General features: G+C 45.5%; 2 protein-coding genes across 4 annotated transcripts; one reads left to right on the forward strand and one right to left on the reverse strand.

Annotated features, from left to right (window-relative positions):
- The first annotated feature begins 22,463 nt into the window (after positions 1–22,463).
- On the forward strand, positions 22,464–27,698 carry GTF3A (general transcription factor IIIA). Its single transcript, XM_086475924.1, has 9 exons — positions 22,464–22,646; positions 23,009–23,109; positions 23,641–23,737; positions 23,922–24,010; positions 24,921–24,994; positions 26,250–26,333; positions 26,759–26,988; positions 27,085–27,144; positions 27,395–27,698. The coding sequence occupies exons 1-9, from the start codon at positions 22,464–22,466 to the stop codon at positions 27,554–27,556; spliced, it is 1,080 nt and encodes a 359-aa protein (XP_086332050.1). The 3' UTR covers positions 27,557–27,698.
- MTIF3 (mitochondrial translational initiation factor 3) lies at positions 27,594–33,925 on the reverse strand. 3 transcript variants are annotated; one of them, XM_086476259.1, is made up of 4 exons: positions 33,879–33,925; positions 30,585–31,048; positions 29,165–29,277; positions 27,594–27,888 (listed from the first exon to the last, which is right to left on the reverse strand). In XM_086476259.1, the coding sequence occupies exons 2-4, from the start codon at positions 31,045–31,047 to the stop codon at positions 27,682–27,684; spliced, it is 783 nt and encodes a 260-aa protein (XP_086332385.1). In that variant the 5' UTR covers position 31,048; positions 33,879–33,925; the 3' UTR covers positions 27,594–27,681. The 3 variants fall into 3 exon arrangements, with proteins under 3 accessions (XP_086332385.1, XP_086332374.1, XP_086332381.1); XM_086476248.1 differs by having other exon boundaries at positions 29,165–29,310; XM_086476255.1 differs by lacking the exon at positions 33,879–33,925 and adding an exon at positions 33,367–33,384 and having other exon boundaries at positions 29,165–29,310.
- Between the last annotated feature and the right edge of the window lie 24,720 nt (positions 33,926–58,645).

Genomic DNA, 58,645 nt, shown 5'->3' on the forward strand with positions numbered 1-58,645 from the left:
TGAACAGAATACAGCCAACACCTTTGTGGTTTGCTCCATCCCTCCTGCACTCCCACCTCCTGGCTGCAAGCAGAGGCTGTACTGCTGCAGGAAACCGGGTCCCATCCTGCGGCCCTCTAAGTTAGTTCCCAAAAGTTCCCTGGGTTTCAGCAATACAGGATGAAGCCTCTATATTGCAAGGCAATTGTGCTGACAGGCCTGGAGGTTCAAGTCATTTATTGTACCCTGTCCTCTCCCATTGACTGCAACAGATTCAAGAGTCAAGCCCGTTATCTGTGCTGGGATACAACTGAGCATTTCTGATATCTCACCGTGTCCAACTCACCAGCCCCTTTGGCCCAGCCAAACTGCCCTAGCTGTCACTGGTCTTGACTCTAAGGACTTTAAAAATAAAAATAAAGCTATTTTCTTGCAGTACAGAAACTGAAACAATTTAGCATTAAATTCAGCAAACTTCTGCAATGTCAGATTCTGGAGACCTGAGTAGAGCCCAGGAGAGCTCCTACTGAATCCAGCACATTGCAAGCCAATGCCACCACCCTCTCTAGCCACGGAGTGGACCATGCAGACACATGTCACTATCCTAGAACAGGTTACAGCAGCATGAGGGTAAACATAGATGCCTCAAAGATGCACAAATTTGGTTTTGTATTAGTCTCAAACCTTGCAGAGCCACTCAAGTTAAAAGACCAGCAGCAGTGCTTCAGACCAGAATGGAACACTTGGAGTTAACTGTGGGACACTTGGAGTACATTGATCTGCCCAGTAAAGCAGGATAAAATGGAGACTCGTTGAAGCTGGTCAATGTGGCAGCATGAGAACCAGCTGCATGGGCCAGAAGTAGCAGCCTGTTTCAGGCTGCATTTGATGTGGTCACCTGCAAGCTGTACACTCAGGGACATCACATCATTAGGGAACATGAAGCTTTTGAGCCAACCTGTGATAGCGTACTTTGGTTTGACATGTTGATTAAATAATACCCAACTACTTATATCTCCACTCATACTGATCTGGATCGGCCCTCATATCAGCCAGAGCACCACCCTTATCGCTCCCCGCTTCCCCCAGTAACGATGCACCTGTTCTTTTCAGTATCAGGGCTCCAAAAATACTCAAGAGCTGGAGGTTGCTGTGGGGTACATCAAGTCAACTTGGCCCCACCAAGCCACTTTTTAAGCTGCTCTGTTCTTTCCTTCTGAGAAGTCACAACCACCGTTTGCAGACTTTCCCACACAGGGCAACACCTTAGAAAACAGGTTTCCTCTGATGCAGGCTGCTATAGAAAATACAGTCATTACTGTACATAAAAAGAGACATACTTAAACCACACAGAACTAGCATGAAGGAAAGACTCCTATACATCCAACTTCTTTAGATTAATTTTATTCTTTGCAGAAGAGAAAGTCAGTTGGATGAGCTTGCCCAGAACAACCAGCAAGCAAACAGCCCTTGAGTCGCTCCAGCAAACCTCACCCCAGTCAGCAGCATCGCTGTTGTCCCTGCCAGCCTACCTGAGGCAGCTGCGCGCTACTTGAGTGCCGGTGCTGATTAAGACCTGGAGTGTAAATAGTTGTCCACAGCTGCTGGAAATGGAGTCCTCACTTAATGATGCTTGAAGCTACCGTCACCTAGAGTGGACGAAACACGAGTTTTGGGGTTGGTTTTTTTTATACTTTGTGTTTGCCAATTTACAGGTTTTTACTGTTCTGGCAGGTTCAGCTCTCCACAAGGGGATCAAGGCCATTGTCCGTGATCTGTGGGGTGCACTGTGAGTCCTTCACCCTCCCACGCTCCCCACTGCTTCCTCTGAGCCCAGCATGGCTGGAGTTATGAACCCACATACCTTGGGGAAGGGCAGGCAAAGGAGCCATGCCAGGAATCAGGCATCACCATGCTAAGTATGGTGATGTCTGAAGGTTAAATGTTCCCTTTCCTTTGCAGAAAGAAATCGTGCACCACCATCTCATCCCTCTGGTTGAGTTTAGGCCACTCTGCAGAAAAAAAGTGGTATTTCAGGAGGCCACGCAGGGCACCTAGGTAAGAGCCTGACATCATAGCCCAGGGGTGAAGTCATTTCCCAAGAGAAGGGGAGGGTTTCTGGTATGACTTGTGCAGTTCTGGATTCCTCTTGAACATGGTCTGCAGGACTAGGGAACAAGGAACAGGGACTGGGCCTCCAAGTAGTTATTTTAGTATAACCTTTGTGTACCTTATCTATGGCTAAAAAAACGGAGAGGATACAGCATGTCCCCAAGAAGGTGTCATTTGTTACGAGTATCCCTTGCAAAGCTGGAGGCAGCCCTGATGGAGGTCTTGACAAACAGTGAGAAGACTCCTGTTCCACTTTCAGTGCACTTGCAAAAAACTGTGGGACTGAAGATGAAACTAAGGCTAAGAGGCTCTGGGCTGTATGGCCCAGGTTAGGCTGGGTTGTCTGCATCATTTGTCTGGCCTTCAAACCCTGCGAGTGTGTCCAAGGAGAAAGGTGGAATTAGAGTTTGTTCAATTCATTGCACAAAAGAGATGATGATAATTGTAGTAACACCCCAGTTTGCACTTAGTCAGTGATGCTTAGAGCCACTCAGCATTGCTCGTTATGAGAACCCACCTTGGGAGCCAGTTAATGCCGAACTGACCCTTAGCTGGGTTACGTGACGGCAGAGAGACTGCAAATGGCCTTGTGCCCCGGGTTTCTTCATGACGTCTTTCCTTGTGTCCACCGGATCAATTTTATCTGAGCTGTTTGCTGCCCCTGAGCAGTGGTGAGGAGGGAGGAATGCTAAAGATAACTCTGTAAACAAAGAAGGCATGGAGGGGTCAGAGCCCAGGGGAAAGATCAATATGTTAGCTTAGCTTAGGAGATGAACAAATTGTATCTGAGGGCCACATAGACATCCTCAAGAGAAAAAGCAAGGTGTTTTCTGCCTTTAAGAGAAACCACAAATGACTTTTGTGCCTCTGTGAGACAAAGGTCCAGATTCCTGGGAAAATAAGGAAATAATAATAGCAATAATATAAATAGCAGTACTTCAACTAGTAATAAACATAATAAACATGATAATAATAATGGTAATAATAATAATCCAGATGGTGCACCTACAGAAGAGGTGAGCAAGGCAAGGACTTGGGCAGCCTGTTGCCTTTGGAATAGAAATGCAGCGTGCGTACAGGGATCCGTGCATCAGGGATGTCCCCGACAGCCTGCAAAGGGCTTGCACAGGTATAAACGTGGACTTTCTCCAGGTACCCAAATTCCTCATTCCTTCATCTGTTACCTTCTCATCAGAGGCATCATTGGTGAGAAAACAGGCTCCCCTGTCGGCTGTTTCTGGCTTTTATTTCTCCTCTTTCCAGCCCCCCCTTTGCCGTGTTCCCTGGTGTCTATAGCCCACTCCCCTTTATTCTCTTTGCTGCCTTTCCTTCCCATCACAGCTCCCAGTTCCCTACCCTGAGTGGGTTCCAGGCCCTCCCCCATTAAATGTTTAAATGGTCAATGCCAATATCATCTGAGGTGGTAGACGTTGTGGAGGTCAGGGAAGGTATCCCTGATGCCACCAGCTTGGAGTGCAGGGTGGTCCCTGCAGGGAGAGAAGGGGGCAGAAAGAAGAGTGGAGCAGCAGGGTCAGAGAGTCCTGGTTTCACTGATAAATTCCTGGGACTGGGAAAAAAAACATCCATCTCTTGGGAGAGCAAGACATGAATTTCAGGTTCCCCTCTTGGTTAGCTGGTTGCCAAGCGGCTCTGCTCTCTGGCGCTCAGAAACATCAGGTCTTCCTGGGCTACTCTTCCTTGCAGGGGTCTCTGCCTTGCGCAGGGTCTGCTCCCCAGGGTGGTGTCCTCAGCCCAATGCCCTTTCCCAAACATCGTTGAAAGCATCCTTAGAGCTCTTCCTTCACAGCGTCTCCTCTTCCTGCAGCCAGTCCCTCCGCTCCCCAGGGGCTCCCCTCCCACCCGGTGCTACTGCCCCTGTTGGAAAGCCCCAGCCCTGATGGCAAAGGGAGCATGAGTGTCCCAGGACACTGACAACAGCCACTTCCCAGATCATTTAGCCACCACCAATCCATACTGAAATCACCATTTTAATGCCAAGAGTGTCTGGGTTTTGTAGTTTCTATTTAAGAACTTGATGAAATATCAAGACAAACAGTGGCTGATCCCCTCCCTGTCTGGTTGAGCACAGACTCTCAGCTATGAAGCAACTACCGCTGTCCTTGCTCCCAGATTTCCAGCTGCTTCTTCATTTTCTAACCCCGCTCCAACCTCCCTGCACTGGCCCTGCCACCCCGTGTAACAACAAGTGAGATTTTTCCATCAGGGATTTCTCCTGCCTGTCCATTGGGTCCTCTCTCCCCTGCCCTGTTTGATTAATTGGTGAGGCACCGGTGCATGCAGCGGCAGACACCCCATCTACTGACGCAAGCACTTTGTTTTTCCATCCTCAGCACTGTAGTATGACACTGATTAAACAGTCACGAGTATAAAACCAGGTTAAGGCTCCTTTCAGATAACAAGATGCTGTTTTCCCTTCCAACATTAAACCCCGTGGGAGGGGGTGCACTAACACAGCTCTGGGAGGTTCACAGTGATGGGTGGTGGGAGGGGGGACAGTCTTGCTCTCAAGGTGCTGGAGAAGTGCTTGGAAATGCTGAGTCCATCAGCTCTCCAGCACTGGCTTAGAGTGTCACCGTGGGCATACGGCACTGCCCCTCCAGGCTCTGGTTCCCCAAACACACGTCTTGCCTAGTTGAACTGGAAGCTCAGTGGTTTGAGTACCACCTGTCCCAGGTTCCAGCTGGCTGGAGAGCCTCAGCACTGTGTCGCAGCATCCTACGTGCAAAACTGTGGGTGTGGGTTAGTGCACGTGTTGGTGCCTATGCTTCAGTGTCTGGACAGGAGCACCTCTCCTCCTGCATCCCCTTTCCTCGCCCCAACTCCACCAAACATAGGAGGAGGGAGTGGGCAGAGGGGACCTCAGCCCTGGGACAACGCCTCTGCATCATGGCTCGCAGTGTGGAAATGTCATGAGCCCTGACTAGAGGACAAAACCCTACTTTGGGGACTGTCAGAGGCTGCGCAGTGACTGCTTGGCTAAGCCTTAGCTCCCAGCTTGAGGGTTTTTCTGGGACTCCCCAGGTAAGGAAAGTGTGCTGCAGCCACCCAGCTGGGACCCATACATCATCCTTGCACAGCCAGAGAGAGAAAGACTTCATTCAGGGAGGAGGTGCCTTCAAATATCTGACATTGCCTCCCCAAGGGAAAATAATGAAACACAGGGATATTTTAGATGAGGTGCTTGTTTCATCTGTTAAAAACTGTGGGACTTCCTCTGTTGGAAAAGGATCACAGAGATTAAAAACAGTCCTACTGCTTTTGAAGTCGTCTGGAGCCAAGTAAACCTCTACTGCAGGAAGGATTTGAGGTTGCCTCTGTAGAAATCAAGAGAACATGGATGGCAAAGAGCCGTAAGAAAAACCAGCCCTCGGTAAACACAGGCGAGATGCAGGGTTGTTCGCTTCCACAACAGCAGCGGCCGCGCTGCTCAGAAAGTATCCAGGTGATTCCAGCCCTGGGAAAATGGGGACGTTATAAGCTTCTGTGTAAAAGTAGCGTCTATCTTTGCTTCCCTTTTAACAAGATTAGTCTTGCTTTTCTCTCCCTCTTTCTTTTGCTGTCTGCTGGCCACCTCCGTGCTCTCCCACTAATGTGATTAGCGGTGCATGGGGACCATACTGGCAGCAACTGTCACAAAGATCTCTGCTTACTTGAGTGCACCTCTTTCCTCAATGAAACATCTTGTGTTTATGGTCACAGGGGGTATTGTTAACTCCTGGATTCGAACAGAAAGGGATATTTACGACCCTCCCATAAAAGCTGATTCAGGGAGACATTTAGGAAAGAAAAGGACAGAAGACAGATGTGTTTCCTACCACAGATGCTGAGGAGGTTCAATTGTTCTGCATATGTAATGACTTTTTATGGTTCCTTACAAACGCTTTCCACACTGCTAGAAAGGTGCCAAAGTCAAATACGCATAGTTGCTTACTGAAGACAATTTAGTGACCATACAGGACACTACAACTTTATATCTTGTTAAATATGTCGGAGTTGGACATCACTACATGTACAAAGTGAAGGGGAATCTCTGCCTGCACTGAGTCATGGCTGCCTTGCTGTCTTCCCCACTGCAGCTCTGCTTTCGTTTAACATTTCCTGAGGCTTTCAGAGCATGTTTACTGTCATACCCATATGGTAAACACTTAAAGCACCTACGGATTTTTTTTCCAAGCGAGGCACATTATTGGTCTTACGTCGCCAGCTAAATTGTCTGAGGTTTGTGTCTTCCCAAAAGAGCAGAAAAAGAAGTTTAAGTTCTCCTAACTGTGCAAACAAATAAGTACTTGTTAGGTGACAGGACCGGAAAGGTTGCTGGATTATAGGTCTGAAAAGAACAGATGACCAGTGACTAAAGCATAATTACAGGTGAGAGAAGAGAAGGAAGATGGCAAATTGCTATGTTACCCTAACAGCAGCCAGAGGATGCTTGGCTGCGTGATGCTTCTGCCTGGGGCTGGCTGGTCTTACTCTCTGATGTGAGCTCCTGCACTGTGATAAGAGGTTTAAGCGTACAGAAGGAAATATGTGTCTCAGGTGGTGAAATGTGCTTGTGACTATTTAGAGCAGTGGAAGATTTGGCCGAAGCCACTGACTGCGGTTCCTCTGTGCTCCTGTGACAGAAGCAAAGCCATTTCTGAAGAGTTCTTACACCAAAAATGTTGTGCAAAAGCAGCTGTGTGCTGAGATGCCTGCAGAGAAATGCAGCTTGTCCCAGCTGCACCCACCATCCTCCCACTGTCATCCAAGGGATTAAAACTGACATTGACTGAGGACAAAGTCCTCCTGTCTTGATGCACACAGAAGAAATGGGAAAGATGGGCAGCAAGAGATCATCAAGGATATTGTGCACTTCCCTTTGTGCTCAAACAGAAATATTTCCAGCAGGCCTGGGGTTTTGCAGAGCTAAGGAGGGTTTCATTGGGACTGGCTCACACTTTTAACAAGTTACCTATGAACTTAAAACCTAGGCAGGGCAGGTTGAAGTTGGGAGCAGATGGATAATTTCCAAACATCCAGACTGAGTCAAGCTTGTTATACTAAAGAGCTGAACTGCCATTAGTTGGGCAGTGCCATCAGGGTGGCTGTAGCTGCCAGGCTGTCTTCCTGCAGTGTGTGATTCTGCACGGCAACATCGCAAAAAGGGTTGTGACCAGGTTCCCTCCGCAGACAAGTGATTTCTAATGATTTTGTATCAATGGATGCATCTTTGTCTAACCATCGGGGATACCAGCATCACTCCTGCATTCTCACGTCATGAGTGGCCGCTCATTACCCTATCATCTCCTGTTCACAACAAAAATACAGTATTCCCAGATGGGGAAGTTTTCATTCTCTGGTAAATAATTCATAATGAAACTACAAGCTGCTGCTTGTCTCGTACACTCATACAACAAATGGTACTTTCTTTGCTTGCGAATGAGCAAGGTAAAAACCCCATGGGATAGACAGCATGTCTGCAAAAGCCAAACCTCTCTTTCTAGAAAAATCTGGGCTAAAATGACTGGGGAACAGCCAAATTAAGTAAAAACTGTAATAAAAAATATGTTATGACTCTCAGAAATCCTTTCTCGGGGAAAGCTGAGCTCAGCCACAGCAATCTCCTCTCTCAGGAGAGCTCAGGTGTGCTCTGTTCAGATTTCTTCTGACATGGACAGTGGGCATCCATGCTGGCCTGGGATTTACCTAACCATTCCGAGTAGCAAGGGCAAGAGCAGAGGTTTGCAGCCCATCTGCCACGTCAAGCTGAAGTGAGACACCAGTGAAGCCAGGAAGAAGGGGAAGGCCCATTGCAGCGAGCATCAGACCCCGTCCTTCCAGCGACACAGCGCTGCTGCTAATGTAGGCTTTGTTAATGTTCAACCGTCCTGGGAGAAAATAAGCTCTGATGTGTGTTTCTGGTTTCCAGGGTTCTTGCATTATTCCCAGAACTGTAGGGTCTTACCTCATCCTCCAAAATGCTGCGTTTTCATTACCAATCACTCTCACCACATGCCTTGCAGGCCAGAACCTGCCTTTAGGTCCTGTATCAATCTCACTGACTTTTTAGGAACAAATCCCTTTCTTTGAGAATGTATTTCTGTATTTCCTTCCTTTTGGTGTGAGCAGGAGTGCTACATTATAAAGTACCTGCTGGTAAGGAAAACCCCTGGCTACCAGCCCAGGAAACTCAACATTAGTGACATCAGTGCCAGCAGCTTTTCATGCATTCGCAGATTGTGACTTTTGCCATGGCCCCAAGGAGAGGACCACACAAGGCAGTGCTGGGCAGAGATAACAAAGCTGTTCCTGAGCACATTCGCTCAAGTACTGGAAGCCGTAAGACCATGGTGTTTCACTGTGTTCGTCCATAGTCCCAGCCCCGCACTGATGGACCCCTTCTCACCACCCACTCAAAGTCACTGGTGCCCTGCCTAGGCAGTGGGGATGTGCCTCGACAACGCCAGCTGTAAGAGCAAGCTGCCGGTTTTTGCCTAGCCCAGGTTATCCTTGTTTTAATTCATGTAGGTTTTCGAATCCCAGCTCTCTGCTGCTGCAGTCATTTGCTTTGCCACATCTGAGGCCACAATGCTGCCCTGCGCATTGAGGGGGCACAGCCCTGCCATAAAGGGGACTGCTGTGAGCAGTGAGGAAATGAAGCCAGGAATGCTGTGAGTTCTTGGCCATAAAAAACATGCTGCAGGCTGTGTCTTGCTGGGCAATGTTAGTTCCCAAAGTTGTTTTCCCTAGCTGTTGTCATAAAACCTCAGTGAAACCACTTGCAAGCTTCAGAACTTGTGTGGGGGAGGGGGTATATATCGAGAGTCCATTGTTAGAGCCTATAGAGCCTCTTCTGCTTAAACTGGTTTGTACTGGTACGGCTTTGCCGGGATCAGTGGGAATCAGTGGGACAGTCAGTAAGTCAAATCCCAGGAATCAATTAGTCATAATTTTCTCCTTGAAAACAGATGACTCAACTAAGAGAATTTTGAATAAAGGAGTTTGTTCTGGGCTTGGAAACCTTGCTTATTCGTCCCTCTAACTAGGGACCGGGCATCTATTTCACAGGACTGTTTCAAGTGCGAGGTAGAACTGCAAGCTGCTGACCAGCCAAGGTACCAAAATACAGGAAAGGAACAAACGAACACAGGTGACAGGCAGTTTTATGAGGGCAATTGCAAGCAGTCACAACATGGCTCTGTGCACACGGACAGCAGCACGGTGCTTTCAGAGTATGGCAAATATGTAAATGTGCCTCTAAATGAATGCTTAATGATTGAACTGACCCCCCTGCATATCATTAGCTAATTGATGCAATCTCTCCTTCTGACTGCAAACCATCCCCAAGCCAATCGCAGCTCCTCAGGCTAACATCCCTGTCTAGATGCCATCCCTACCTGCTGCTCCTCGGCAGTGGCTCATGGGGTGTTTGACACTTTAGGTTGGAGCTGCGGAGAGCGCTGCTCCGTTCTGATGGGCACTTAAGTGGCACAGAGATGTGTGGTTTTGGATGGCACAAGCAAAGGCAGTATGCAGGACTGAGGGGCAACATGGCCAAAAGGACAGATGCAAGAGAGAAAGGATGTGGTCCAGATGCACTAATTACAATTAAAAGCTATAAAGAGAGTTAGTTCTCTTAAGGAGGAAAGTGGACTTCTCCTGAGGGCCTGAGCTGTATGACAGCCCTAGAGCCCCCCAAAATCTGTCACAGCAGGGAAAAGCCGTGTCCCACTGAGGCAGGCAGGGTTTATTTAAGAGCGATTTTGCACAACGCCCATCAGAGGGGTGGCAGCTGCTCCCTGCGGGGCAGAACAACAGCTTGCGAGGTGGGTGGGGAAGATGGAGCAGAGAGGAGAGAACTAGAGAGCCCAATGAGTAAATCTGTTTGATGACTTACCATCTAAGTCAGTTGTAGTCATGGACTTATTAATAGACATGAGGTATAATTGTGAAAAACAGTTGGTTTTGTTGGCTTGATGCAGACTTGCAGAAGGGCTTCATTTTTTCTCTTTACTGTGCTGGAGATGGAAACTTTTCAAATAAAACAGAAAGCTGTTTTGCTTGGAGACCTTTGCCAAAAGCACAGCACATATTTGTCCAGCTTCCAGCACTTGGAGGGTCTGGTGGAACAGGTCTTCACAGAGAGCCTTCTGTTTAAATACGTTCAGAATTAGGCCTTTAAATTACAGTTTGACCCCGGCTATGTGTCACAGCCAGCACTGTGAGCCAGCTACAGGCTTTGGGCCCAGCTCTAAAGTGATTAAAGCAACTTGAGTGAACTAACTTGTCACTCCCAGGTTCATACTTGATTAACTGTGACCAGAGTAACACCTTCAGATGAGCACGTAAGGGAGAAGCATGCACCGTTAAGGCATTTGTGCTGTATTTATAAAAGCCCAGTGAAAGACTAGAAACTCTACTGTCCTAAGTGCTGGATGAGCATATAGCACAGCTTCTTGCTCCAGATTTTAGTATGCAGATTTATGAACAGGCACAAAATGTGTGTGAATTTTTCACCCACAAATGGCCAAAGGGAGCTGAGAGGATCTGGGAAGAGGAACGCACAGCTAAATGAACAAAGCTAAGCAGAGATCGCCCATAATCAGGTAATAGTGGCAGGGAATCACTCTTTCATCAGAAGGGAATTCTTTTTTTAAATTATAAGCCTACACAAAAGCATTTTTGGTCCTTTGATGGCTCCATTGTCCTTGTTGTCCTTCCACACCCTTCACTCTGGTAGCTCATTACACCCACCCATTTCACCTTGGCTTAATTAGGGATGTGCAAAACAATCAGGATGCTAGTGCTGAGTTCCTGGCTGGGGCTGTAGGTATGAACAAATCACTAAGTAGAAAATGTCCAAAGAACTATGTCATCTGATAGAAAGAAAACCTTTCTGTGGGAACAAAGAAGGGAAAAATTTGACCTTTATTTTCAAAAGAAAAGCAGAAGTCAGAGGCTAATCCAAACTTGTAGGTTGACCTCAAACAAATTGTTTTGCTTTGGGGTGTTTTGTGGTGCAGACAGAGTGTTGGGTTTGTTTCCATTCTGAGTCAAACCAAACTTTGCAGCTGGAACTTCTCCACAAACCTGGAGTTCAAGTCCTTCCCTCTCTCAGCACAGCTTGGTACGGTTCAATCTGTCTCCGCCTGCTCCAAGCTAGGGTGATGCTGGCAGTGATCAGCCCACTCGCTGCAGAGCTGACGTGGTGGTCCCAGCCCCACAACTTCAGACAGCCCCATGCCACACTCCCACAGATATTTCCACCCTTGTGCTATGAAAGCACAGCTCTAATGGGCTGTTGTGCAGCCCACACCCATTCCGCGTGATTTGAAGTGGTTTCTGCTTCTGGCACAAGGTGACAATCCTGCCTTTTGGCCATGGGGAAACCTCCCGGGGAAAGGAGAAGACCTAGGCTGGAGGGCTCTGTGGTTGGGACACAACCACTTTGCCCTGGAGGTCCATCACTGAGCTGTGTGGATACAGCCTAAAGCACCCAAATAGTCTGTGTCTCAGCTTTGCTTGCAGCACAGATAGGGACAGAGATGGCTTTGGTCTCTCTCTGCCCTGGGGCAAACGGTCTCACCTGTGGGCCTGCAGCAGGAGAATCCCTTCCTTCCCAGAAGTGCTAGAAGACCTAGATGCTGCTTGGGAAGGCTAACATAAAAGCTATGGCAGCTACCTTATCTCCCACTTTATAAACTACGAAGTGTATGGAAATTACCTGAGGAACAAAACCTGCTAAATAACCTCATTATCCTTTTCTTTGGGGAGTTTACTGTAAAACGGCAGGCTTTGGATTTTAATTTGCTGGGAAATGCAGTACTGTCATTAGTTAGACTGATAATGAGTTGAGTTGTGTGAATTCTTCAGAGGAGAGGAGGAATGTGCTAGACAAAGAGAGAAAGAAAAAGAAGACGAAAAAGTAATGCTTTCTTTGCCAAGAAATTAATTTTTTTCAATATGTTAGTGATATAAAATTATGGAAAAGTTTTGTTCTGGTCAGAGGGAATGCCATGCACAAACATTTCTTTACTTAAAAAGGATTCAATTTCTAGAATCCTTTATTTTTTTATACATAAAAATCATGCATATTTAGAAACAAAGTGTTTTGATTCTTTTCTTTTCTAAGAAGCATCTCCCCTGTCCTGATTTTTTCCTTATTTGGCTAAATATGGAATGGGGAAACCATCTCCCAACAAACACAACAGCACTATCTGCCTGCTGTGCAGCAGGGGCCAAGCTCTGCCTGCACCTGGCCCTCCACGCTGCCTGCAAGGCACCACGGGCTCTTCCCAAACCCAAACCTTGTCAATGACCCAAGCAGCCTTTTTTCCTTGGCGCTGCCGTCCTTGCACCCAAAAGCTTTGCTGAGGACCCTGCAAAGCTCCGGCAGTGTGAACCTCATGAGGCTCAGCCATGAGCACCCCTGCGTGAGGGGCTGCCCATGCCTTGCTGGCCCACCTGTCCTGGTGGCAAACACAGGTTTTTGGGGGCTTGTGAAGGTCTTTCACGGCATGAAATGAAGAATGCATTTCTCTTGTCACTAGATGGCTCTATCTGCTTTCATTAAACGCGTACAGTTTTCCCTTTAGGGCCCCAAATGAGCAGCAGCCCTACAGCTATGTGCTTGTAGGGTCACCAGCCATAGCCGGGAAGGTAAATCTCTGGGAGGTGGAAAAATCCACCTCGGTTTTGATGATGGTTTTCATTATGTTCTTGCTAACTTCCCTAAGTGAACACTGTTGTGAGAAACATCATGGTTTGAGATTTGTATGAAACAGTCCCCTTGGGGAGAAGGTCTGGGTCTCAGACTCCTCCAGCAGCCATTGCACTCCAGCCTCTGTGCAGATTTGAATGAAAAAGGAAGGAATTTGGGTGGCTGCTGGGCATTTAAGTCAGGTGCAGTCTGGTGGAGAGCCAGGAGCTTCCTTTGATTTGTCCTGTATTAGGTGGGAGGCTGGCTCCCAGCACAGCCCTGGGATGACTCAAATTGGTGGGAAGATGCGTTCCAGGATCACTGTGCACCATCAGCCACCTCTGGGATCACCTGGCCCCTGCCCAAAGGGACGCTGCACCCCTGCCAGCAGCCACCATCCTGTCTCATGCTTGCTCTGTGGGACCTGCTTTTGTGCTGCATCTTCCTGGGGGCCGCAGCTTCAAGGGACCAATTTACCTTCTGAAGATGCTCTTTTTCAGAGATGGGGAGCTCACTGCCACAGCAGGGGGAAGGTGTGGGGCGATGGGAGCATGGGGGACAGGGGGTTTGCAGGGAAGCCATCCCATTGTTTGGCCCATAATGGCAGGGGGGACACTCTCCTGGGATTTTGGCTTGTGTGAGGTGGAGCAGTCAGGCAGCCCTGCCTGCTGGAGCAGAGTCCATGGCTCTTAAAGGAAGGGATGCTGCTACACAAACAGGAGTAGGGGGAGCGCATGGAAGGTGGATAAGAGAGCAAACCCTGGCTGTGCAGTGGGCAGAGGGCATGCACTGAAGCTCTGTGGATGTCTGCAGCTTCAAACCCTTACACTGAAAGCCATATTTTCAGGTTTAGGATGTCTCTGAGTAACTAAAAAAGCTACTGCAGGTCTGACCCTGGACAAGAAAGCATATCAGATTGTTGCTTTCCCCTGGAGAAAAACTGTATGTTGAAAAAAATACAGTATATTCAGGGGCTCCACTGGCTGTATTGCCTTAAAGCTGAGTATTTTATCAGTTGCCAGATCCCTCAAGTGTATTTGAGAGATGTTTGAAGCAAAATTCCTGCCTGGAAAAAAGCTACTATCTGAGGATATAATCCAAAGCCATGAAAGACTGGGAGCATGTCTCTACTGATTTCAAAGGGATTTGAATCAGGCCCTAGGGAACTAGTCCAGTGTCTCTTTCTTGCATCAGCAGCCTCTGTGCTTCAAGGAGACAACCCTTGTAATAACAACTACTTGCAGAAGTATTTGTAAGACCACGGCTTTAGCTGCACGAACGATACAAGACACTAGTAATCACGATGGGAAAGGAAGCAAATTTGCTTATTTAGATAATTAACAGGCATTTGAGACAAGTGTTGCTGTCTAATGCATTACTGACAGACTAATAATTCTGTCTGATGAAGCAGCAATTATTACAATAATGTTATGGTCCACTAAAACAACTATCCCTGCGAGCCACCGCTGCCAGGAGAGGATGAGTGAAATTGCATTTCTCCTTCTTCCAGGTGAACAGACTACGTGCCAGAGAAGCACCCCGCGGGGCTCAGCTGGGAGAGGAAGGACTCGTACAGCTACTGTGTGGCAGCTTCTGTTGTAACCCGCCTTCGGAGGATGCCTTGTTTTTATGGCCCCAGATAGCTGCAGGCATAATTTTGCACCTGCAGTTTTGGTCAGATAGATAACTGTCATCCTTATTGACCCATGTAAGGCGATGCCTTGAGAGGCCAGTGCTGCGAGCACAAATAGTTGTGACTGATTAGAAAACGCACCATTTGCAGGGCAGCCACAATGCTGGGTGTTACGTCCTTTCCAAAAACTGGCTGTGCCGTGCGCCAGGGAGGACTGATAACCCCATCAATGTCCTTCGGGCGGGCAGCTCCTTCCCGGAGTTCTGACAGGGCACTGAGGAGTAACTTTGCTCACTTCAGGGGGCTACGATGGTGAAATGGACAATCAGGGCCATTTTGTTTTAACCTGGTCTTGTCTGATCCTGTCTAACAGCCCGTGAATGCTCGAGTAGGTAAATCCTTCAGAGCGAATGCAGCGAGGCAGGGGCAGGAACAGGGGGAGGACGTGTTTTCCAGGAGAGGGGTCTTCCATCACCCCACAGCCCTTGGAGGGGCTGCGCCCAAGCCCTCCTTTTTCCTCCCATCCTGTCTGGAGAAAGCTCATGGGGAGCCAGCTTACATGGGTGCTCACACAGTCAGGTTTCCCTTCTTGTCACGCAAGCCATAGGAGATAGGTAGAGATACAAGACTCAGGCAGCGACATTAACTAAGTGGCCTCAAACTGCATAAGGAACAGCTGGGACCTGGCTCTAATTTGGTTTGTATGACACGCAGAAAATTTTATTCAACATAGGCAAGTCAGGATAGCTGATAGGAGGGTTGAGGGGGAGCAGAGAGCTCTGGGCACTGTCGGGGAACAGTGTGGTGTAACTTTGCCGTCACTTACAGCCCATGCTTCCCGCGGTCAGGAGAGAAAATCAGGTAACGCAGATTTCCTCTATTTCTTTTCTTGGAGGATCAGTCTATTGAGAGATTCATTAAAATCCGTTATGCCAGAGATAAAAAAAAAATCACCTGACAAGAAAATGCTCTTATGGAAAACAAGTCTTTGATAGCTTTACATGCTTCTTGAACACAGTGAAAGCCAGTCAGTAAAGGTCCTTGTGGCCTAAAAGCAGAAACATCTGTCGGAGGCGGCTTGCTAGGCTGAATATAGCAGCAGGAAAGCCCAACTGATTAACTCCATCCTCTTCCTAACATGTTTTTGTCGTTCCCAGAAATCCCTAGAAAGGGCTCCTGAGGACACTGGCACCATTACAAGCCAGCTATAATTCTGTAAACAGAGAGATCAAGGAAACATTATCCTAACTGCAGTTTACCTCTGGCATCCAGTTTGCATAATTCACATGAGCTTCATCTGCTCTCCTGTAAGTGTGGGACAAGCTTGTAATTTAGGGAAAGAGGAAGAGCCCATGCTCCGATGAAGGAGAGAATAAAGCAGTTGTTGTGAAGAGGAAAAGAGGTCTGGGGGGCTGGGGTTCATATAACCTTGCAAGTAGTCTGGAGCTGGGGAAAATGGCAGGGAAGATTAGAGCAGTAATACAGTAGACAGTGTGGCTGGGCTGATCCTCCGTGATGCAAACAACCACCATGGCCCTTCTCCCCCCGCAGCTGTCTCATCCCCATTTGTCCTAACGAGGAAAGCAGCCAGCTTTCTGGGGCTTTCTCTTGATTGCTTTTCACATTTTGGTCTTCTTTCATTTCTGTTTATAGTAATCCCACAGGATGCAAATGCTTAAGAGGAACAACCTTTTCTATCCCTTCCTCTGCATCGACTTTTGTCAAGATGCAACACGACAAGGTGGCAGATAATCTCATCTAGGCTCCCTTTTCTGCAAAAGGTTGGACCAGATGATCTTTCAAGGTCCCTTACAACCTGAGCTATTCTGTGCCTTACGACTCGAGTCTGGAATCAAGTAACAACTTTGCCGCTCGCATGCAGAACAGTGTGAGGGAGACTGCCTTCTTGCTGGGAATAAGGGGTGACCACTTGGCAAACAAATGCAACATGTCATTTTAAGGATTGTGTCAGGGAAACACGCATTTCCCATCATGTACCATGCTTTTTTCCCCCCTCAGTGGCATCTTTCTGCAGTACATGAATGCATAATTCAGTTAGAACAATTTAAAATTTACTATTTGGAAAGGTACTTAGCAATTTGGACGCCTTGTAATGTATTTTAATTGAACAATAATTTTTTTATTTGTAAAACTGAACATAACTTCAAGTTAGAGTTCAGGTTAACATAATATTTTAAAAATTTCTTCAGTCTTCCCAAAGCTGTTTACCCAAAGAAATGTTATTTTCACTGCTGCATTTTGGACAGACAAAAGTAGCTAATTCCACAATTTTTAAGAAATTTCAGGGACTAGAATTTAATTTGGGATGTAGATGATCTCCTGATGCCAGGTTCCTGAAGAGTAAGCTTTACTGCTTTACTTCCCACTTACCATACAGTATTCCTCCTTCTAATTAACCATATGCTGCCTTTCGTCAAGTCTGAAACCTTCAAGAACGATTACATTTCCTGTAAGTTACCTTTTCAACTAATGCATCGGCACAAAATCGAGAAGATTCAAAATCAGGTTGCTCTTGTGTTCAGACGTTGTCAGTGGGGTGAAAGATGCAAGAGTTCCTTCATTGGAAGTATCTCTGTAATCTCCCCCTTTGTCAGCCTTGAAGGACACAGCAGTTCCAAGAAGGCATTCACACTAAATGCCTTCCAGGAGTGGAAGGATAATATTTTGACATTCTTTCAACTGAAAGCTACAGAAATAATCAACCTGTGGGGAGGTGCCTCCACATACCGACATATTCAGTATTGCCAAAATGGAGTATCATCTGCAGTCCTGAAACCTTGTAGCTGATGAGGAAATATGAATGGCAACTTCTTTCACAGCTTTTACAGCCAAATAATGAATTATCTGCAACGCCTTTTCCTGCAGCGTGCTGTACATGGGCTGAGCAAACACCTAGGAGAAATACTTATTCTGATTTCCCATGAACTTCTAGACAGCCTGACGTCTCGAATTGCTGTTAAGAATCACTCACTGCGAATACCGATACACTGTCAAAGTTGAAACATTTGACTACAGTACATTATTTTTACCTTTTCAAATATCGCTACTGCAGCTTCCTTATGATCTTGGAAATAACCAAACAGACAATGGTCTATTTCCTTTTTAACTGTGTAAAAATTAACAACTGCAAAAAAAAAAATTTGTTGTTTTTGAGCTTTGAAGTATCTGTTGTCCAGAGGGAAAAAAAGCCCTTTTCAGCTAAATGTTTGCTTTCTCTGTGAAAGAGGATCTAATATATTGCTGGCATACACAAAGCTCTCTTCCTAGAAATACAAATTGTCTTACCTGTAGTTGGAAAACTACCCTATTGCTCTCACAATCAGGTGATCCACAGGAGTGATTATGGACCATACTACCATAGGTTTCCAGCACATCTGCCCCAGCGATATTTTCACATTTCTACTAATAAAAAGCTCAACATTTCACCTTTATAAGAAACGCTAGAACTACTTCTTTGCTTTATCCCACTTCCATCCTACCTTTTGTGTGACAGTTCACCATGCATAACCAAGGAACTTCTCCACAAACTGCAGCAAGTTTCCTGACAACTATTGCCAACTGTATTAAGCTACTCAACACCATTCCTCCACTTACTCGGGAAAGGTGAAAGTTGGTTGTTTTTTTTTTTAAAACACGTCTGGACTTGTTGCTAAATTGTTTACAGCTACTCTGTAAGTAAATTTAAAATATATTAATCTGCATTTTAGTATGCATTGGAATAATTTCTATGTAACACAAACATGCGATCTTTGAATTCAATGGTGCTGCATAAAAAGAAATCACTGTTTCTGGAGACAAAGTGAATACAACTTTGCCTACAGCAGAATAACGGGCTGGGAAAATGAAACTGCCTTTAGTAGAGAAAGATATGTAGCCCATTCACTCAGGAGGTCTTCGGAGGGAAATGAGTATCCACGGCACTATGTGCAGTCTTTCCCAGATTGATATTTAATTCTGGGTAGATCCTGCCAGCTTATAGGAGCAGTTTTAATCAGAATCTGAGGGATTTACTACTCTGTAGGGTTGGGTTGGTTTTTTTTTTTTGGGGGGGGGGGGGGGCAGGGAGTTGTGTGTTGCTGTGTTTTTCTTGAGGGAATGAACTACCTCCGTTTTCTGGGGTTTTTTCACACCCTTTCAGCTTACAGATTATTAAAATTTATCAGTAGAAGTGTGGACCTTGTGTTGGAAATGTACATCTTCACCCTTATTTTCCTCCATTGCATATGGTTACCTCTCAGAAGGTTTACCTTCCACCTCCCACAGTGGAAAATGATAAGATCAAATCTGAAAGGAAACCCACTGCTCTTTCCAGCTCTACTAGAGGACTCTTTGAAATCCTCCCTCTGTAGTCACCTCAGAAGACACCAACAGCACAACACAATGAGAATCCCTCAGGCCTGGAGTCCTCCTCTATTTATATATTTGCAAAATTGGATTAAAATTCCCAGAGGATTCTGCTGAAATCTCTAACTGGCACTGCACAGAGCAAAACCCTATGTGATGAATATTTGCTCTCTGTGTAGCCAGTAGCAACATTTTCCACAGTTTTCTCCCTTGCTTGCTATTTCCTCACCTGTGTTAGAGAGGCCTGACTCAATACCATGTTTTCACAGGCAAAGTCTCAAAAAGCAAGATTTGTAACTTCTTTTTTAAATTTCAAGTTTGTCTTTTATTGCAATTCTGAGACAAAAAAAAAGTAGCAAGCTTTTCTTCTAAGTGTTTTGGCTAGTGTTTGTTAAAGGCTGAGATTTTTTCACACTGACTTCCCTTCGAAAAATAAGATGATTTCTTGCCATTGTTTTGTAAGGGTCTGACTGATTGATTCAGCCCTCCCCTTAATCCTGCTACATATGAGCGAGATAAGAGACATCCCTCAGGGCTAAAAGGATCTGCTTCTGGCCCAGCATAAAGTCCTCGCTCTGGCCAGCAGCTTCCCTCCCCGCTGTGTGCTGTGCACAGCCGTTAGGTACCTGTGGTGTAGGATTCCCCCTGCCCCTGGGCCACTCGGTACTTGGTGCGATCCCCCCACCCTGGGCCACGTACCAACCTAGGGCAAGTCAGCCATTGCAAAAGGCAGTGCATCCGAGTCTAAAGGCACCCCCTTAACGTACCTGCCTCCAGCTTCCCCTGTTGTTCAAAGAACAACGGTGACAACAGCCTAGTGCATCTGTAACTGGGTTGTGGCGCAAAGGGGGTGATACCAGAACTCCAAAAACTAGTGAGTTCTGGGCCTGTGCAATTGGTGGAATGTTAACCAGAATGTTAAATCATCCAAGCTGGGCTGAAATGGAAAAGTACCTGATGAAAGTCAACCATCTCGGACCCTATAAACAGGGACTCTAAGGGAGAACTTTTGAGCTCTCCTGGATCGCAGCAGCCTGTGACCAGCACCTCCCCTGAGTTGGGACGCCTCTCAGGCACCGCCTTCTCGAGGTTCAAAGACCTTATGCCAACAAAGCTGACAACTGGCCAGGGGTGAGACATCAGCCTTCTCAAGATTCAATTAATGCCCACTGAGAAATGCCGATGCATTGTGAATATTTACTCCAAACTCAAGAATAAGGAAATTCTAACCATAGGCTAGCCTCTTCCATCCACCTCTCTACCTATCTATGTGTTTATACATGAGTGTGGGTGTGTTTATATTTCACTGGATATCCAAATATTTCTGTCTATGTGTGTTTGTATTATACATACATACATATTTAAATTTAAGATACACTGCAGTGAGTTAGTGTGAATCTTGTCATTCTTGAATCTGTAATTAAGTTACTGTTCTAATTATAACATATTCTACTAAATCAACTTGCTAATCTTTAAATTGGTTAATGATTAAGTGCTACCAAAATTCAACCTTTTGATCTATTTCACACCATCATTAAATTTCAAATTGCTGCCAAATCATAACTGTGTAAAAGTATTTCAGCCATGACAGTACCCCATCCTTTGGCACTCCTCCCATCTCACTTCACGTGTCCCCTCCTCTCCCATCCAACCCTCACGTGCTTGATTCCTGCTCCTTATCCCCCCCACTTTCCTCCCCCATTTCACTAGCCTGCTGCAAGCACCGCCATCTGCTCAGGCTTTCCCAGCTCTCAGGACACATACGGAGAAGAAGGAATGGCAGTTTTTCTCCCCGGGATGATTCCTTTGCCACAGTCCTGTTCCGGCTTTCTCCCCCTGTTCCTCACACTCTGTGGGGAGAAATGCAGCAGATGGGGAATGTCTCCTAAAATAAAGCTCAGGTGACAACTCAAAAGCAGAGGGGATGATGTGAACACCTCAGCACAGCAAGTCAGGTACCACGGAGGTGCTGTGCTAGGCGTCAGAGCCCCTCAGCTCAGTGCAGTCCCATGTCCTCTTCCCCTAGCTGAGACCTCTGGCAGCTTGGGGACACAGACCACCTCTGCCATAGGATCCCAGACAGCAGAGACACTGCAAATGCCTGAATTGCAGGTCAGATGGTAGGGAAGTGTGTGGCAGAGGCTGGTGTCTGGGTCTAATCAGCATCGTGCAGACCCATCCTCTCCCCTGGGAAGGCACGGACTCAAACCAAAACCGCCTGGAAAGACCTTGCCCCAGGACATGACCTGGTACCTGCAAAATCCATGCAGTGCTTCCTGGGGAGGCAGCAGAGCTGGTATGTCCCTGTAATGGGTTCAAGTGGCCAGGTTTTGGTAGCAGGGGGGTTACAGGGGTGGCTTCTGTGAGAAGTTTCCCCTACATCCGATGGAGGCAATGCCAGCTGGCTCCAAGATGGACTCGCTGCTGGCCAAGGCTGAGCAAATCAGCGATGGTGGTAGCACTTCTGTGATAACGTATTTAAGAAAGGGGAAAAAGTTATTGTGCAGCAGCAATTGCAGCCGGAGAGAGGAGTGAGAATATGAGAGAAACAACTCTTCAGACACCAAGGTCAGTGAAGAAGGAGGGGGAGGAGGTGCTCCAGGTGCCAGAGCAGAGATTCCCCTGCAGCCCGTGGTGAAGACCATGGTGAGGCAGGCTGTCCCCTTGCAGCCCATGGGTGGTGGAGCAGATACCCGCCTGCAGTCCATGGAGGACCCAATGCCAGAGCAGGCGGATGCCCAAAGGAGGCTGTGACCCCATGGGAAGCCCGTGCTGGAGCAGGTTTGCTGGCAGGACTCATGACCTCATGGGGCATCCACACTGGAGCAGTCGGTTCCTGAAGGACTGCACTCTACGGAAGGGCCCCACGCTGGAGCAGTTTGTGAAGAACTGCAGCCCATGGGAAGGACCCACGTTGGAGAAGTTATGGGGACTGTTTGCCATGGAAGGGACATCACGCCCTCCCCCTGAGGAGGAAGGAGTGGTAGAAACAACGTATGATGAAGTGACTGCAACCCCCATTGCCTGTCCCCCTGTGCCACTGAGGGGTTGAGGATACAGAGAAAATCAGGAGTAAAGTTATGCCCACGAAGAAGGGAGGGGTGGGGGGGAAGGTGTTTTAAGATTTAATTTTTATTTCTCATTATCCTACTCTGATTTGATTGGTAATAGATTAAATTAATTTGCCCAAGCCGAGTCTGTTTTGACCATGACAGCAACTGGTGAGTGATCTCCCTGTCCCTATCTTGACCCACGAGGCTGCCGTTACATTTCCTCTCCCAGTCCAGCTGAGGAGGGGAGTGATGGAGCGGCTTTGGCGGGCACCTGGCGTCCAGCCAGGGTCAACCCTCCACAGTCCCTAAAACCCCAGGAGGGCTGCTCTGTGGAAGGGGACCCAGAATCAGGTTATTTTTGATGTCTGCGTAACCGGATCCCCTCCGGTGTGTGAGACGGCTCCACGCCAGGCAGCAGCCGGGCGTCCGTGCCTGGAGCAGGGACCGCGGACCCGGGCTGCTTTCGGGATGAAGCGCCCGGGTGAGGGGGACGCGGCCCCTCGCCCCTCTCACAGCCCCCCGGGCGACGGCGGGCCAGACGGCCAGACCGCGCATGCGCCCTCTCGGCGTCCCGCCCCGCCCCTGAGGCGCCGGGACGGGAGAGGGGAGGGGACGTTCCTGCATGGCCGGGGAGCGGGCGGCGGGGAGCGCGCGGGAGGGCGGCGGGGCCGCCAGCGCGTCCTCGGCCGGTGGCGGCGGGAGCGCGCTCCCCGCCCGCCCGTTCATCTGCTCCTTCCCCGACTGCGACGCCACTTACAACAAGGCCTGGAAGCTGGACGCGCACCTCTGCCGGCACACGGGCGAGGTGAGCCGGGGCCGGCCGGTACTGGGCCGCCGGCAGCGCGGTGGTGGCCTGAGGGAGCAGCGGCGCGGAGTTCCCGCTGGGGCCTCCCCGTCGGCGGGGGAGGGAGGTTTTGTGTGAGGGGGGTGAGGGTGGCGGCCGGCGGGGCTCAGGGCCGGGGCTGGCCCGGGCTCCTGCTGGCGTTGGGCCTCCCCGGGGGAGGTCGGGCGGCCTGCTTGGGGTACCCGAAGTACCGGGGGGGGGGGGTGCGGGGGCGGGGGGCTGCGTGGGTGGTGGCTGAAACGCCGCCGCCGGGGCGGGCTGCTGGGACCAAGCGGGCCCCCGCGGTGTGTCCAGTGTGCCTGCACAGCCCCTCTCTCTTCCAGAGGCCGTATGTGTGCGCGTACGAAGGCTGCGGTAAAGGCTTCACGAGGGATTTCCACCTCACTCGGCACCACCTTACGCACACTGGGGAGAAGCCGTTCGAGTAAGGCCGAGCTTCTTCAAGTGGGTTACGCTGGTCCTCGGTGGAAGCGAAGGGGCCTTAAGCCTGGTGTGAGGGTGGCACATAGGAGCATGCCCGCCTGGCTGTGGTATCACTGCTAGAGCAGAGTGCACACGGGGTGAGACGTGGGGAATCTCCTTAGCCGAAAACCTCCTGCCTGGCAGCGACCCACAATAGATGCTTAAAGGAACGGGCAGATCTCTCCCTAGAATACAGAATTAAAAGACGGAAGCACAGTTACCTGCTATGATTAAGTCCTTGACAGCTTGATGTCATGGACTAGGAGCTAGGAGTTCCTCTGTGTTTTATTAAAAATCTCTTCCGATACGTTTTCCTGTGGCTTTTGCTTGTAACTTAGCCTTTGGCTTTTCATGTCCTTAAAGCAGATTTTTATATTTGGGTTGTGAGTTTCAGTTATTCTTCATGTATTCTTCTTGTCCAATGATTTCTGTATCTGCCTAACAAACAAATGACTGTTTGGGAGTGATAATAAAACCCACAGTTCATCTGCAGGTGTGCAGCTGATGGATGCAATGAGAAATTTGGAACAAAATCGAACTTAAAGAAGCACATTGAGCGCAAGCATCAAAATCAGCAGAAGCAATATGTGGTGAGTAATTACCTTCAGTACTGTAAAGTGGAGGCTAAACAAGCTCCTTTTTGTGTATCTTTTGAAATACTTCAACTCATTACTATGTGGTACTTGTTTGAGCTCAAATACTGTGAATTTCAGCAAATACGTGGACTGGACCATCATTACTTGGCCTCTAATGATAAATTAATTTCCTAAATAGTGCGACTTTGAAGGCTGTAACAAGTCTTTCAGGAAACATCAGCAACTTAAAGTTCATCAGTGTCACCACACCAATGAACCTCCTTTCAAGTAGGTGGATAATCTTAATAATGAACTTTAACTCATTTAACCACTGTAGATGAAAACAGGTGCCTTTTTTCAACCTTTTCAATGATGTAATATTTAACAAAAAAAATTAATTTGTCATTGCAGTAAGGGCTGCAAGTACATTTCTTTGCTGAGTAGTCTGTTTTGAGCAACAGTCTTGGTGCTCTATAACTTCAGCATTCAAGATATTTTCTTAGGGTTTATTACAGGTTTACAGGAAAGATAAACAAAAAATCCCCCAGTTTTTAGTTCACACAGTTCAAACATGAGAGCTTGCACAGTAATGAAAAATGCAGCTACCTCTGTTTTCCAGGAAAAACTGGGGCTAACATTAAAGTGGGTAGTAGCTTAAAAAAAGTGAGCGGCTTGGACACCAATCTGAGAAACCGCATTGCAACTCCATTATTTACAGGACATATCAGTGTAGATCTGATGAAAGCAAAGTTTAATCTTTAATCTTATTTCCTACAGGTGGAACACACTTAACAGGAGTGTTCTACTTAAGTGCACTAGTCTGGCTGGGTGACGGACACAAAAATATTGTCAGTGCTCTACTGCTGCTCTGACTGCAAGATCTGTACAAGCCACTTAAACCCTCAACTATCTATCTCTTCTTTATGTTTGAAGAGCCTGCTGTGTAGGGATGATTCTTTAGTTAAAGCTTAACTTGCTGTATACGTGAAAATCATATTATAGTTTTAACTCTCAAGGGCATCAGAGTCCCCTATTAGAAACATATTATGGAATTTACTTTTACAAGGGGGGGGACAGAACAGATCTCTAGGTAAGGGGAAACTTGGATTATTTTCTCCACTTTAATTATTCTTGACATAAAGAACAAAAATTACGCGGATGCAGTGAAAGAAATTAAACCAGTGTGTTTTATACCTAGATGTAATAATGAAGGATGTGGAAAGCACTTTGCTACTCCAAGTCGACTGAAGCGGCATGAGAAGACACATGAAGGTAATAGATTTTCTTCTTGCTTCAATGATGTTTTAGCAAAGGAAAAAGGACTTCTTCCAGTACGGAGAGTATGCAGGGATGTATGACAGACACAAAAGTATTCTGGGCCTAGTGATCCGGACAGACAAAACAAGAACACCCCTTTTGAGTAGTCCAGTGGGGTCCAATTGCAGGGCATTGCGGTGTTCAGTTACAACGTACTTGTGGCCAGCGGAACAGAGCTCAGGGTTCCTTCAGTCATTTGTTCTCCTGACATGCTTCCTTGTCAATAATCCATCTTCTGGAGATGGGCTAATGGTTAAGGCACTAGCCTGGACCTCCAGAGGTTAGGGTCAGTCACTAGTTCTGCCACAAATTTCCCAGGGAGACTTGGCAAAACCACGTAGCCTTGCATTTTTAAAGTTATTAATGTACCTTTGTGAAAGGTATTGAAGCAGAATCGTCAGGAGGTGGTTGTGTATGTTTGACCTAACCCTGCTACACTACTGTCCATTCTTTCAGTACTGTTGACAGCAAACCCACTTTCCAGAGCTAGGGAAAAAAAAAAAACAAACCCAAGGGACTAGGAAGAGTGTTCAAAAAGGTGATTTGTACTGTGTTCCTTTCTTAAGACTGGGACTTATTCATTGTTGTTTGACCTTTCCAGTCCTGGGATTCAAGTAGTGTTGACTTTCTGTGGTTCATTTAAAAACCTCCTGTCTGCTTGGTAGAACAGTAGAGTCCCTTTAGGCTCTGGAATATTACTTTATGGTCAAAATCTTGGGGTTTTTTAATATGTAATACGCATATTTACATAGGAGTAATATGTATTATTATTTTCATCTATTTGAGTGAAAGTGCACAGCTGGTGAGGAAGTAGCTTTACTGAAGCAAGGAGAGAGAGTTTCATAAAATGATTTAGGTTGGAAAGGGCCTCTCAAGGTCACCTGGTCCAACTCGCTGCTCAAGGTGGGTCAGTTAGACCAGGTTGCTGCAGACTGCATCAGGTCAAGTTCTGAATGTTTCCAGGGGTAGGGATTCCACAGCCTCTCTAGACAACTGGTGTCAGTGATACAAGGTTTCTTGCTTAAACCTGTTGGGATTTTCTCTTGTTGTAATTTGTGTTCATTGCCTCTTGTCCCATCATGGTGCAGTATAGGGGGAGAGAAGAAATACTGGCCTTTAATTTTCAAGCACTACAAGTGGAGTTCCCCCTTGTAAAATTGGATTGTTTGCCAGAAACTTTGTGATTGTAAACATCTGTCCTGTCCAACAGGCTATGCGTGCAAGAAAGAAAACTGCTTGTATATTGGAAAAACTTGGACAGAGCTTCTGAAACATAATAAAGAAAGTCATACAGGTAAACTTGAAATGTGTTAATAAACTGAATGTAACTTTTTATACAAATACTTCTTATACAATAACTTTTTATACAAACTGCTAATTTGAAGAGGAGTGCTTGCTGAACTCATTTCATCACCTTGTCATTGTGTCCAGACAAACTTGTTTCCTAACACTTTGTTGGCAGAATGTTTCTCTGGCTAGACCTTTAACTGATGAAAATGCTGCTCCGTATACCAACTTTGCTTTGTTGTCCAATTAATGAGAAATTGTATAACGTAGGATCTTGGATCTGGAAAATTCGTACTGCATACTCTCTTCTAGTCTCAGAGTTCCTTGCATTTCATGTGGATTTAGCATTGTTCTAGAGGACTACTGGAGTTTGATTCTGAGTTCCTGTAAGAAGCTGTTCATTTATACTCTGCCTGTCTCTCTTCCACTCAGAGCCAATAGTTTGCAGCGAGTGTAACAAAACTTTTAAACGGAAAGATTACCTCAAGCAGCATCAAAAAACACATGCTGTGGAGAGGGAAGTCTGCCGATGCCCAAGAGAAGGATGTGGGAGAACTTACACAACTGTATTTAACCTTCAAAGCCATATCCTTTCTTTTCATGAGGAGAAAAAACCATTCTCTTGTGATTATCCAGGCTGTGGAAGAGTGTTTGCAATGAAGGTATGTATTTTTTACACTGTACTAATCTCAATCACATAGTCTGAAATGATAAACCTAATTTTTTGTCTTTCCCTTCCCTGCTTTTTGTAACCTTAGCAGAGCCTAGTGAGGCACACAGTTGTACATGATCCTGAAAAGCGAAAGCTGAACTTGAAAGTAAGTTAAACTCTTGAAAACATCCTCTCAACCAGTCACTTCAGAGGAGGGTAAACGTTACATGTTTTAGAATGTGACTAAGCAGGAAAACAGCCCCGCTATTTACTTAATTTGGGAGATTCTTAATTTCTAAATCTCCTTTCAATAATGCAATGGTGGCCTATTCATTGATTTCTTCTGTCCCCGTCACATTAGTAGTCTTTGCTCCATAGATATGTTAAGTTGCTAATTCTGCATTTATTTCTGCCAGGCAAAGCGTTCTCGTCCTAAGAGGAGCTTAGCCTCTCGTCTGAGCGGCTACATTCCTCCTAAAACGCAGCCAAGAAAGGATGCGGTTGTGACAGAAAGCAAGAGAACGGATAAGCCCATGGAAAATGAAATACCAGCTGTTGAAATTCTGACTCTGCAGTAAAGGTTAACGGAGACAACTTTCTTCATGGAATGAGCAGTGCAAAGGTCAACAATGACTTTATTAAAGTTTATAGTTGTGGGGTTTTTTAAATAAGAAATTAATATTGTTTACATCTCTTCATAAAGTCACTGATGCAACTCCTTTGACTTCAGCTCTTCATTTTCGTCTTCCTTCACTGCACTGTTTTTTTCCCTCTTCTGATATGCTTTCAACTCTTTGTCAGACATGTGTCTCAAAATACAGGTACTCACTCCTTCTCTCGTAACTCTTGGCTTGGAAAGATAAGTGGCCTTCTTGGATACAGTCTCCAAAATCTCATCAAAAAGCGTTAACTAAAAAGAAGAAAAATAAGATTAAATGCACAAAGACGGGTAGAAAAATATTTCAGGCTGTCCTGTAATGACATGATCTCCTGCTTGTGGTTTAGCTATCAGCTGAAACGAGCTAGCTGCTAGCCCTGGTCTGAGCAGTTCAGCTTGTCCTTTCCTAACCAGGTGTTCTTTACTCCTAAGCAGGTTTAGGAAAGTCATCACAGGGATTAAGCCATTTCCTAACACTTAGGCTGAATTCCTGACTCACCCTGTTTTGCTGTTTAAAGGAGTCTGTGAAAGTGGACTGCATCTGCCTCCTCCCCACCCTCCTCTTCCACTAGATTCAGGCACATTATTATGGAGCTTTCCTCTTAAGGGGCAGGATTGTTCTACGGTGGTGGGATTGTACCGAGTGATACAGCGCATTCATATAACAAGCTGAACTCTTAAGCTCATAATTAAGGTTTTAAGTTTAAGGACAATCTAAATTGGTGTCATGAAGTGTTCTGCTCCGTCCCATATCCAGTTCTTCCTCTTGCCCCCTTTTCCCTGTCAATTCAGCTTCCTCTGAAAAGTTTTTTTCCTTTTGGAGGAAGTGATACCACCATTTTTTCCAACAATTTAGTAGAGAATAATCAAGGAAACCTAATTCACCACACACATGAAAAGGAAAAAAAAATCTTACATGGAATCTTTATAAAAAATTCATTTGTGCAAATGACAATGAAGACAAGTCTCAAGGCCCTGCAGTTATACTAGTAAGTTGCCACCAGCTCCCTAACATCTCTATAGATGTTTACTTTGCCAGTCTTGGCACACCATTCCAGTAGTTTTTCACGCAGCAGTGGACAACTAACCTTAGCCAGAGTTGCACAAATGCATCTTCAGAAGAACAGTTTGGTTACTGAAATACAGCAGAATTTTTTAAAACCTTACTGTTAAACTTTTCAGTGAATGAACTGGCTTAAGGCACAGACAGGAAAATTTCACCAGCCCAGTTAATAAGGTGGTGCTGCAAAGGAGCAGGAACTGCTTAGACTCTGCTGTGGAAGCCAGTGTTATAACGGCATTCGTAAGGAAGCACAGTATGGGTATTGTCTCTATGGGACTGCTTTTCTAGAACTGCAGTGTTTGCAGCTTCAGGTGGGGCAACGACTGCTTTCATGGGACCTAGGCCTTCACTTACTTTAGCAGTACATGATATATTAAAAACCACGGCAGTACTGAATAGGGGAAGTTAATACAAGTACAACTATTTAATGAAAATGATCGGTGTCACTGTCAGGAGTCCACTTACCATGTCCGTATTGCTATCTTTTGCTTGCCGGATAGTAATTTTAACATGGTATTTCTTTTCAATCCACTGTGCTATCTGTTTAGTCTTGGTCTCTAAGTCGTTCTTGGCAATAGCTGAAGAAAAGGATAACTCCTTCTGAACCACCCCTGTTTAAAACAGAACTAAAACTGTGTTGGCTTAACATCTGAAAAACCTGCATCAGTTGCTCTCTTCCAACAGCTTATGGTGCTTTTTCTGCATAACTCCCTTCCCCCATGCTGTGTTCTCACACACAGAGCATCCCCATCTCACTGGCCCAGCATGCTCCGAGACTCTCACCTATAGAAGGTGGCTGCTTGATATCTCGCACTCACTGCCATAATTGGGAGACTGAGTGCATGGTTCAAGCACACGGGGAAGTCTCTTCAGGGTCATAAGGCTTAAAGTATTTTTATTTCAATTACAGTTTTGTTCATACCACCCACAACACAGGTCTAACAAAGGTAAACAGGTAAGCACTGGATCTGCAATTAAGGACTTAGTGTGCAGATTCCTACATTCTGCACATAGTACAGCTGAATGTGAAAGCTTTGAAGTTCAATAGCTATTCATCTCAAGTTCATTTTCTTGAATGGTAAAGTGCAATATGCAACTGGAAGTATGTTGCCCTGTAATATATTTGAACCATTTGTGGTCTCTTCCTCCTTAAAGATTCTCTAAAGTAGTTACCATTTGAATAATTGTTTTATAGTTTCTTGAACAGAAAAACTCACTACCACAATGGTGCTGTCCTCTAGAATCAGAATTCTACCCAAAGCACAGATACCTTTGTTAGCCTGAGGATGAGAAAAGAGGATACAAGGTCTGATGCCTTTTCTAAAACCTCTTTGCCAAACTCAGTTTGTTAAACTGCTAGAGCAGGCTGACTTACAAAAAAACACTGAAAAGTGTTCAGTATTGAAAAAGCTGTTCTCTTACTCTGCACAAGAAAGGGCTTCAGGCTTTGTCTTCCTAGCAGCAAGCTAGGAAGAGACCGTTTCATGACTACTGGTGACAAAATTACGTGATTATATTGGTGTTTTGGTGCTCAGTTTGTAAAAACCGCCTGTCACTTCATGCCTTAGTAAAAGACCAGAAATTCAGGGAGTCTTATGGAACCAGAGTCTAGCTATATTCACTTACATAAAAATAGATTTAAAAAAAAAAGCACTAGCAGATGCCAAAATAGTAAATCCTGAGAAGGCAAGAGAAGGCTCCCCTGTGGAAGACTAGACTAATCCAAAATTTTATTTTCACCGCTGCAAATCCTTAATAGCATGGACTGCAGTGACATTGCTTTGGATTTACACAAATGCAAGTAAGAGGATTTCATCTGCTGAAACCACCTTTAATGCAGCGTTTTTCAAAGCGCTCAGTGTCATCGTGTGAACAATGTACATACCTGGGTTTGGATTTGCTTTTTTCTTCTCTGCACGTTTAAGCTGTTCTTCATGAATCTGCTGCCCTGTCATTAGTCTGTACACAGGAGGTTCTGCATTCTCTTGAAGGAGAACTAGTTTCAGGCCATGTTGATCCATAAGCTTGAGTGCCTCTGCTCGGTGCATATTTCCTAAGCTCTCGCCATCCTGGTTGATTACGTGCAAAATTCGATAGGGAATTCTTCGCCCAACACTTCCAAACGCTGCTTTCCTTTCAGTTTCTGTGTGAGATTTTTCAGCTCTACAAAATGGTTGAGTAAGTCCAAATAGAGTTGTCTTTCTAGGGTCAGGTACCACAACCCAGAGTGGAGAAAAAACCTTCTTTTGTGGTGGTTGTGTCAGAAGAGTACCAAAGAATCTTTTTGCGTATCTATTCTCATTTCTGGTTGTTTGACATAAATGTTTCATCATGCAAAAGGCAGTCATTCTGAGGAAGCAAGGAAGAAGAAAAAAACAAGTTACCCCCATCAGTCAGATTCTTCTAGTTATATTAGAAAGACTCGACTTTGGTTCAGTAAACCCTAGTCCTTAAAACTACTCTTTCCAAAACATGCATGGTGTTACTACACAGAATGGGCAATCAGCAGTAATTTTACAGTAACTCGGGCTTTAACTCTGAGAGAAGATCTGACAAAGGAACAAATTTATGAATAGCTGATGTGTTTTAAAATTTCAGCCTGAACTCCTTTAAAGAATCCAGTATTTCTAGTTCATTTCTCCTCACCAGTGTATCTACTCTTGCACAGCCTTTTTGGGTATAGATTAGCCAATGGTTAAGAGGGAGAATTTGCTGTCAAATAAGAAGGCATGTCACTCTCTTAATATTTTCAGTCCAGATTTTTTTCATGAAGTATCTAACACTAGGACTTTCTTCTTGGTTCTGATACTCCTCTTTGGAAAGCGTTCTGTTTCCACGTGAATTCAGAACCACCCTAACCACACAGCAAATGAAGTGGCGATTGGTGCAATGTCTGTCAGCAGCCATCCCCTCATCCACAGTCAGACTCTTCTATGTTGGGTAAGGTTTTGGAATTTCAAAGCCTTGGCCATACAGAGTAAGACTGCCGTGCAAAATCTTCACCTTGGCATTAAAACATGATGAAGTAACCATTGCTATACTTGAAAATATGATTTATCCCAGGGTTGAACAGTCTTCCATAGCTAGCATGCAACTTGCTTCTCATAGCATGGATGCCAAATTCTGTATTTTCCTCGGTTTTTCACAAACATTAAAGTTAGGGTGGCACGTTCCTATTAATAGTGAGCTGTTTTTTTCCAGTTATCAAAAACATTTCTTACCTACAGAATGCACCTAAGTACCACTTCACCAAAACCATCTAATAAAAACACCAATAATGATATTTTTCTTCTTCCTGAATGATGAAAAAAGCTTGTGGGGGGAAAAGAGAGACATGGGTAAGACTTGCAGGCAATACATGGACTGGAAAATAAGCCACAGATTCATATGCCCAAGATCCTTACTTGCAAATTAAAATTTAAATAAATTATTACAGGCATCTATCCTAGCATGGTACTTGTGAAGCTATAAACTTTCAAAACAAGCATCCAAATACACCAGTGCTTGAAATTTGAAGTCTCGTGAAACTGATCTTTGAGACATTTCTTCCATTATATTTTTTCTCCATTCTTCCCTGGTTCATGGAATCTTCCTGGCAGTTTTGGTGCACTTGACCATTATTTGTATTTTGTTCAAAACTTCAGAATCGGCCATTTTTCAAAAGCTGCAAAAACTTCGGAACTAAAAAGCAAACTGTGGAGTCTTGTCTACAGCTTTGGTATTCCATGTTTAAAAGGCAGCAAGTACAGGGGAAGCCAAAGACGATACACGAAACCAAAACCGGCTCATACCAGAGGAGCTGGCAAGAGTGTGACTTTTGCCTAGGAAGGCACATGACTCCACTCTATAAATATGTACCTGCATACCTGTATCTATGTATGACGTGTAAACATGTATTCACGTGCGTACATACACACAGAGAAGGTGCAAACCATCATCAAGGACAAGGCGCAATTTATAATTCTAAGCACTGTTGTCCCAGGAACAAGTAAAATGACCTGCCCATGAATAAACTTAGCCTGAAAATGGGGACGGTTTGGAGCCTGGGACAGACTTCAGATTTTCACAGCAGGGACAAAGCTGATCAAACCGCTTGAAGATGGTACCGGCTCAGTTCATCAGCAGGGCAGCCTGAGTCGGCTGTGTGCTGTAGCGGCACCCTGAACTCAGCTAGCCACAGAAGAGAAATACCAGGATATTCACAGCAGAGTCCAAAATCTGCCGTCCCTTCCTGCCCTGGGCTCTGCCACCGCTGAGTCCACACCAGAGCCACGGCCCGTGGGAATCACAGCTTTTTCACAGCAACAGCCCTACAACTAAACACCCACCACCAGCACACAAGTACCTTGTGTATCATCTGTGTAGCCACACAAAAGCCGAGAAGTCCTTATTTTTAAAACGCTGCGGATCGTGCACTGCAGACTTACAGACTGTAAGCTGGGTATCACTTTGGTGCGTTATACAATACCGTAATGAAATTTATCTTGCATTCAGTGAGCCCTGGCTTGCCTTTGTCAGTTACTGACTTCTAAAACTAAGTAATAGTATCACAGCAATGGAATAAGTTTATTTTTAAGAAATGTTAAGTCTTCCTCTGCTAAATACAAGGTTTTGCCTTTATTCTCCTTCATGCTGTTGCTATTTATATCTAGTAAATCCTGCCTTACCTGTCTGAGAAAGACAACCACCCTGTTTACAGCATAATTAGTCTTCATACGAGATGGCACTTAAGTGTGTTCTGCTTTGTGCGCTTCCATCGCTTACACAGACCCTGCGTTAGGGAGGCCCGCTGACCTCGTGGGCAGCGTTAAGGAGCGGGCAGGCCACACGCATCCTGGGCACACGGGAAAAGCCGCCCTTTTGCCGCTCCAGCGCTCACGGCTACGCGCAGCTGTCACGGGAGACGTTCCGCGCCTCGCAGGGGCGGCTGCCCCGCGCTCCCCTCTGCCGGCTCGCCCGTTAGAGCCGCACGCCGCACCGCCGCCGCCTTCATCGGACGCGCGGGTGCGCTGGGCCCTGCGCGGGTGCGTGACCGCGGCCGTGCCCGGCTGGGTTCGCGTCCCGGCCGCGCACGTCGGGGAGGCCATGGGGCGGGGCGGGCGGGCCCTGGGGCGGCGGACCCGCTGACCGGAGCCCCCTCGGACCCCCACGGCCGCCCCCCGTGCCGGGCGGCTCTTACCTGCCGGCCGGGCCGGGCCGAACCGGGCCGCCGGCCCCAGCCCACTGCAGCAGCGGAGGGACCGGCCTAGGCTGCCGGGAGGGCGGAGACTGACCCGGCTCTGCCTCTGCCTCTCCCGCTTCCTCTTCCTCTGCCCCGCCCCGTGGGGGTGTGTCCGTGTGCCCACGGCTGTGCGCCTGCTCGTGCCGCCGTGCGCGCCCCGCCATGTCGGCGTGAGGCGGGCGCGCCCCCGTGCCCCGCCCGCGCCTGGCACCGAGCGCCGTCGGTGTTTCTCTGTGCGTGCGCCGCGGGAGCCGGGGGCGGGCGGGGCGGGGGGAGCGCTGGCGGGGGATGGCGGCGGCCGCCGCGGCCCTCCCCGCAGGGCAGCTTCGGCTGCGAGCAGGGGGGTGCGCGGCGGGGGCGGGTCTGCAGGGGCCAGCGGCGTGTGCGGCCGTGGCGCTGCGTGGGGCCCGCTGGCAGCGCGCGGGGCGCTCGGGCTGCCCGCGGCTGTGGTGGGCGGCTCTGCCCCAGGTTTACAGGCTCCTTCTTCCGCCTTGGAGGTGGTAAACGTGGCCTTTGAGAGGGAAGCTCAAGTTCCCGTGCAACCGGTAACACGCCAAATGCGTAAGGCACTCGAGGTGGCTGTAGAGAACCATCTTTTCAGGATGCGTTCGGTGAGGGATGCTCTTTGGCCAGCCAGGCTGGGGCTGAGAACAACGCTCGGGCTGAAGGTGTGCTTGAGCTCAGAATTGGGTGGAAAATGAAGCCATGGGAATCAGCTGGGAGGGAGGCCACTGTCCTTCCTGCTTAAAAAAATGCGGACTTTTTATTTTATTTAGTTTGGTCCACCAGTAATTGTCCCCACTTTCCTCTTCCCCCCTTCCTGCCCAGGAAGAAGAAACCTGAAAATGAATGAAACTCTGAGCTTCATCATTTTGGTTTGAAAGCTTTCTATTCTTGCCTGTGGTCTTAGAATGGCGTAATTCCACATGCTGTTGTTTTGGTGCGGTGATTTTGTTACACATGTGCAGAAAAGTCTGTCATTGCTTGGTGCTCTTCACAGGAGACATTGTATGGTAACTGTGTAAACCCAGAAAACTTACACTGAATCAGTTCACGATCTGAAATTAATTCGTGTTGCCTTATTCTCATTAAAACTCCTTGCCTGCAGTAATGAGTATGGAAAAATGCCATTAACAGAATTAGCGAAGTAGCTGGTAAGCTGTGCTAACAGCCTGGCTGACAACTGTAGCTTCACCTATTCTATGCAAATAGCGCCTGTTTTTTCCATCCTGCTCTTTTGTTCATTCCTTGATTTTGCTCAGGCTTCATCCCTTTACATTTGTAAGCTCTTTGGGAACAGGGATTGCAGTCACTCATTATAGCAGAGTGCCTAAGAAAACTGGATCTCAGTTTGGTGCTCTTGAAATATGAGTGATTGAAATTCTGCAGTATCCAGTTGTGGAGAGCAAAATATTCCACAATAAGAAAAGGCGAGACAAAAAATGTGTTTTACTGCTCTTTTCATGGTCTGGAAATCAAGTGTGGAATGTGAATAACCATGAAGGGAAGTTTTGGCAGAGCTGAAGCCTGGGGAGAGGTGGTTTTTTTCATCCTCAGCTCTGCAATATGCATTAGAGGAGAGCTTGTCAGCAGCCCAGCTGGCAGTTACCTACTATTGCCTCTCTGAGAACCATCCCTGTAAGACAGATAATTTTCAGCAATGTTAGTAGGAGCAATAAAGCTAATAATCCTCTTCACTGTGATAAAAACTACCTGCATGAAAACAAGGTACTTTGGAGCATACAACTTGCATTCCTTCTCTCTTCCCTTTATTTAATTCCATTAAGTTTAAACCTGATGTTTGTTTTAATTCATGCCTTTCTAATTAAATTTAGTGTGCCAAGAAATAGTGCAGCCTTCTCATACCGTTTGTCCTCAATTAACGTGATCTTTCTGGGGGTTTATTGTACTCTTTCTCCTTGTCCTTTGTCTCATGTCCGTTTACACTGTAATTGTCCAGGGGCCATGGTTTTCTAAGTGTCTGTCACAGTGGGACTGCAGTCTTAATTATTTGAAAGACACTGTCTTAATAAATGCAGTTCATAATAACTTTCTCCCTTCTATTTTGCCTGATGCACATCATCCTCTGCCCACCACTGACAATACTCTCAGTCATCTGTTTGTTTTCTAATTCCTAAATCTGCATCTGTCTTTTTTTTCCATTTGACATGTAGTTTCCCCAGGTAGTTAGCAAAGTTGTTGTTTTCACTTTATTATTTTTTGTGCCAAATCAAGGCCTGTTCTGTTAGACCTTGTGCCAAACGTTAGATAATGCATCCCCCAGAGAATTTAAAATGCAAATATATGAGAAGGAGAAAGGATGGTGGATGGAGAGATTTCTTGCCTGCATACATGAACAGTGTAGTAATCTGCCAGTGTGAATGTTATTAATATATCTAATTAATGTGAAACTCAAGATGCTACTGGGAAGCTTCCTCCGCATTGACAACCGATCTGTGAGGGGTGGTTTGATTGTCTCCTGAGGATGTTTGAAACTGGTTCCAGTCCTTCTGTGTTTCAGGACTGATTTCCCACTGAAGCTATTTGTGCAGTAAGCTGCTTGTAATGCCCAGCAGAATGGAAGGGGTTGGAAGGGACCTCTGGAGATCATCTAGTCCAACGTCCCTGCTAAAGCAGGTTCACCTACAGCAGGTCGCACAGGATCGCGTCCAGATGGGTTTTGCATATCTCCAGAGAAGGAGACTCCACAACCTCCCTGGGCAGCCTGTTCCAGTGCTCTGCCACCATCAAAGTAAAGAAGTTTTTCCTCATGTTGAGACGGAACTTCCTGTGCTCCAGTTTGTGCCCATTGCCCCTTGTTCTGTCACTGGGCACCACTGAAAAGAGCCTGGCCCATCCTCTTGACACCCGCCCTTTAGATAAGGATTTATAAATAAGTGTTGATAAGGTCCCTCCTCACTCTTCTCCAGGCTAAAGAGCCCCAGGTCTCTCAGCCTTTCCTCATAAGCAGTGCTCCAGTCCCCTCATCGTCTTAGTAGCCCTCTGCTGGACTCTCTTCAGTAGTTCCCTGTCTCTCTTGAACTGGGGGGCCTAGAACTGGACACAGCACTCCAGGTGTGGCCTCACCAGGGCAGAGTAGAGGGGGAGAAGAACCGCCCTCGACCTGCTGGCCACACTCTTCTTGATGCACCCAGGACACTATTGGCCTTCTTTGCCACAAGGGCACATTGCTGGGTCATGGTCAACTTGCTGTCCACCAGAGCTCCCAGGTCCTTCTCTGCAGAGCTGCTCTCCAGCAGGTCGACTCCCAGCTTGTACTGGTGCATGGGGTTATTCCTCCCCAGGTGCAGGATCCTACACTTGCCCTTATTGAACCTCATTAGGTTCCTCTCCGACCAGCTCTCCTGCCTGTCCAGGTCTCACTGAATGGCAGTATAGCCTTCTGGCGTGTCAACTGCTCCTCCCGGTTTAGTGTTGTCAGCAAACTTGCTGAGGAAGCACTCTGTCCCTTCATCCGGGTCATTTAATATATTGAATAAGACTGGACCCAGTACTGACCCCTGGGGATCACCGCTAGCTGCAGGCCTCCAGCCAGACTCTGTGCTGCTGATCACAACCCTCTGAGCTCTGTCCTTCAGCCAGTTCTCAACCCACTTCCCTGTCCACTCATCTATCCCACACTTCCTAAGTCTATATATGAGGATGTGGTGGGAGACAGTGTCATGAGCCTTGCTGAAGTCGAGGTGGACAACATCTGCTGCTCTCCCCTCATCCGCCCAGCCAGTCATGCCATCATAGAAGGCTATCAGGTTGGTCAAACATGTTTTCCCCTTGATGAATCCATGCTGACTACTCCTGATAATCTCCTTTTCTTCCACATGCTTAGATAAGAGCCAGAATGAGCTGTTCCATCACCTTTCCAGGCTGACTGGCCTGTAGTTTCCTGGATCCTCCTTCTTACCTTTTTTGAAGATTGGAGTTACATTGGCTATCCTCCAGTCATCAGGCACCTCTCCTGACCTCCATGATCTGTCAAAGGTGATGGAGAGTGGCTTAGCAGTAGCATCTGCCAGCTCCCTCAGCACTCACGGGTGCATTCCATCGGGGCCCATGGATTTGTGAGTGTCTGTTTTGCCTAAAAGATCCCTAACCCAATCCTCCTTGACCAAAGGGCGGTCTTTCTTTCTCCAGACTTCTTCCCCTGTCCCCAGAGTCTGGGGTTCCTGAGGACCAGCCTTAGCAGTAAAGACTGAGGCAAAGAAGGCATTCAGTAACTGCCTTCTCCGTATCCTCCGTCACGAGGGTACCCACCTCATTCAGCAGTGGGCCCACGTTTTCCCTAGTCTTTCTTTTGCTACTGATGTACTTGAAGAAGCCCTTGTTGTTGTCTTTGACATCTCTAGTCAGATTTAATTCCAAGTGGGCTATAGCCTTCCTTGTTGCGTCCCTGCATACTCTGACAACATTCCTATATTCCTCCCAAGTGGCCAGTCCCTTTTTCCACGAGCTGCAAACTTCCTTCTTCCCTTTGAGTTTTTCCAGAAGTTCCTTGCTCATCCAAGCAGGCCTTCTGCCTCCTTTGCTGGATTTTTTCCTCATAAGGATGCACCAATCTTGAGCATGGAGGAAGCGGTGCTTGAATAGCAACCAGCTGTCTTGGGCCCCTCTACCTTCTAGAACCCTAGCCCATGGGATTCCTCCAAGTAGGTCTTTGAAGAGGCTAAAGTTAGCTCTCTTGAAGCCCAGGGCTGCAATCCTACTTATTGCCCTGCTTCTTCCATGCGGGATCCTGAACTCCACCATCTCGTGGTCACTACCGCCAAGGCTGCCCCCAGCCTTCACATCTCCAACCAGTCCTTCTTTGTTTGTTAGTACAAGGTCCATCAGCACACCTCTCTGTGTCGCTTCTTCACCACCTCTATCAAAAAGTTATCATCAGTGCTCCACAGGAACCTCCTGGTCTGTGGCTGCTTGGCTGTGCTGCCTTTCCAGCAAATGTCAAGGTAGTTGAAGTGCCCCGTGAGAACCAGAGCCTGTGATTGTGAGGCTGCTTCTAGCTGTCTGTGGAAGGCTTCATCAACTTCCTGATCCAGTGGCCTGTAGTAAACACCCACACCAGTGTCACCCACATTAGCCTGCCCCTTAAGTCTTATCTGTAAGTTCTCAACTTGTACTTCATCCCCCTGTAGGCAGAGCTCGATACACTCCGGGTGCTCTCTCACATAAAGAACAACTCCCCCACTTCGCCTAGTTGGCCTGTCTTTCCTAAAGAGTACGTAGCCATCCATGACAGCCTTCCAGTCACACAAGCTGTCCCACCATGTCTCTGTGATTGCAATGAGATCATGGCCCTGCAGCTGCTCGCATATCTCTAGCTCCTCCTGTTTGTTCCCCATGCTAAGTGCATTGGTGTACAGGCGTTTCAGAGAGGTAATGGAGCACAGAGGTTTCCCTGGAGGAGTGCAGGAGGATCCACTACAGCTATACACACCCTTAAGGCCCTTGACCTTCTGATTCTTGTCTGGGGAGGAACACTTGTTGCTGCTCTGCTTGACCTGGTTTATTCCCCAGTTGGATACGATGGCATGAGCGTTGCCACTTTGGACCCCATGCCACAAGTCCTTCAGTTTAAAGCCCAGCTCACCAAGGTGGCCAGCCTGTTGCCAAAGCTACTCTTGCCTCTTCTAGACAGATTTCCATCCCTTCCTAGCAGCGTATGGTCAAAGAATGTCCCATTGTCTTAAAACCCAAAACCCTCATGATGGCACCAGCCATGTAACCAGAAGTAACTCCTTAGTATTCCTTTTCCCGTAGTGTTTATAAAATGCTTTCACACATAGCTCAGATGAAGAACTCCCTTGTACTGAGATGAGCATTGCCATATGGCAGAGAACACATCAGAGTAAACATGTATTTAAAGGACACAGAAATTCTGGGTATGTAGTAGGTCCAGATTCCTGGACTCTGCAATAGCTCATTTACTCGTCTTCCATCCCCAGCTTTTGAAAGTTGCTTCCTACACGCACTTCTCTATTTTTATTCTAGCAAGAGACAGGAAAAAATTAAAGCAAGCCCAGAAATTCTGTTGAGTGGTAAACTCAGTGCTAACTGATGCCCTGCACAGAATATATGAATACAGTTGAAACAGCTAAAGTTTTGTTCGGTTTCTGAGCTCCGCCCCTGTTATAGGAATTAAACCAGATCTTTTGAAGATGCGTGCTCTGCCGTTAAATTGCTTGCACTGATTTACCGAAGCCAGGCAAAGAACTGATTTTGCTCCCTGAAAAGCAAGGCTGACTGAATTTATTAAAATGTTAATCATAAAGCAAGCCTGTGGGTCCCTGGGGCAAGAAACAATTAAAGTTAAAACTTCCCAGTGTAGAAAGTTTTTTGACTGTCTAGTTTCACATCTTGACTGTAGGGAGAGGAGTTTCCACTGTACATCTAAGACATTGTTCTGCAGCCTTTGCAAGTTGCTGGGTTCAGCTGCAAAGATTTTAAAAGCTGCTTTTGTTGGCAGCCTAGGACACATCCGTGACCTTATTAAAGTGGAAGTGAAAGCTCTCTTTTTTTTTTCTTTTTTTTTTTTTTTTTTTTTTTTTGCAACAGTAAATCTACTAATTTTACAGTCAGTTGAACAGCAATAGATTAATTTGTTGAAAGTCTGCATTCACAAAGAAAACGTGAACTTCTCTGCCTTGAATACCCGAAACTACAGTGCGATATTTAAAGGGTAGAAACTATTACAACTTGCCCTAGAATGGTCCAAGCAGTTCCCTGTCACCTGCTTCTCAGCACAGGTGCTGACCTCGCCGTCTATTCTATCCCTCCTGACAGACTAGCAGCGAGGCTGGGGCTTTGTGTGCAACAGAGAGCGGTTTTCCAATGACTGGGCCAGTTTTCTTCAGCAGCCACAGGAAGCAGAACAAAGAAAAGGTTAAGGGCCACCGCAAGGGTCAGAATGGGTTAAATTTAGTTAACATCAGAGGTTATAGCTTTTAACAAGAGCATGAAGGAAACTTATTCGACGATGCAATTTGTTTCTTCTTTGTCAACCATTATTTTTTTTTACTCTATTGATAGTGACAGCTTAACAAAGTTTTTATATGCCAGGGTTTTCATCCTTTGGAGGATAAAGAACTGTGATGCAAAAAAGAGATGCAGGTGGAAGACTTTATAAAGCCTCCATGATTTTCAAATTGAGGGTTGAAAGTAGGCTCCCTGCGTGGCTAAGTCAAAAATAATTTGTAAATGTTAAAAAAAATACACGTTACAGACAGAGGAGCTGCTTTTTTTTTTTTTTTTCCCCCTCCAGTGTAACTTGCCAAGAGTAGTGTTTTATCAGAAACTTTACAGTCTGACTGGTTTTGTATATATTTTTTCCCAAGGTAATCTAACTTTCTTTTTTATCTCCCTCTAAAGATGTTCAAAGTCAAATGCCCTTAACAACAGTCTTTGTCATCTCCCTTCAATTTTTTTTTAGCATATAACATATGATGCTAATTTTTTGATTTTTTTTTTTTCTCCCAATTTAGTGAAGAGGCAAAAACTACAAAATGCACTTGGTGGGTAACTCCACTATGAAGTTCTCATTCAGCTTCTTTGAATGCAAAGATGAGGAAAGTTTAAATATTTCTGAAAATTACTGAAGAAAAATAATTTTTGTTAAAAAAAAGTTCACTAGGATTTTTCACATGTTTATACACAACAGCTTATCTTCTGCCAATCGATCTTTTCTTCAAAATTAATTCATAGGAATTACTGCTTTTTTTGTTGTTTTATTGTGGTACAAAGTAAAGAACTGAAATCAGAAATTAATTAAGTCTGTTAAGAATTTGTAAGTACAAACTATGCGTTGTGTTACTTTTTTTTTTTCTTTTTTACATGTTTTTCTAAAGGAAAAAAAAGCTAATGTGGTCATCCTGTCCTCCTGTCCATCTGTCTTCCTGTGAGTTCTCTTGGCGCAGTTTCAATCTCTTTGACACTTCAGCCCACTTTGGTGAAGAGGTTGGGGCCTCAAAGATACTGTACATTTATAATAACTGTAAATATTTATATATTTTTGACAAGTTTTGTGAAAAATCAGTGTTTAAACAGTGGAGAGACCCTTAAATTAATGTCTTGTTCTGGCAAAAGTGTTTGTCCGGTTGACAGTGTATGTGTGTGGGCTGCCCAGTTAGCACACAGGTATTATCCGATCAACTACAGTCCATGGTGTCTTTTGCCTCGCCAGCTGCCTGGGGGGCTGCATAGGTGATGTCAAAGGCTGAGGGAGTGCTGCAGTGGGGGATTTAGAGATGGGAGAAGGTGCTAGGACATTTTGAGGGCAACGGAGAGGCAATGGGGTCATGCTGAGGGGATATTGATATCTTTAATTTTGATATTTGATATTGTAGGTCTGTTGTAGGAGATAGGAAGAACAGTGGGAATGATTACAGTGGTAACTGAGACAACACATACCTTCACAATTCAAGTGTCAGTTATTTCAGTGCTCATGGGACAACTTTTTTTTACTTATAGGAGAAATGTCATCTGATTTGTGGTGTCATTTCAGTCTGCGTGACCAAGGCTTGAAACTTCGGATTCACTTGTTGTTGTGTTAACTCAGAGTAGCGCTGGGTTCCCGGCTGTATGACCGAGAGCTGATTTTGCTCTCTAGAGGCCTGGCTTAGTCCTTTGAGATGCACGTCATCACTTTGACACTTCTGGGAGGGTTCTGTTGGAAATCATTTAGTATGAACTTTTTTGTTGGTGTAGAATAAATTCCTCCCTAAGGGACTGCTAGCAGATCTAGAGGAAGTCTATTCGGCTCACAGGTAGAAGTATTTGTACTGGCATGGTGTATAGACATGCATAGAGATGCTTGGCTGCCAAAGGGCTAGAGAAGGGGAGCAGGGAGCTGAACAAATATAGGTCCTTCTCTGTCCCCAAAGATGGGGAAGATGGCATGATCTGGCTTGAATAGCTGAGGGCTGTGTATCCTCTCTTTTTGATCCACATACGGACAGGAGCAGCCTCGGCCGAGGAGGTGACTTCCTATGGCCTAACTGCAGCAAAAAACAAACGAGAAAAAGTATGACTCTCCACAGCCCACACAAACTGGCCTGGAAAAACACAACAAAACTTCCCACTTACTATTCTGCTCACAAGCTGCCACCAAAACTCAGCTGGTGAGGAGAATAAGAGCATCTTTTTAAAAATGTAAAACTGACATTTTTTTCTCCTTCTGAGCTGCTACAACAGGCTATAAAGTATTAATTTCAAAAGCTTCACAAAGGCAGCAGGCATCAAACGGTCCAGGCTGAGTGGAAGCTTGGGGAGGAGAATTGCAAAATAAGTTGTGTGGGCGATGGCTGCAGACGCACCAAAGCAAGGTTATTTTTTTGTTACAAGTCAGTGGTCATGGGTTGCTTTTAATGATGGAGCGGCAGAGAAGAAGAGTTAGAGCAGCCCAAAGAGCCCTGGATTCATATAGCCTAATTTTCAGCTACATCTTTTGCCTCATGCTAGTATTGGTTGGGTGATTCTTGGCTTGGGAGTCAGGAGATGTAAGTTTTGACTGCAGTGCTGCCACTGATGTGCCCTGTGACCTTGAAAAAGTTGCTTCATCTCCATGCTTCTCCGCTCATCTTTTTGCCCGCTTAGACAGAATCTCTACCCCTTTTTCATTGCAGGGTCATTGCCTAATTATATGTCTGGACCATGTCTAGCACAATGGAGCTGTACTGTCAGGTTAGGCGCTGCTGTAATATCTGAACAAACAATAAAGAAATAGTGCACTGAGCACTTCACTAGGACTCTGCTGTTATCTCAGGGCTTCACCAATAACCTTAATAAAATAAAAGTCCTTCAAAAGACGGAGCATTCCCGTCTGCTGCCCAGTTGCTTACTTTTTGTGTAGCATCTTGAACATGAAAAAATATCAGTTACGATCCCTGGGTTGTCAGAAAATAATGATTTATAGTATTTCATGTTTCCTGAATTGTTGGTAACATATTTTTTCTTCCTGAAATCTCAGCGGTAGCTTGAGTACTTCACTGTGCCTGATTTTTGTCGAACTGAATTATAAAACGACATACTGCTATAGATCTCATTCATTTTGATAGGTTTTCCTTAACTTTGCTCTTTTGTGTATGTGCATGCAGTTCATGTGTCTGAGACAAGGGACAAAGCCTCCTGCAGAATTAATTACACAATATCTCTGAAATCTGCTCTATTTTATCCCCATAGAGATGGGAACGACTGTCAGGATTACTTGCTCTGCAATATGAACGCAGAAAAATTGGATCACCTTTCCCTGTAGATGGCCCTCTACCTTCTCCAAGATGTCAACATCTTAAAAAAGAAAATTACTATACATTCAGGAAAAAAATCTACATCCTTCAGCAACAAAGCATTCATACCAATCCATACCTGCCCTTGTAGGTTCTTCTGTTCCAACCAGAATTTTGACTGGATTCTTCCAGGGGATACATATGGAAAACTCATCATCCAGAGTTATGCGTTTCACCCTTTCCTACAATGCTCGGTCTTTTGTCTTTATGTCGGACGTGCTCTCAGAGAGCATCTGCAACAAACCTCTCACAGCAAGGCCAGTTCTCAGTGTCCTATGTAAATTGTCTGATCCCAGACTTTGTACATTGATGACTTCCAGACCCCATAGCACACTATCTACCTCATGTTTAATTCCAATCGTCTCCCTCTCCTTTCCCTTCTGCCTTCCCTCCACATGCTGTGGGGTTACAGGAACAAGTTTTTGACTCCAGGAGGAACGGCTGTCAAAGACAATTTACTACTTTGTGACAGAAGAGTAGAATCAGAGAATAATTCAGGTTGGAAGAGACCTCAGGGGAGGGGGTCATCTACCGCAATGCCATACCAAGAATTTTGGATTATAACCTCAACTTGGGTGAAGAAAAAACCCGCTTATTTATCTGTGAATCACTTCAGGAATCAGCAGGACCCAAGTGATTTTCAGGTTCTGCCCTTTTACATTCTAATGAAGGATTGGGACCCTTATCTATACAGTCCTATAAGCTCAGTCTATTTGAAATATAAGAAACTAATCTGTTTGAGTAGAAGGTTAAGAATTTATTTGTTAATAGTTTTTGAAGCACTTTAGTTGTGCTGAGACATCTTTACATTGCAAGCAATTTATGTATTTATTTGGATTCATACACCAGTATACTTACGTGGTATCAGACCAAAAGTTATTTACATAAATTGGAGCTGTAACAAATGAGTCATATTTTTTTCTATAAAGAGTAGCAGGAGGTAATTGTTTCAATAAGAAATTCAGAAACCAGCTCTGCATTAACACATAGAATTGTACTCAGAAATCAAATGAAGTATTTCCATATTCAGCTAAGATCAAGTAACTCACAAATGTAGATGGTATTAGAAGGACTGAGCAGAATTTATTCATGCTGTAAAGGCTCACATGGATTCATTCTATTTAAATTTGTCAAAGGAAAATCATTCTGCAAAATGTGCTAATATGAAGTTCTGTAATTATTATTGACCATAACAGGATCTTAAAAAAAAAAATCTTAATTTACTAATCTGCAGTGTTTTCCCCATGTTCAAGGTAGTATGAAAATTGTTGTCTGGTCCTAACAAGTAAGGGAATTAGCATACATAGAGAAACTGAAGTTTCTTGTCTGTCTGCTTGTTTACAAGGAAATAGAGCAATAGAGCTGGAATTATTTTTTTAACACCCGAATCTCATACTTATTCATCTGAACCAACATGTTTCAACACACCACTGAAGAAGATAAGAGTTATTGTTAGCTATTTCATGTCTGGGTAAAAATAAAGTGGGAAAAATCGCAGTATCTTTTCTTAAATGGCCAAAAAAGGGGAAAAGTTAAAAACAAGCCTAGAAACCGTGCCAGTTGGTGCTTTATTTAGTGGTTCTTTTTTCCATTAGCTCACCCTGCCTTTGTAAACTCTGGAGAGGAATGCTGTGTTATAACAGTAACATTTGCTTTGCTTTTGCAGTTACATATGTGGGTAATGAAAAACAACTGTACTTCGTGAGCTTGAAATATAATTAACTGGTGCTCTAAAAGGTGAGTGGTTTCTTCTAATTATGTCTAAAAACCAGTCAGGATCCAAGCAAAGTGGTTTATATAGAGTAACTGTAACAAATGTCTGAGTAAATATATAGAGGCTATCCCAGTGTTTCCTTCTATTATTTTAAAAGTATTAATCGTAGATCCTTTGGAATATTTTCAATAAAATTAGATTTTGGAAAAAATGTAGCATTTAATTGAAGCCAAAGGCTTTGTTCTGGAATCCTGGCTCAAGAGGAGGGAAAGGCAGGTTCAAGTTTTCACTGCATCAGCCTCATAACAAAATTTGTCATCTCACATCACTCTAGGCCAGATACGTGAACCTAGTTTTTCACATTCCCATGCAATCCTCCCCAACTGTTTACAAACTGATTGCAGGACAAACAGAAAAAAACATATAAAATTTCCAAATTTGTATATTTTCAGTGAAATTCAATTATTAGCTTTTGGTTGGTGATCCAGACATTTTTGCACAGTGAACAAAACTGCTGATCTTTTCCTTGGCTTTTAAAAAAGATTTTGTCAACTTATAGACCTGTATACTTTGATACAGAAATGCCCTGAGATGCTTCATGCCTTCATTGCCTGCTCCAGGCTGGGCTTCCTAGCTGGTCTAAATTTCACAAAGTACACCAATTACTAATTTTAGTAGGTTGTGCCTCAGGAGTTAAGCTGAGCCAAGGAGAGGTGAGGAGAGGAGAGGAGAGGAGAGGAGAGGAGAGGAGAGGAGAGGAGAGGAGAGGAGAGGAGAGGAGAGGAGAGGAGAGGAGAGGAGAGGAGAGGAGAGGAGAGGAGAGGAGAGGAGAGGAGAGGAGAGGAGAGGAGAGGAGAGGGTTCAGCTGGAAGGGACCTACAATGACCATTTAGTCCAACTGCCTGACCACTTCAAAGCTGACCAAAAGTTATTGGCATTGTCCAAATGCCTCTTAAACACTGACAGGTTGGGGGCATTGACCACTTCTCTAGGAAGCCTGTTGCACTGTTTGACCACCCTATGGTGAGTCAACCCACCCAGCCCAAAGGATCCCCACTTCGAGTTCCGTTGAGTGTTCAGAATGGCATGTCCCCATTGAAATGTGCTTTGTTTGGGACACAGCTCTCTGGGACAGAAGGGGCAGAATGTTCCCGGCAGAAGACATCCTTTCAGTAAAAATGAAAAGCTGTTCAGTTTTAAACTGAAGTTTTCCATAGAAACAGTTTCAGTGGAAAATTTCTGGGCAAGCCCTAAATAATAACCACAGAGCAGAACAACGTTGTTTATTGACCATATAAGCACTTATCTTTGTTGAAGTCTGTATGGGTTGGAAACATCTACTGCAAACTGAACAAATGTCTTAGGGTGGTGTTAGTTCAGTCACTAGAATTGCATAATGTCACTTGCATAATCACTCCCATACCAGTAACGACTCGATACCTCTGCGGTTATGGTGGTAGTTTTGTTGAAAGCATAAAAGGGGAATTACAGAACCTGCTTCTCCTCCCTCTCGGTTCCCTGTTGGTAGGGAAAGGGCCCATTATCTGGGGCAGGCACACAGGGATGCGCACTTCAATGAAGGGTTATGGTCTGTGTTCATTATATGCAAATTTGCTAAAGCATTAATCTTCTAGACATTAACATAATATCAGTCGGTGCATCGGGGTAATTTTCATCTGATCCAAAACATTCCTCATGTAAGCAACACAGTTTAGAGACCTGATGAACTAATTCATTTTGGATCTAACTGTATCAAAATCAGCAAATATGAACCAGGTTTGAATATGACCTGATTGTATGTGCAAAAAACCACTGCCTTACAGGCAGTTTATTCATTTAAATAATCAAATTAAACAAGATAGTCCTAAATGCATCTTGCTTAACTTGATTACTTGAATAAGCATCACACATCATAAGCATTCATGCATCTGGCATGGATGACAGAGATGAAGTTATTCCGTAAATTTTTCTTCTTTTGATTTTTCAACACCAGGACACCTTGTGCTTACTTGATGTTGCTTCTCCACTAGAGTATCTTTACATAGGGGTTGGGGGCAGAAGTTCATAGAAATTATGATACAAGTACAAGCTGAACTTACTGTCTCTGCAACTTGATACTAATCAGCTGAAGGGAGTACATTAGCATCCCTATTTATACAATTATTTTAGCCACAGGAGAATCCATTTGTTGCTAGAGGAATACAGCTCGAATCTGCCAGACTTGGAAGGCAAGGAAGGATATCATGAAAAGGCTGAGTAAAAACCCTAGCAAGTTGAAATAATCCAGTTCGCTATTTGAGGTCAGAGTCCTAATTTCATTAAAAGTGTTTTTGTCTTTTTGAAGAAGAAACACTTTTTGCTGTTCTTTGTTGAACAGAAAACGGTTTTGGGGTTACAAAGCATTACTTAAGGTCTGATTCTGAAGGCGCATGTGTAAGAGCTGCTTTACACATAGGGACTGTCCTACTGACTTTGAAGGGATAAAAGGCTTGAGAAAAGTTATGTATGCAGGAGAGTGTTTAAGAACTGGAACTGCTGATGGGCTCATTGGTAAGTACCTGCGTGTATCTTTGCTTAGAGCTTTAGATAATTATAGTTACAAGGATTGTACTACAGTAAAATTAGTAAAAGCAAATCATGTTTAATTGGGGTGGAGTGTTTTTTACAATGACCTTATGTCGAGTCTCTTGCTTACAAATGTGTTGTGTGCTCTGCAGTATCTCGAGAAAAGAGGACCCTCCATTTTGGTGCTTGTGTAATATATGTAGGAGTAGTATGACCAGCAGTTGATTCTTCTCCCTTGAGGATGCAGGCCTGTGGAGCTTGACCTAGTTTTCAGCACATACATCAATCCTGACAGCTGGGTCTCTAAGACATTCCCAATATTCACTTTCATCACACGCCTGCAGATCTCACCATCTTTGCTGTGTGACTCTGGAAAGCCCGTGTGTGGGGGTGTTGCTGTGGTATTCACACCATGCGTGTCCTGGTGTTGTCAGCTGGATAATGTGCTCATCTTCCAGCTGTATTTTGCTCTGTGTGTGATCTGACTATTGCCATTCTCCTCCCTGACTGCTCCCATTGTGCAGGTGGAGGACTGCCCATATAGAAAAGTTGTGAGCAGCATTGGCAGTAATGTCTATATTTACATTTATGCTACAAGTGTGTGATAAAGGAGGAGAGCTGTTAAAATAATACTTTTTCCTTTATATCAATGTGCAATTTATGATGAATTTGTAAAGAAAGGAAAAAAATTTAAGGTGCTTCGTGTGGGCAAATGTGTATGCTGGCAAGGTGACTCAATGAAGAGTTAAGATACCTGGATTTAGTATTTGCCTCCTTCTACCCTAAGACTTTTAAAAGTAATTTAATTTCTCTATGCTGCCATTTTCCCTCCCACCTGTTTTCTTGTCAGGTTAACCAGCAGGCTGCCTGAGGAGTTCTCACTGCCTTTCACTTGATGTTCATACAGCAATGTTCACCATGGGGATATGGCTACCATAGCATAAAAAAGGACTGTCCATCAACTGAGCCATAGTCTCTGACTGCACAGCTACTCCTAACCTGTGGGACACATGAGGAAAATCTTTTAGAATAAACTTCAATGAAAAAGGTTCAAATTAATGTATTTGATTGGATTTGGCACACTAAGAGCTTAGTATGTTCACCCTGGCCCACCTCACTGAAGAAACTGGGCAGGTGAAGATAACTCTGTGATGCATCTGAGTCCTCCTGTCCAGTCAGGATCTCTAGGTGCTGCTGTCATACAAGCAAGTAGGAAAGTATCTTGAGCAAGAAGGGCTGTAGAAAAGGAACTATTGCTACACAAATGCAGTTTCCTTTTCCTAGGTCAAAATACACTTAGCATCACAGATTTATGTTGGAATGGGTAACTAGAAGAATGCCTCATTCCTTCTGGTTTATCATCTTCAGAAGATTTCTGTTATTTTTTTGAACATACTTTTCCTCCTGCAGCAAAGATTCCAATATGGAAGGAAAATAAAATGGCCGGTTTATCTCATTCCAAAGTTATTCTGACTTTATCAATTTGATTTTAATGTAAATGTAAGAATGAGGTATCCTTTCCATTATTAAGTTAGAATAGCCTTCCCTCCTCCCCTCCCCACCGTGCACATACACACACCCCCTAGTGCTGCTTGTACTAATTAGCTCAATGTGCTAATGAGAGTTTCCAGGGAAAACGCTGTCAGATTAAATTAATGTGTGAATTTCACTTTAATAAATGTATAGGCAATTTTCTAAATGCGGATGGCACTGTCCACCCTGAAAGGGGCTCAGCCTAGAGCTACTTAACACATTAAGTGTCTGGGGAAAGTGGTTAATTTGTAGTATGCTTCATGATACTGCATTTGGTTTGTGTGGCCAGGTTTTAGTAGTGGAGGGGGTTACAGAGGTGGCTTCTGTGAGAAGCTGCTAGAAAGAGACATGAATGGCCGACAGACCCAATGCCAGCCGGCTCCAAGATTGACCCACTGCTGGCCAAGGCTGAGCCCATCAGTGATGATGGTAGCGCCTCTGTGATAACGTATTTAAGAAGCGGGGGAAAAACTGCGCAACAGCAACAGCAGCTGGAGAGAGAAGTGAGAATATGTGAGAGCAACAACTCTTCAGACACCAAGGTCAGTGAAGAAGGAGGGGGAGGAGGTGCTCCAGGCACCAGAGCAGAGATTCCCCTGCAGCCTGTGGTGAAGACCATGGTGAGGCAGGCTGTCCCCCTGCAGTTCATGGGGGTTAATGGTGGAGCAGATACCCACCTGCGGCTTGTGGAAGGCACCACACCAGAGCAAGTGGATGCCCGAGAGAGGCTGTGACCCCATGGGAAGCCTGTGCTGGAGCAGGTTCCTGGCAGGACCAGGGAAACTTGGACCCTCCTAATGTTTGCTAGTTCTTAAGGTCCAAGCTCCTCTGTAAACATGTTATTTATTAACCTAGTTTTGTCATACAACATTCCCAATCTTAATACAAGGACAGAAAAACAATGTTCTTACCTGTCAGATCCAAATAGATTTCAGGATTTTGCAGTCACTTCTGGCAGAGCAATCAGCGGTGTAAACTGTGCATTACTTTTTTACTGTGCCTTTCTTATTTACACACAGATACTGTTCTTTGAACTGAGATGGCCGTACATATGATAGTACATACAAATGTACCTTCTCTTTCTGAAAGCTCAAGCCAGCTGCCAGTGTGCCACTGCCAGGTACCAGTTGTATGTGAAGAATCAACTCCAGTCAGAGACCTGATAGCAGAGAACAGTGCTTGACACCTGCAACAGTGATCCTAAAAGGAAGGGAGGGACACTTGAATGGTTTTCGGGAGAGACTGGCCCCTGACAGTGAGTGGTGATGGATGTTTACAGAAGGATACACAGACAGAGTCAATAGAGATTCTTCCTTGGTGTACCCTTCTGGCTTAGGAATAGCTGTGTTTGTGTGCATTCATGAATATGTTTATACTTACCTACCCATTCCTGCTTATATACTTGTGGAAACAGATATTTCTCAAGCTAGAGGTTGCATTGCCATCTTTGTAATAGCACCTGATTTTTTTCTTATGCTATTTGTATCTAATCCCTTCTACAACTCATCTGTGCCCTTATGTATCTCATATCTTGTGACAATTTCCAAAATTTAAGTAAAATAGTACTTTTCTGTCTCTTTTAAAACGTATTATTCTTTGAGAAATAGCAAATAGCCATTCTCTTTGTTTTCTCAGTGTCATTTATAATTTAACATATCACTGTCTTCATTCTTTTTGTAAACTTCAGTGTCCTCATCTTCACAGTCACTTCCCATAAAAGTCATTCCATACCTTTAGTATCCTTATCTCATCATTTGTCAGTTCTAGCACATACTTTTAAGGTAGGCAGACCAGAACTGCACACAGTATTCAAGGTCTGAGTACATCATACTATGGCATAATAGTGTTTTCTATTTTTCTCTCTGTTCTTTTCCTAATAACTCCTGACATCATATTTACCTTCTTGACCACCAGTGAGTAATGAGCTGGTATTTCAGAGAGCTATTCAAAGATCTCTTCCCTGGTGATAATAGCTAATTTAGAGCCCATCACCGAGCCTACATAGTTAGGATTGTTTTCCCCCATGCACATTACTTAGTATTTATCAATGTTGGATTTCATTTTGCATTTCATTCTCAAAAGTCACTCCACAGCATAAAATCCATCTGCAGCTCTTCATAGCCAGTTGTCATTGTTACTCCCTGACAATTCTGCAACATCAGCAAACTTTGTCACCTCACTATTCACCTGTTGTCCAAATCACTTATGAAAATGTTGGCTAGCACAGCTCCCCAGTGGTTATTTCCTTCATTGTGAAAAACTGCCTCATCTTTTCCACCTTTTGTTTCACATCTTTTAACCACTTTAGATTAGTTATTAATCCTCATAGGAGGATCTTTCATGACAGCTCCATTTCTGTAAAAGCCTTCATGAGGGACCTGAGTGAGAGCTTTTTGGAAAAAAGAAGAAGAAGGAAAAAAAAAGTAACGGCACAGAGTTCCTTGTGCACAGGGTAAAAAGTACTTATGAAGGGAGGTGAAGCAAAGCTCCTACTGACCTCTTCGTACCTGGAGATAACATGCAAGCAAGCAGGAAATTAAATGTCTGAGACAACTCTTTGGATGAAAAGATGATCCATGGAGCCAGGGTGTTCTCCCAGGCAGCCAGAGAATCTCAGTCCTTGCAGAGCTTCAGACACTGCCTGGAGAAGACCCTAAGAAACCTGATTCAGGTTTTAAATCATGCTTTCCAGTAGTCACTGCAAAGTCCCAGATCTCCATCCACAGCATTTGCAACTCTGGATATTTTACTTGTCGAGTTCTGTAACCATTCTGGATACAGATAGTATTGGTCTAACCTTCCATGATGGTCCCCATGTGCAACTCAAATCGTGTCTTTGAGCAGCACCTGCATACGAAATCATTTCATGTCCCTCATTTTAGATAGCAAATTATCTCTCTCCCAGACAAATCTGATACTAATTGTCATTTATTACCACAAATTATTGTAATTACAGATGGTTTGCCGTTAACGGGCTGTAAAAAAGTGAATCGCTGTTTAATTCAAGCTGCCATTTCGTGATCTAGTCACAACTTGCCTGTGTCCTTCAGACCAATGGCAAAGGTGATGTGTGAACTGCTCTGTATGGAGAGTGCAGTGAGCTCCCCAGGTGGAATTGGGGCTCTGGGGTACGATTCGTCACCCTGGTACACCTGCTAATGGAGAAAGTGATTTGTTTCTCAAGTGAAAGGGCATGGCAGTGTGAGCATATAGGCCCAGTGAGGAAAGAGCATCATCTCTTCTCTGAATCTCTCACTGCTCCCTGTGCGCTCCCCTTGGCAATAACTCCCCTGGGCTCAGTGCAAGACCGTGAGCCAAACTCGAGCAGCTGTACACTGTGTTCACCCCCATCTTACTCCTCCCTGGGGGCCCACCACTTTCCTCTGAACTTAAAGCTTTGCTCAGGCTTCTAAGACTTCTAGTCTCAGGGGTTTAAAATATCTCTGTAAGTATTTCTTATGTTCTTCAAATAACTGAAGTGATCATTTTCAGAATTTCACTTACAGCACTTGTTTTATTATTTGTTTCTAGAGCTTAATTTGGGAGATAAAGGTCATGGACCACAACATCACAGAACAGTTTATATCTCATGTTTATCGCTTCAGTCTTCATCACAGAGGGAAGTGTGACAATGTACATTGCATACCTCCATTGTCTTTACCGATCTTAAAAGAAACTCAGACTCCTTTAAGAAGTCTTACATCATTAGCCGTTCAACAGATTGCACTAGCTAAGCATAAAGAGGGGGTTGAAAAATATTGTAGTTATTGTTGTGAAATCTTCTGTGGACACACACATCCCGCTTTGGTCCTGACTTACACTGCTTGATGGCCTTACTGTATGAAGCAGCCTCAGCAGCTGCTGTAAATTGTATTTCTCTTGTTCCAGCTCATGCTACATCATGCCACCCATTGAATTCTGCAGGAACTACGTCTGTACTGTGAATTGTGACTGAAAAACTGATTTCATTTTAAAATAAGTATTTTGCAGGATTTTTTAAAGGTGAGGCCAAAAGCCCTGACTTGGTTCACAGTGTGGCTGCAAAATGGTTGCTCCAGAGTCAAGATGTAACAGGGTACCAGGTGGGCAAAGGAACGTACTGCAGGAGTGAGGGGGCAGAGATGCATTGCTGTTCCCCACAAAGCCACCGCCTCATGTGGAGACAGTTCTTCATCAGCCACTGCTCTCATCTCCTTTCCCTGCCCTTTTGTTCCCACCCACCATGCTACCACCTGTGCTGTACTGGCACGAGCAGTTTGGTGACTGCTGAGCCACACAGCTGAAAAATGACTTTGCAAAAAGGTGGATTGTTTCTCATCCAGGTAAATACAGTGGTCCTGATCACCCTGTGTTACACAAGTGACCGTGCTCCCACAATTGGTGGGCAGGCTAGAAGCAGAAGCAAATGCTGAAGATGTAGTTGGGAGGAAATATGGATTGATTGTCTTGTTAGTGGCAATGTAGAAATGTACACAATACAAATACCTTTGAAACATATACAGCCCAAGAACCAGAGTCTATGTCTTCTGTGTCCCCCATGGTCCTACCATATGTCCCACATCCAGACACCAGGATCCCTCATGCAGCACTGCTCCACCATCACTCTGATAACGGCCATGCATGGGCAGGTATTCATGATCAGCTGCATGGTGGTAACAGCCACCTCAGTGCTGGCGTTGACTCTACAATGGTGGGATAGATGACACTGTCAAACTCCAGCAATACCAAGAAACATGCCTCGGCACCATGGCAGTGTCACTGAGGTATTGCAGAGCATTTCAGGTGGCTGTGGGTGGAGGCAGAGAGCTTCCTTTGTCTCCTGACTAACCTAGCACCTAATGGTGGAGGCAGCAGCCCAAAGGAGAGGCTGTCTCCTGAGAGGAACACACGTGTCCTGGGTAGGTGTTGCTGAGACTACCATATCCTGAGGGCCTGATTGTATGGTATCATGAACGCTAGGTCTCGTGATACTGCCAGGGTGTCGGTGTGCCTCCATCACTACTCTGGAGCCCAAGGAAGAGCCCAAACACAGAGGCAGAAGAGTCAGTGTCTGCTCCTGACATCTGAGACTCTCCATGTACATGTAGTTGTGTCCCCCATATAGACTCCGTGGCTGTTGTGTAGTAAAACGCACAGTTCAGTTACCACAGTGGGACAGTTCATACTGCACCTTTCCCTCTGGACTCCAGCTAAAAGCCATTTTGAGGGTATGAGACACAAGGCAAAGTCAATGCTGCTTAGCAGGTTTCCATGTCAGCTCTCCATGCATGCACACCTTTCCTCTCCTTGCTGTGAGCCAAAAGAAGTCAATGCTCCAGCCCTCCCCATGAGCTCAGGGCACATATGGTCGATAAGGTGTGGGAGTTGACAGCCTTTGAGCCCTCTGTCTTGGTAAGGTCACTGTCCCCTGTGTGTGTGCCACCAGGGCTCTGCAGGGGTAGGGACGGGCAGGTGCTTCCTGCATCCCTGGAGCAGGCAGGTCGGGGTCCCCTCTGGCATGGCAGGAGCTGCTCATCTCCCCACGTGCAGGTAAATCAGAAATCTGGATCTCTCAATAACTTGTGCTCCAGTTCCTTTCCTTAACCTGCTGAAGCAAGTCATACCATCCCCACATCAGCCAGCACTGCCACGAGATTCTCTTTGACCAAATAATGTCTCAGTTTAAAGTGTTTTTTTCCAAGCTGTCTGTAAGATGTGCAGGTTGGGTGTGTCCTTCCCCAGATCTCTCTCAGGCCAAGAACACCCAAGTGGACAAAGCACGATCCTTCAGAGAACATCCCCAGCCCTGAGGGCAGCCCTGAGGGCAGTGCTGGGACATCCTGGGCACGGCTTGGCCACCAAGGGCACAGAAGCACTACATGATAACAGGTCACCCAAAGGAGGCTCAGACAGCCCATCGCTGCCTGTGCACCCAGGGTTAAATGGAAAAAGCAACCTGCTGTCATCTGTCAGGCATGAAATAGGCTCCATGGCAAAGCCTTTCCAAGGGCACAGTGGCAGCAAATGTGCACTGCAGCCTCTGGACCCCCCTCTGCAGCCTTCTCGGGAGGCTTCTCTGGAGAAGACCGTGCAGAGAGCAGGAAGCATTGCTGGGATTAAAAAGCTCCATCAGTGTAGGGACAGTAATTATTGGCAGGTAATCTGTTCATCTGGGGGCCAACTGTGTTTGCTAGTTGTCATTTTTAGTTGCTGCTATGGAAGGGACCACACTTTTGTCCATCTTCAGAAGGGCATGGCAGTGGATTTCTCCTGCGGGAAGGAGAGATGCTCAGAGAGAATTAAGGAGGCTACATCTCTTCCATTAGTACAACCTGGCACACCCAGTGCTGTGGATCATTTTCCTGGGAAAGAGGCTGTGTCTCTGCATCCAGCCTGGAGAAAGATGTAATAAGCAGCTATCAGCATCATGTCTGCAGGTCGCTGTGCGCTGCAGCGATCTGTTTGTCAGCTCTGCACCGGGTTCCCACCATCTGCACTCTTGGAGTGGAAAAATCCTTGAAAATCCATCCGTTTCTTAAAATGGATAGATTTGATAAAATTCATCTGACAATAACTATGTAATAGGATCAGTTTGGTGGTGTTTGATTTGCTAGTAAGCTAATGTATTGTTTCTGTGCTCACAGAACTTCCGTCTTCGGTAAGCTGCATGTTGATCGCTTTGGATTTTGGTTTGCTGCTGCTTAAATTACTGTGCTAGCTCACACCTCGGAGTGGCTTATGCCAGGCTGCTTGCAGGCTTTTGAGACAGTCTCATTCTCCTGATTTTAGCATGCTTCCATCAGGACTTAACTTTCTCTCTGTAAGCAGGGGCAAAGCAAAAATACTCACGGGGGTGGGTGGAGGGGATTTCTTCATCACCACCCAGGTTGTGCTTCTGGGGTGTAGAGGGAAAACTTAAATCCAAGCTCTGAAAAGTCCAGAACAACCTAAACCAGTGACCACATGATTTTCTGGGTTATTTAGTCTGGGATCTATTGCAAAGCGTCAGCTTGGTTGACAGGATATCTGATCATGATTTTCTGTGCTGTATGCCGTGTCGGAGGGACTGGCCAGGTGAAGTGGGGATTTTGGGGGGCTGCACAAGCAAAGGAGGGGCAGGAGGGAAGAGCCAGCCATGGTGATGTTGCTGCCTTGTGTCCCCTGCTAAAGCATGAAGAAATGGGAAAAAGCTCTGTTCTATCTTTCTCTGTACCCTCACCAGCATGCCGGCAGCTTTTCCACCATCTGTCTCTGGGTGTGTCTCTTTCCTTAACACACATACACAGATAAAAGCAGTTTTGGCAAGAGACAGGATGAAGGATCTAAAAAGCGCATTCCTTTCCCTGCTTTGGTCTCTTAATGCAAAAATAGTGTTAATTATTATTACAATTACATAAGGTAAATGCTAAGCAGCATCGATTGAGGAATCACCAGAAGCCAGGCCTGCGGCAGAGCAGCTGAGGTGCTAGACGTGGGGCTGGTCGCCTGGCGAGCGGCTGACGCTTTCTGGCTGGGTCTGCTGTTCTGCACTGAGGGCGGGCGCAGTGTCTGTGACTGCCAAAGCTGGAGCTGACCTCGAGCTGTCTTTACCAGAGACAAAGATGAGTGTGGATATCTGTGGGGTTTCATCTGTTCACAGTGGAACGAGAAGAGCTGGTATTTAAGGATGTAAGTGGCTCCTGTGATAAATCTCTCCCTTCTTGCCTCTACCACACTACTGTGCATGCAGAGGACCTCACAAAAAATCCTAGTTTCTGAGAAATTTCCCAGGGCATATTTTATTTACAGAGCTAAAAGTCTGGGAAAATCAGCAAATGCGCCACAGTCGTGCTATTTAAGCATTTTATCCTTCACAGTCCTTTTTGATGTGTATCTGATGTGTGTGCTCAGGTGAGCTCCGCGCTGACCTGGCTCTTCAGCCTGCAGATCTTCCTCATAAATTTGCAGTATTTAAGGGCAGGAGGGAAGCTCAAATCGCCTGGGCAGACTGCCTGTCTATCACAGGCTATTACATTTCATTTGCTTACCTCTGTCTGGAGCCCAATTACTTGTGCGGGAATACAGGCATCCGGCCTTGAGCTGGCGAGAGCTATTGCCTTTGGCACTGGGAGTTAATGGTTAAGCACCCTGGCTGGTGGAGGTCTGCGCTCCACTTCCAAGCTGAATTTGTGCCCACAGCTTCAATCCTTATTTCTTGCTATGCCTTTCTCCTTTGCATCATGGAGTCCCATTGTACGACACCTGTTTTCTCTTTGAACAAGTTTGTACAAATTGTAGCAAAGTCAGCTCTGAGTATCCTTTATGAGCCCTTCACAGCAGCATTTTCTCCAAGTCTTGAAATGGTTTTTTTTTGTTTTTTTTTTTTTTCTGGTAACTTCTTGAATATTGAACCTTCTAAAATTGCAGAGGCCAGAAGTGGATACAGTGTTAGGGTCATCAATGTGCGCAGTTAAAATATCCCTTTCAGCCCTGCTTGGGTATGCAGGGACCACAAGAGCCCTTTAGGCAGACGAAGGACGTGTTTTCCTACTTTTCTCCTGAATTCCTCATACCTCCTTGGCCAGAGTCCCCCGTCCTGCTCCCTTCCCTACTGCTCTGTGTCTGGCTCTGGGATTCAAAAGCCTTTTCTTTGTAGGGCT

Source organism: Leptosomus discolor, chromosome 1 (genome assembly GCF_034619465.1).
Source record: "Leptosomus discolor isolate bLepDis1 chromosome 1, bLepDis1.hap2, whole genome shotgun sequence".
Taxonomy (NCBI): domain Eukaryota; kingdom Metazoa; phylum Chordata; class Aves; order Leptosomiformes; family Leptosomidae; genus Leptosomus; species Leptosomus discolor.

Bases quoted from the DNA above. Each gene is read 5' to 3' on its own strand.
- GTF3A (XM_086475924.1), top strand. From the start codon at position 22,464: ATGGCCGGGGAGCGGGCGGCGGGGAGCGCGCGGGAGGGCGGCGGGGCC. The intron at 22,647-23,008 runs GTGAGCCGGGGC...TCTCTCTTCCAG, and splicing joins TCTGCCGGCACACGGGCGAG to AGGCCGTATGTGTGCGCGTA. The intron at 26,334-26,758 runs GTAAACTTGAAA...TCTTCCACTCAG, and splicing joins TAATAAAGAAAGTCATACAG to AGCCAATAGTTTGCAGCGAG.
- MTIF3 (XM_086476248.1), bottom strand. From the start codon at position 31,047: ATGACTGCCTTTTGCATGATGAAACATTTATGTCAAACAACCAGAAAT. The intron at 29,311-30,584 runs GTATGTACATTG...TGTTTTAAACAG, and splicing joins AAAAGCAAATCCAAACCCAG to GGGTGGTTCAGAAGGAGTTA. The intron at 27,889-29,164 runs GTAAGTGGACTC...TCTTCTTTTTAG, and splicing joins AAGATAGCAATACGGACATG to TTAACGCTTTTTGATGAGAT.